The following is a 72,089-nucleotide window of genomic DNA, read 5'->3' as shown; positions in this document are numbered from 1 at the left end:
TGAATTCCAGTTTATTAAGGATAATTGTTCCTTAAATGATAAAATATATTTATCATTAATAAAGCGTTTGATAATGACCTGTTTTTCATGTAATATCGAATCTGTATTAATATTTATAGATAAAAAAATAGGAAAATGATCCGAGGTATCACTTTTAATTATTCCTGTTTTTAGTAAATTATAAGATGTGTCAGTTGTTATGATATTGTCTATTAACGAGGCAGATGTTGCAGTTAACCTTGTTGGTCTATTTATTAAAGGAATTGCTCCATTTTCAAACAAGTCATTATAAAACTTTTTAATATTTTTATTTGAGTGATATTCAAAACAATCTAAATTCATATCACCAATTATGTAATTTAATTTCTTTTCTTGAAAACCTTTTTTTATTATATCAGTAATTAAAAAACTATTAAATTGTTCAATTACGCCTGAAGGTGGGCGATAACAACAACTCAAAAGTATATTTTTATTATTTTTGGTTGTAATTTCAATCGTTAAAACCTCTTTATCGCCATCGGAAATACTCATGTCAGGCCTGATAATAAATCGCAAGCTTGTGGTTAAGTAAATAAGAACACCACCGCCTCGTTTATTTGTTTTACGCGCGAGTGGGATCATATTAAAGCCTGAAAGGTAGAGATTTGCGTTTGACGTAGCATCATCAGAACTGCACCACGTTTCTGTCACACGTATTATGTTAAAAATATATTTAGTGGTTGCCTCCAAGTTATTGCAAAATATTTCAAAGTTTTTTTTTAAGCTTCTTATATTGAAATGAATAACATTAATACGATCCCGTTCCAGAAATTCTTTTATTTTATTGTTATAAAAATAAAAAGGGTTGCTTTGTTGAGCACCTGTATTAAAAAAATTGTTTAGATCTTGATCAAATTTTTCGTTAGTTTCAAAATTATTTGTATGAGAAAAATTAAAAAATTTTGATTCAAAATTGTTTGAATACATTTTAAAAGTATTATTAGCATAAAAATATTTAAAAAAAAGAATTTCTGTTTAAATTTAAAAATCTCGTGAAACTAGTTTATTATAAATGACTTTGGCAAACTTACCCTTTGATCGTAGTTCTTTTGCTTCTATAAAAAGTCTCTTTCTTGTTTCATTCGTTCGCTCGCTAAAATCTTCGTTTATGTATAGGTGTTGATTCCATAATTTCATCTTCACGTAGTTTTCCAGTATCATGCTTTTGTCTTTGTAGTTCAAAAACTTAACGATAATAGTTCTGCTTTTTTCATCCGTCCGATTTTTTCCAACTCTCCAAATATCAACACATGTCACAAGGCATTTTACAAATTATTCACGTGAAGAAATAATCTAGCTGATTAAAACGCTATTAAGAGAAACACTTTTGTTACAAATATGTTACGTAAGGAAAATTTGTTACAGATCTACTTGAAACAGAATTTAGAAATTTAAGAAAAGTATCGTTGGACACATCTTTTAATTGTTCTTCGAAACCAAAGAATTCTCTTGTTTACATTAACATGTATTTTGAAATTATGATTTGGTTAACGAATATGAAATTTTGCCAGTATAATGTTTAATTTTTTTAAACATTATAATGGCAAATTTGATTAAATTTATTTGACTTCCATATTCAATACTTTTATGCTCTGATGCATTACTTAATTGAAATTGAGTGTTATCGTCACAATATACTTTCCTATATTCATTTATAAAAAACTGAAAACTTTCTACACCCAAATCAAACAAAGAACTTTGTTGTCTTAAACAAAGAACGACCATATTAGGTTTGTCTTGTTAGGTTGACATTTATTCATTGACACTTTTGTTTTTATTATTTGCTAACATTTGTTGATTGTATCGTTGTTAGTTGTAATATGCCTGGAGTTTGCTATTTTAGGATTTTAAATGCATTCCTTATTTATTTAAAGCAATATATTTTTATTCAAACGTTTATTTACTATTTATCATTTGATTTGAAACCTTTCTTTTTTTCTTTTCTTTTTTTCATTATTTGACAAAAAGTCTATTGCAATGAAGTAATGAAGTATATTATAAAAAATATGAAAATATTTATAAATTGTTTTTATAAATTTATATAAATCGTTGAAGTGTCTATTTTAATTTTCAGATATTTTATAAGGTAAGCCATTAAAATAAAGTATGTGTTTTAAAACAAATTTTGATTAAATAAAAAAATTGAATTTTAAACAAATTCAGATTAAATTTGTCGTTTTCATTTTCAAATATCAACATCCAATTTTTTTGCAGACCAAATTATTTTAACAACCACAAATATTTTTTTAATTTAAATATATAGATAAATTTATATGATAATGTTTTGTTTATATACATAAATACATTGACTGGCAATAGGAATACCAAGAACTAAATTTTTTTTTTTTTTTTTATACATGTTTTATTTTACAACTACAAAGTAATTACAAGTTACCAATCACTGATTGGCAGTAAAGATATACAAATTTAAATCATAAATATAAAGTTCAAAATATACGTGGTAAATAAAATTATAGTTGCTTACAACTCCGAGACATGAATAAAATAAATACCAATTACAACAAGATAATAACGTGTAAGTAAAAATAATCCGAGAAATATATCTCTATTTTACTCCAAATAAAATAAAAAATACAATAAATAAAAATAATCTGCTGATTTTTTGGAGGAGAGTTTAGAAGTTTCACTATAAGTTAATTTACCACATTTCAAGATAATGTTAGTGTATAAAATATGATAAAAACAAAATTTGTGTAAGATTGATACGAAGAAATACTTATTTGTAGTCATAGGAAGCTCGCAGAAGACTTAAGTCAGTCTTGTCATCGAGTACCTATTTCTTAGACGTGTAATATACATAAAAAATCAGTTGCATACGCGGTATATATGTACGTGTTACATATATACCTTGTTACTAATATTATATTTATTATCGAATTGTATTAAAAGTTAAGTTACATTTATTTATTTATTCAAATTTAAAAAAATTCCTTACAGTTGTTTAATTTAATTATTGTAGATTTTAGCTTTTTTTTCAGAGAGTGTTCGTTGTTTAAGTTTAGTAGTGATTCGTTTCTGGAAACTAATTTGTTAAATAAATAGGGATATGTAACTGAGAATTTTGAGAGTCTTGTTGTTTCAAAAGGTATCTTAAAGTTGCCTGTTGCTCTTGTATTGTATTTATTTATATTGTTTTTAAAAAAGTGTGCTGTAAAATGTTCTGGAACCAGACTTAGTTTATATTTAAACATAAAAAGTATATTTTGAAAAATATTTATTTGAAATATATTTAGTGCGTTGATTTGTTCCAGTAGGTTAAGTATGAGTAAATTTGTTTTTGTAGTATACTAGTCTTGAAGCGTGTTTTTGACGTAAGTAAAGTGGTTCTAATTTAGATTTGTGGATACTGCCCCATGCTATATAGGCATACATGAGATAACTGTGTATGAATAAAAAGCAGATAAGTTTTAGACTGTTTTGTGACAAAAATGGTCTGACGTTGTAAAGTAAATCTATGTTCTTTGATATTTTTGTGTTTATGTAGTTTATGTGGGGTTTCCAGGAGATGCGTTTATCAATTAGAACTCCTTAAAACTTTGTATTCAGAGCTGTTTTGATGGTTATATTTTCTATATTAATTGTTGATGGGTTCAGGGGTATTTTTTTAATTTGTTGATTAGAGTGGAATAGTATATACTTAGTTTTTTTTATATTGAGTGACAGTTTATTTGATTTAAACCATATGTTAACTTTTTTTAGTTCAGCATTTGTTTTTTCATAGAGGTCTTCGATTGTCTTTGACGAGTAAAATAAGTTTGTATCCTCGGCAAACATTATAGTTTTAAAGATATTAGAGGCGTTTGGAAGATCGTTTATATAAATAAGAAACAAAAGAGGAGCAAGAATGGAGCCTTGGGGTACACCACATTTTGTTTTTAGTAAATTTGAGTTGCTTTTTCTATCTATAATAACACACTGTTGTCTGTTATCAAGGTAGTTTTTAAACCAATTTAAAGCCTGATTTTTTATACCATAGTTTTTCATTTTCGTTAGTAAAATCTCATGGTTGACTGTGTCAAATGCCTTTGACAAATCAATAAAAATCCCTAATGTGAATTTTTTTTTTTAAATGATCTACTTATCCTATTTGAGAGGTCAAGGATTGCATGCTCAGTTGAGTGTAGCAAAACCATATTGACAGTTATTGATAATTTTGCTAGTTTTTAAATATTCATTTAATTTATTATAGATTATTCGTTCTAGGAGTTTTGAGAATACCGAAAGAATAGAGATTGGTCTATAATTGTTTAAAGAATTGGTTTCTCCTGATTTATAGATTGGTATAATTTTAGAGATTTTTAGTTTATCAGGTACAATACCTGTTAAAATTGATGAATTAAATATTTGATAAATTGGATTACGTATCTCCTCAAAAACATCTGAGACTACTTTGCAAGAGATATCATCGATTCCTGGGGGCTTAATTTTAAGTGATTTAATAGCTATTTCAAGTTCATCTTGATTTATTTCATTGAAATTTAAAGAGCAGTGTGAGCCTGTTAAGTAACTTTTAAATGTATTATTTGGGCATTGAATTTTTGATGCAAGATCAGTACCAATGTTGGCAAAGTATTTATTAAATTCATTGGAAATATCTTGCTTGTTGTTTGATTCACTTTCTTAAATTTACTTTTACCAATAATTTCCTTCATAATGTCCCATGTCTTTTTTAGATCACCATTAAATTTTTGTATTTTATTAGAATAGTATAAAATTTTGTGTTTTTTTTTTATTTTTTCAAATAGGTTTTTGTATTGCTTGTAAAGGGAAAGGTTTGCTTCGCTTCTTTTTTTTAAGTATTTTACGTATAGTTTTTGTTTTTGTTTTGAGGATTTTCTTATTTCTTTTGTTATCCATGGACAATTTAAATATTTTGTTTTTATTTCTTTTTCTTGAATTGGAAAACTTTTATTATATTGTAGGATAAATAAATTTATAAAGTTAATGTACGCAGAGTTTGTGTTTCCTTTGTCACATTCTTGGTAGACAGTTTGCCAATTTGTTGCCGATAGCAAGTCCTTAAATTTTTGAGTAGACGTTTCATCGATAATTTAAATACATCGAATGAGGATAAGGGTTCGTTTAGGGTTTAAGTCATGATTAAAAATCATAAAAAACACGTAAACTATCATTTCGTTAAAAAGTATTCAGTTTAACTAGATAGTTTTAACGTCGCGTAAATCAGGTAACGTTCTTCCGCTCTAAACGGACGAAAGAAAGCAGTGGTAGAGGACCTCATGTATCACTGCATACCACTGTACATCCAAGGCTTGTGCAAATGGCGTGTGATTCCCTTCCCCCACCACCTATCAATGAATTTTATTTCATTATGTCTGCAAATTTAGCTCTTTTATACCAGTAAATCGGCATATGTAGATAATATAGTACAGTCGGCACACTTGGACTTTTCGTACTGTCGGCAAATGTGAAAAGCGAGGACCTTTTTTTTCTTTTTAGACCAAAAAATATTTATGGCATTTTTGCTCTTGTCAATAAAAATTCTGGATCTGCCCCTGTGTTGATATTACCATTTTAAATTAAAAGTTACAAACGCAGCGCATTTTCATAAAATTTATTATTGCGCGCTGTGGTTATATCTCCGCAAAGGTCCGGCAGCGTAAATTAAAAAAAAAATTCCCTAAAAATGTACTAAATATAAAATATTCAAACCCCTATGACAACATAGAATGGGAAAATAAGTTGGCAAAGTTGTATTTTTTCCAACCCCTAAAAACGGACCTGCCTACTGAACATGAATCACCATTTTACAATGTCTTGCAAGTTATTAAAAAAGCCCGCATCCTTTGACGAAATAAAAAAAGAAAATATCGATTACACAAACTTTGTCAAAAATCATCCTTTGTTGAAAAAATTACATTTCTTCTATCAAACTTGTATAATAAAAGTTTAACTTGAACAATTTTAAGAAATTTTTCGACAAACTTTTTTTACTATATTTTTTACTTTATTTTTTTACTATATTTTGTAGATTATAATAAATGTTTTATTAATTTTTATAGATTATTAAAAAATGTCTTCAAGTAAATAATTTTATTTTCGATTTTATATCTTTGTTTACCTTTATTGAACATGCTGAATCAGCTTTCATAAAAGGTTTATAAAAATTTTTTTACCGCGTTGTTATTTTGCGCATCTTATTTTGCGCATTTTTTTAAAAGAAGACAGACAGACCAACAGAAACGATAAATTGCCTTTACATGTATCATCATTGGTTCCACTTTAGCGAAGAAAATAGAATCTACTGAAGTAAACTTGAGTCATATTTTACTCCTAATAAGACCTCTAAGATGGATAATTATGAAATTTCTGAAAAAGATCTCTTAGATGTAGTATATCTTTTAAACAAAAGTGTGAGGTATGATAATATTAGTAGTAATGTAATTAAAAAATCGATAAAATACTTAACAATACCTCTTTTACATATTTTTAATCTATTTTTAAAACCAGGCATTTATCCGGAGAAACTTAAAACTGCGAGGGTTATACCTATTTTCAAATCAGGAGACATTTCTAATCCTGAAAATTACAGACCAATTCAGTCTTTCCTTACCTCTCGAAAATCTTGGAGCGAATTATGTATAACCGAATTTTGACTTTTCTAAATATAAATAATGTTCTATATAATAAACAGTTTGGATTTCAGCCAGGATATTCAACTGACCATGCCATTATTAATATTGTTCACGATATATTTAAAGCATTTGACGAAGGTAAGTTTACCCTCGGAGTTTCTATAGATCTTAGCAAAGCCTTTGATACAGTACACCATAGCATTCTTATAAAATAACTTGAAAGTTGTGGAATTAAAAGCACATATTTAGAATGGTTCAAAAGCTATCTAAATAATGGAAAACAATACATAGCACATGATGAAGGAAAAACTGATTACTTGACTAGAACTTACGGTGTTCCCCAAGGCTCAATTCTGGGTCACTTTTTTATTTCTTACTTATGTAAACGATTTCCATAAGTTTTCAAACATCTTAAATTCAGATTATTTGCAGATGACACAAATTTATTTTATTCTCATGGAGATGTCAAGCTTTTATTTAAAATAGTAAACAAAGATTTTTTAAACCCAGCGGAGTGGTTTAAGGCAAACAAATTATCCTGAAATTTAAATAAAATTATACTTTTTCATTGAATTCACGATAAAGAAAATATTTTATATTTATATAAAATATATTATATTGGCAACTCTAAAATAATTGGAGAGTCATCATTAAAGTTTTTAGGAGTAAAACTTGACAAAAATTTGATATGGAGAGAACACATAAGAACGTTAGAAGATAAAAGTTAAAAAATTGCTTTCTCGAAAAAAACACGCTGTCAGAATTATTTCAGGTGCAGTTCGTTTCACATATTCTAAAGAACTATTTAAAAATCATCACATACTTAATGTTTTTTAGTTAAACTTTTATCAAATTCTTATATTTATGTTCAAACTTCATAATAAAGTAACTCCTATAATATTTAATACACTTTTTAATAAAACTAATCATGAGTACTCTACAAGGTTTTCAAATTACAATTATGAGCAACCTAAAATGCACTATTTGTTTACTTAATTTTTTATTGCCATCAGAGGTCCTAAATTATGGAACACTATATTAAATAACCAGATGAAAAATTGTTCTTCACTTTCTCTTTTTAAACAAAAACTCAAACAAAAACTTCTTAACGATGTTAATGAGTTGAACTCTTTTTAAGATTCTTTTTTCTTTTCTTTTTTTTTTTCTTTTTTTCTTTTTTTTAGTTTTTAATATTTTTTTCTTTTTTAACAACTATCTTATTAACTGGTCTTTAATTTAGATTTTCCTTAAATTATCCTATTAATTTATTTTTAGTTTTAAGGTCTAATTGTTATTTTTTTTTTTTTTTGTAATCTTTTTTTACGATTTTCTTTTGGTTATAGATTAGTAACTGATCTTAACATACCTGTAAAATTTATGTTTATTTTTTATATGGTACCAAGTAATTTTATGCTTACATTTAATGATTGTACAGGCTTGCTGATGAAAGCACGTCGCACAGTGGGACGAAATCCTGATTTTGTGGCCAAAATTCCCAAATTACCTACATAAGGGTTTTTGAGGTTTAGGATGATTAGGAATCTGAGGTCAGATTTAAAAAATTCAAAATTGCGGCTCCAATATGGCGGCCAAAACTGTTCATACGTTGAAAATATGAAATCTCATGTAGTTTGGTTTTCAAGGTCATTGCTAATGATTCAGGAGTTAAATTAGAGCAAAAACATTGCAAAATTATTTTCAAATTTATACTATTAATAAAAAAACAGAAATTTGTAATTTTAATTTTTTTTTTTTAAATTGGTAAAAGATTAACTCGCATATATGTAAAAAAATTGTTTCTTAAATCCTAGTAACAAAAATCACGTATGTCTTATTCATCAATGTTCGAATCATTAGATTCGGAATCTGATGTTGAACCACTTGTATCTAAATTGAAATCGTTCCTTGTCTCTTGTCTGGTGACTTCAGGTTGTTTTAACAATTGTATAGCTTCTTGATGTAGAGATTTTACCGGTCTCTGGAGCAATTTCCTGATGCTCGAGAGAAATGGATCTGATGTTAATAAGAGCCTATTAAAAATGTCTCTCATATTTGATTCTCTTGAGCATTTTTTTGAATGATGTAATCTGAAGTTTTTAATGTCCTTATTGCGTAACTCTTGGGCATCTTCAGAAAGTTGTCCGATCGGTAAAAGGGCATACTTTACAATTTCTGCTCCATGGATCAGCAATTTATTTACAGATGTAAGCATATAATACCTACATGCCTACATCTGTAAATAAATGTATTTACACAATAGTCTTTGAATTTTTCATCATCTATATCAAACCCGCTCGAAATTAACTGCAAAGTAACATGAAATCGGTGAATTAATTTTTCATCGACTCCTGTTATTTAAGCAGATATAGCAGCATTTTGAAAAAAGCGGCGCGCTGTATTTCCATTGTTAGAGCTTCCATATCCTGGCTTTGGTTGATCAACGATAAGCCCCAGTTTTATCCTAAATTGAGTCTGTATTTCTTCCTTACGTATTTTCACATTCTTTTTATCTTCCTCTCGACGAGTTTGCCACTTTTCAGTTGTTAGCTTATACGACAGATGCAAACAGCACTCGAGAAAACGAATCCATGCATGCAGTGTAGATATGCCAAATCTTAAATTATCTGCTATAATGTCCATTTTTATAATGTTGTTGATGTCATTAAATTCTTTAGAGGAAGTTTTGCACAGGAAGCAGCGTTGTGTAGAAGTGGTACCAGTTACTGCATTACAGACTTTACCGTCTATCATCGTAAATGACGTACAATAAGTTACTGAAATGGATTTTCCATTTTTTTCATTAGCATATGGTGCAAGACCCTCAATCTGCAGTTCAATGTCGGTAACTTCTTTCTATGTTGACTGTACATCTTCATGTACAAACTGCAATCGTATTGCAGTTCGTCTGCAGAATCGCGGAGATGATGGTCTAGGATTTTTCCACACAATAGTTGCTTCACCCGTCTCGTGGTTGTTGTGTATTAATTGTTAAGGTACAAAAGAAGTATAAAAGATGCTTTCATCAGATTTTTCAGTCTCAGTAAGTTTTTGTTTATAAACACTTTGACCGCTGCTTCCATCACATCCCCATTTACAGTAAAATACTAATTTTTGCAGAATTTCCGGATTTATAGTATCAATGACATCAGCTTGAAGTTGTATAATTCTAGATGTGGTATGATCAAGTAAAGCCTGTAGTTCAATCTGTGCGCGCGACTCACTAACAACGTTTTTTTGCTTTTTCTACTTCAAGGTATGATGGGTATAACTTGCATTTATGTGCTCTAGCTACATTTTTTGATAGTTGATAAGAGCGCTTTGATTCTCCTTTCTCGATCATTAAAGAAAGTGCTTCATCTGGGGTTAAAGGTACTTCATTTTGTGAACTAACAGCGGATATATATTTTGAGGCTCTTGTTGGGGTTGTTAATGTGACATCTTTAACAATTTAAGCAGCATGTACCTGACCAGAAGCCCTTATACTCATTTGAGCAGCATATGCCAATTCTTCTGTAGAAAAAGTAGAACGTACTTCTTGAGTCTTTCGTCTCTTTGATCTTTCACGAGATGAAGTAAAGGATTGCGAAGGTCGCCCACATGTTCCTTTTTTATTATCACTCTTCACAATCTTCTCAGGTGTTGTGCATTCAGTATTGTATAATTTTGAAAATTGTACGGTGCCCTTCAACCATTCTTCATTTTTTTCAGAAAAAAATCTTCCCATCTTCCTGCTGCTCTCCATCTCGATCGAAAATTTGAAAATAGCCGTGATAATTACATTTCATCTTCGCCTACTTGTATCACATGTTCAGTTTTTTTAAAAATTACATCTGTCAAAACGTCAATGATGAATTTATACTCATTTTTTAAACTGTCTTTCACCATAAAGAACATATCTTTTTTTGAAAATTCCATATTTGAAGATTTGGAAGACTCTGTAAAAAAAAATACAGTAATAACTGCTGAAAGTTCTTTGAGGACTATTTTATAAAACTTTGAGATTATCATAAAACGGAATGAGAAGTAACTTTTAAAGCATTTATTTAAAATAAAAAATTATTGCATTAAAATGTAATTAGTGCTATTAAATAATGTTAATTCACTAATTTCCATGACCATTAATGCGTGGTGTGACATTAATCTATTAATATAGTTTAATGTCGCACCACGCATTCCTCCATAAAAACTAGTCTCATTATTAAAATGACACTCAATGGCAGCCAGTTTTTTAATATGTTATATTTAACACTATACACGATTAGTTCCTTGTCAAAAGAAGGTGGATAACCGCGGTTAAATTTTTAAAACGACATAAGAAAATCGATTTCAGATAAAAAATTTACAATTTTTTATTTTACTTGTCGCGCGATATAAATATGAAAAAAATTAAAATTAGCAATAACAGTGCATAACCATATATTCTACATGCCTCCAGAAAGTGAATCCATTTTGCCGAATTCCAATTGAAATAGTTTCTTCAGTTTAACAGCACTTTAAAATAGGCAAGAATTTTTCGACGTGTCCACTTGTTTAGTGCGTACCAAACGGAGACTAAATGTCAACTGACGCCCAGGCCACCCTAGAGCAGGTATATACCTGCCCTGTTCGGAATTTTGTTCTCGGACTATTTGTAGACAAGATCTGAACGTAAAAAGACGAAAATATAAAACTCAAAAATTTGACGTTTGGCCACGAAATCGGGATTTCGTCCCACTGTGCGTCGTGGCGTAGTGCCAGTCATGTAGATTTTATTTAAACAAAACGGCACTGTACTCTTTTTTTAATGACGAAATAAATATAAAACTAAAACCATTGCAAGAATTAATTTTATCGAGAGAAAAAAAAGATATAAATATAATATATTTAATGAGCAGCCGTAGCGCAGTGGTTAGAGTTCTGGCTCAGAACCCAGAGGTCCTGGGTTCGACGTCGGCTTCAGCCCAATAAGCGACATAAAGTAAAGTAAAATGGTAAAGAAGGAGGCGTGAAATTCTAGTTAAATGCTCTCTCGCGGTGCTCTGTGATATGACCGTAAAGACTTCTGGGAGCACCCAAAGAAAAAAAGTATAAATAAGGTATGTTTACTTTAAAAAAATACATATTGTATACTAGGGTGTCCCAAAAAATAACTTTTCATAAAAATGGATGTTCCCACCCTCTAAATGTGTTCTATATAATAAAATATTACTGGAATTAAAAAATTTTTTTTAGGGGTAGCTCAAGTCTCTTAAACATCAGACAGGCCCCTAATATTATCAACAAAAAAAAGTTCTTAAAAAGTATATTATGTTGGATTTCTAAAGAAGCGAAATTATATAACAATTACAAAAATAATCATTATTTTATAAAAAAATTATTATTTTAGATTTTATTGTTGAAGTTAGAAATTGCTTATAAATATTTACCGCACAATCATAAGAACGACTTTAGCTTTTTTAACGAAAAATACTCCGTTTCTGCATACTTTGAAATACAAAATTTTAAATTTGAACATAAAACCACTATAAATAACTTTACGGTAATACACATAAATATATGAACTTTACTTATTAATATAGACAAATTAAAAAACTTTCTCCTTGAATGCAAACATACTTTCAGTATGATCTGCTTACAGAGACTTGGTTCTCTGACGGAGCAGCAGAAACAAACTCTGACCTCTAAATTCCAAACTATAAAATATTTTCTATAGAAAGATCAGTTAGCAAAAGAGGATGAGGAACTGTGAATTATATACGGAATGATCTAAACATTAAGATAAAAAATGATCTTTCAAATTCTGATGGCGGTAGTGAGGTTCTCACAATGGAAGTTATTAACACTGCCTCAAAAAACTTTCTAGTTTCTACGTGCTACAGACCACCTGATGGTGACACTTGTAAATTTTTGAATTTTATGAAACATAAAATTACAAAAAATAGAGAACAGAAAAAGTTATTCATTATTGGAGATATAAACATAAATATTTTAATGTACAACAAGCATGTGATTACTAAAAATTACTTTGACGACATGTTTCAACTTAATATCTTCCCCATTATCAACAAACCTACCAGGGTAACTTCCAAATCTATTACTGCTATTGACAATATATTAACAAACTCAATACAAGATCCTTCTCTAAAATCAGGAATAATAAAACAGATATTTCAGATTACTTTCCAATATACTTCTCTTTGTCACAAAATTTAACAAAAATTAATAATTCAAAAATCATATGTTATAAAAGAATTATCGATGAAACGTCTACTCAAAAGTTTTAGAACTTGCTATCGGCAACAAATCGGCAAAAGGTCTACCAAGAATGTAACCTATGAAACAGAAACTCTGCGTACATTAACTTTATAAATTTTTTTATCCTACAATATGATAAATGTTATCCAATTCAAGAAAAAGAAATAAAACGAAAATATTTAAATTGTCAATGGATAACAAAAGAAATAAGAAATCCTCAAAACAAAAACAAAACCTAAACGTAAAATACTTAAAAAATTGAAGCGAAGCAAATCTATCCCTCTACAAGCAATACAAAAACCTATTTAAAAAAATAAAAATAAAAACATAAAATTTTGTATTATTCTAATCAAATACAAAAATTTAATGGAGACTCAAAAAAGACATGGGACATTTTAAAGGAAATAATTGGTAAAAGTAAATCTAATTTTAACAAAATGCCTTCTAGAGTAATAATTAAGAAAAGTGAATCAAACAACAGGCGAGATATTTCCAATGAATTTAACAACTACTTTGCCAACATTAGTGCTGATCTTGCATCAAAAATTCAATGCCCAAATAATACATTTAAAAGTAATTTAACAGGCTTACACTGCTCTTTAAATTTCAATGAAATAAATCAAGACGAACTTGAAATAGCTATTAAATCACTTAAAATTAAGTCCCCAGGAATCGATGATATCTCTTGCAAAGTAGTGTCAGATGTTTTTGAGGAGATACGTAATCCAATTTATCAATTATCATCAGTTACAACAGGTATTGTACCTGATAAACTAAAAATCTCTAAAATTATACCAATCTATAAATCAGGAGAAACCGATTCTTTAAACAATTATAGACCATTCTCAATCCTTTCGGTATTCTTAAAACTTCTAGAACGAATAATCTATAATAAATTAAGTGAATATTTAAAAACTAACAAAATCATCAAAAAAGGTCAATATAGTTTTCAAAAGCTACACTTAACTGAGCATGCAATCCTTGACCTCTCAAATAAGATAAGTAGATCATTTAAAAAAAATTCACATTAGGCTCTTTATTGATTTGTCAAAGGCATTTGACACAGTCAACCATGAGATTTTACTAACAAAAATGAAAAACTATGGTATAAAAAATTAAGCTTTAAATTGGTTTAAAAGCTACCTTGATAACAGACAACAGTGTGTTATTATAGATAGAAAAAACTCTAATATTTTTAAAACTATAATGTTTGCCGACGATACAAACATATTTTACTCGTCAAAGACAATCGAAGACCTCTTTGAAAAAATAAATGCTGAACTCAAAAAATTAATACGAGGGTCACTATTTACATTTCGGGAACAGGAACAAAAACAAATAGTTAAGCTTCGAATATATTTTTATTGTTTTTCAAAGTACTCGCCACGACCATTGATACGCTTTTGCATGCGGTTATACCAATTTTCAAAGCATTTATTCTATTCCGAATGAGGTATCTCCAAAACATGATTTTTGAACGCTTCAATAGCTTCTTCGGGCGATGAAAATTGTTGACCACGCAGTTTATTCTTCACGGATAGGAACAAAAAGAAATCATTGGGTGCCAAATCAGGGCAGTACGGTGGATGACCCATCAATTCGATGTTTTGAGTGCTCAAATAGTCTCTTGTTTGAGCCGATGTGTGAGAGTTTGCATTATCATGATGAAGAACAATCCAACGTCTCTTGTTTATTTTCCTTATTTCACCAAAAATTTCTGGCAAACAGATGGTTGTGTACCACTCAGAATTTACTGTTTTACGATCCTCTAGAGGCACTGTTGCAATATGACCAGTTTTTTCGAAAAAATAGACCACCATTTTCTTTGAAGTGCTTCGTGCGCAAACAACTTCTGTTGGATTTGGTTCATCTTGAAACACCCATACAGTCGACTGCTGCTTACTTTCGGGCTCATACAAATATATCCATGATTTGTTACCTGTCAAGATTTTATAAACCTCTTTTGAAGCACCGCGGTTGTATTTCTTAATCATTTCTTTGCACCAATCAACACGAGCCTTTTTTGATCGATTGTCAAATTATGTGGGATCCAACGCGAACACAACTTTCGCACAGCTAAGTGTTCATGTAAAATTGCATATATGCTGGTGAAACTTATGCTTAGGGATGCCTCAATCTCACAATAGGTTACATGACGATCTTGTTTAATCATTTCGTGCACAGTATCGATGTTTTCTGGCACTACAGTAGATTTTGGACGACCTTCACGAAACTCGTCGGACAGCGAACTACGACCACAGTTGAATTCACTATACCAACAATACACAGTTGCTTCTGATGGAGCTTCATCGTCAAAAGTCAAATTAAGTTGATTGACGTACTCTTGTTGTGATAATCCACGTCGAAAGTCGTAAAAATTTATCGCACAAAAATGTTCACGAGTCAGTGAACATTTTTGTGCAATAAATTTTTTGCCGAGGCGAAACTTTTGACTAAATATAAAATAAATAAATAGCGTCCGCATGACATAATGTTCTGAGTACGTATATCGTCAAAAATGTCAAACTTTACGATGGAGCCATCAGATGGACTCACATGACATCAGTGTTGCCAATTCCCGAAATATAAATAGTGACCCTCGTATATGGCTTAAATCAAATAAACTGTCACTCAATATAGAAAAAACAAAGTATATACTATTCCACTCTAATCAACAAATTAAAAAAATACCCCTGAACCTACCAACAATTAATATAGAAAATATAACCATCAAAAGAGCTCTGAATATAAAGTTTTTAGGAGTTCTAATTGATGAACACATATCCTGGAAACCCCACATAAACTACATAAAATTAAAAATATTAAAGAACATAGGTTTACTTTTCAAGACAAGAACATTTTTGTCACAAAAAGTCTAAAACTTTTCTACTTTTATTGGCATACACGAGATAGCTATGTATGAATAAAAATTCATACATAGCTATCTCATGTATGCAAATATAGCATGGGGCAGTACCCAACAATCTAAATTAGAACCACTTTACTTACGTCAAAAACTTCAAGACTAGTATACAACTAAAACAAGTTTACTCACGCTCAACTAAATATATTTCAAATAAATATTTTTCAAAATATACTTTTCATGTTTAAATATAAACTAAGTCTGGTTCCAGAACATTTTGCAACACACTTTTAAAAAACAATATAAATAAATACATTACAAGAGCAACAAGCAACTTTAAGATTTTGAAACAACAAGACTCTCAAAATTCTCAATTACATATTGTGGTCGCTATTTATTTAACAAATTAGTTACAGAAACGAATCGCTATTAAACTTAAACATCGAACACTCTCTAAAAATAAAGCTAAAAACTACAATAATCAAATTAAACAACTATAAGGAATTTATTTAAATTTGAAAAAAAAAATAACTCAATTTTTAATACAAATTCATTATAAAAATAATATTAATAACAAGGTATATATGTAACACATATATATATATATATACCACGTATGCAACTGATTTTTTATGTGTATTGCACGTCTCTGAAAAAGATACTCGATGACAAGACTGACTTAAGTCTTCTGCGAGCTTCCTATTACTACAAATAAGTAATTCTTATTATCAATCTTACACAAATTTCTTTTTTTATCATATTTATACACTAACATTATTTTGATATATGGTAAATGAACATATAGTGAAACATCTAAACACTCCTCCGAAAAATCAGCAAATTAATTTTTATTTAATGTATTTTTTATTTTAATTGGAATAATATGGAGATACATTTCTCAGATTATTTTTACGTACACGTTATTATATTGTTGTAATTGGTATTTATTTAAATCATGTCTCGGAGTTGTATGCAACTATATTTTTATTTGCTTTGTATATTTCGAACTTTATATTTATGTATTTGTATTTCTTTACCGCCAAACTGTGATTGGTTACTTGTAAATACTTTGAAGTTGTAAAATAAACATGTACTAAAAAAATTGTCTACAAATATAACATTTTTTTACGAAATATTTTTGTTAAAATTAATTTTTCTTAATGTTTTGACAGATGTTTTAAGAGACATGTTTAAGCTGTCCCTAAAAATGTTTTTTTGTCGAAAATTTTTTAATAAATATTTTTTAAAAACATTATGTAAGCAAAGTTATTTAGAAATAATTAAAAAAAAAAAATCCATTTTATAATCTATTGAAATCAGACAGAATTTTTTTTTTTAATTAAAACAGTTTTTACATCTCGTATTTCATCTTTTATAAAAGTAATTTTATTTAAATGCCTATTAAAATATATACATTGCTAGCAATTCTTATAGGTAAATGGTTGTTTTTCATATGATGACTGGTCACTAGTTCGTAGCTAACGATCCGCGCGGCCAAATTGCTGTATTTATTTTTACAAGTTTTAGTTAGCTTATATGGCTTGCTAGTCACTTATCTTATCTGTCCAGTGATCCTCGTGGTCAAGTAGCTGTCTTTAGCGTTACGAGTTGTCGCTATCTAGTCGTAAATTTATATAGCTAGGTATGCGTAAGTTCATATAGCTAGCTAACCGTTAGCTTATATAGCAAGCAAGTCACTGGCTTTTATAGCTAGCTAGTTGTTAGCTTATATAGCTGGCTAGTTGCTAGCTTAAATATCTGGCTTGTCGCTAGATTAAATGGCTAGCTATCATCGTTGTCAAATCACTGTCTTTATCGTTACGAATGTAACCAAAATACGAAATTGAGAAACCGAGTAAAACTAACTATTTAAACAATCTGTTATTTTTTGGAAACTAATTAAAGTATTATTTTTTAAGGATAAAAAATACTTTAAGCATAGTAACGAGATGAAGACCACCTAACTCATTCGTGCTCGTACGAAATTTATTCACCATGTTTTGAAACTACCGTGTTTTCCAAACTACCAGTGTAGTCAAGGGGAGAATCAAGTGACCAAATAAATCTGTTATTTTTAGAAGGCTTAGGGAAAAGATGCATGTTAAAAATAAAGATTTTAAAGGATGGGGAAAATAAATATAAATTAACGAGTGCTTATTAATCTTTTACAATGTTTTTACCTCGTGCTAATACTACGCCAATGGTAAAGTAATGCATTAATATGTTAATGCATTAAATTTATTAATGTTAATGCATTAAAATTATTATTATTATTAATATTAATGCATCCCCTAAAAACTTTATTTTTAACATGTGTACAACATGTACTTTAATATTATTAAAGTAATAATGTATTATTTACAATAGCACTGTTAATGTTATTACAAATAATTTGTTATTTAAATTTACATTAAGTTATAAATAATAAAATAGTTACAAGTAAAATTTGAAGATTATGTTTGTGTAATAGTTATAACCTAAACTTTATAGTTTATTGTAGTATTAAAGTCACATGTAAAAATAAAATAAAAGTCATTTAAGTTGGTATTTATACTTACTTACTTTTTATATGTATATATTTATATATATATATATAAATATATAAATATATATATATATATATTTATATATATATATATATATTTATATATGTATGTATGTGTGTATGTATGCATGTATATATATATATATATATATACATATATATACATATATATATATATATATATATATATATATAAATATATATATATATACATATATATATATATATATATATAAATATATATATATATATATATATATATATATATATATATATATATATATATATATATATGTATATTTATTTATATGTATATGTACATGTACATATATATATACATACATACATATATATATATATATATATATATATATATATATATATATATATATATATATATATATATATATATATATATATATATATATATATATGTATATTTATTTATATGTATATGTACATGTACATATATATATACATACATACATATATATATATATATATATATATATATATATATATATATATATATATATATATATATATATATATATATATATATATATATATATATATATATATATATATATATATATATAAGTTTTAAAATTTCAGTTTCAAATATGGCAATGGTTTCTGAATTAAGAGTTGAGCACCAAAATGAAATAAGGCAAGATCAACAAAGAAACTTCTCTAAAAAGTTAAAAAGTGTGAGAGAAGTTGAAGCATTTTCAATAAAATCTTTGAATAAAGATGTGAAAGTAATATTTTTATATATTTTTTATTTTTATAAAATGTTTGTAATATATTTATATAATTTTTTGTTTATTATGATATGTCATGTTTAAATTTTTATGTTTTATTTTTACAAATCAATCTTTCCATGACTTAGAGTGTTCACTATTATATAAGGAAGGCTACTTAACCTTATAAGTTAAAGTTTTCCTCATAATATCAAAATAAATTATATCTAAGGTATCATGTGATTTATTTTTTAGACTTTCTCAAAAGAATGTTACAACTGCAAAGTGTATAATTTATGATTGCAACACACTTTCAAAAGAGTGTTGCAATTAGAAACACTCTTTCAAAAAGAGTGTAGCAATTATAAACACTCTTCAAAAAGACTATTGCAACACTCTTTCAAAAAGACTATTGCTGCAGTTACCCCTTTTTAAAAAATAATTTTCACTTATTCTTGAAAACTAGATTCTAATAATTTTAATAATGCTTTATTTTAAAGTTTAAAATTTTATTAAAGTGAAGTTGCAAAGTAAGTTTGGCACAGTCTGTGACAGTTTTCTAAAAAAAAATAATTGTAAAGAGTTATTAAAATAAATATAAATTATTTTGATAGAAAGTAAAATAAGATGTTTTTTAAATTTTTAATATAAATGAAGCAGAAAAAAAAGCTTCTTCTAGCTATTAGTTTAAAAGTTAAAACATCTTATATATATAATATATAAGGTGTATATATAAATATATTGAGTTTACTTTATGTCTAATGTGACACTGAGTTATCTTATGTCTTGTTATTATTTTGTACATTGCTCTTGTAAAATACAGGTACAGAATTTTTGTATGCAAATTCTTAAATGGATTTAATAAGGAATTAAAGAAGTTTACGGGTAAAACAATAAATATTTTAAGATGATTTTTCTCATTAAATAAAAACGATTCTTTGAGGCATCATTATATAGCATTTAAAACTGAATATGATATTCTTTGGATCATTAGTTTTTAGTTAAACAAAATGATTTATTGAAAAAACCAGTGTGTTTTCATGCACATTTTGACAGCTGTTATGCTTGATTTCTTCTCAACCAGCAATCAAGTATGACTTTAAAATTATTAACTAATTGTGCTGTTATAACTTCATTTGGAAGCGAGTTCCACAGATTCGCAATTCTATTGAAAAAGAAATGTTCTCTTGATGGAAGTCTGGCAAATACTTTGTAATATTTAAAACGGTTACCTCTTAAGTTGTTATTTGCAAATGAAAAACTTTTGTTGGCTTTATATTTTTAATGCCATGAACAAATTTTTTATATATTTGAATCAAGTCACCACTTTTTCTTCTCACATTTAAAGTGGTTAAGTCTAAAGAAACAAGTCAATCTTCATATGTAAGGTTACTTATTGAAGGTACAAGTTTTGTTGCTCTATGTTGCTCTCTTTTAATAGTATCACAATCTCCTTTCAATACGGAAACCAAACTGGAATAGCAAACTCTAAAAGAGAAGGAATGAATTTAAAATAAAGGAAACATAAAAGTTTACATTCAAATCTCGCAAATGACTTTTTAACATGACATAGCATCTGATTTGCTTTACCGATTGCCATGGTGACTTAATCCTTCCATTTAAGATTTGTACTGAATAAAATACCAAGATCTCTTTCTGATGTGGAATCCAGCAGTTGAACACCATTAATAAAAAGGGGACTCTTTTGTTACTTGAACCATAATTCATGACAACATATTTATTTACTTTAAATCTTAATAGCCAATCTTTGAGTTATTTTGAGAAAGTTTTGAAAGTCATTTTGAATTTCTCTCACACACAGATCAGAATCTATACTTATTAAAGTCTTAGTATCACCTGCATATAGCTTTGTGATGTTTTTCGTTATCATAGGTAAGTCGTTAATATAAATAACAAAAAGGAAAGGACCAATAACTAAACCTTGCGGCACATGACTTAAAATGTCGACCCAGTTAGATACCATTTCACCTTTAACTATTCTTTGTCATCTATTTGTTAGGAATGATTCAATCCATTTCAAAACAAGACCGGTGATTCCATATGCTTTTAACTTTAATATCAGTCTTTTATGCGCAACAGTTTCAAATGCTTTTGCAAAATCTAGCAAAACAATATCAACTAGTGTACCGTTTTCTATGCATAATGTTATAAAATCAATATTTTCTAGTAAATTTGTTGTACACAAATTTTTCTTCACATAGCCATGTTGCTATTGCACCATTAAATTGTTATCATAACAATATTTTTCAATTTTACTTTGGACTATTCTTTCTAATATCTAACACGGAACTGAAGTGAGGGAAACCAGACAAAAATGTAAAGTGGAGTTATGTTTGCAGATCTAAATTGAATCAGCAGTTGACTAGTAATTAAAGTAAGTGTAAAAATTAATGTAAGTGGTAGAGCAACAGCATTTTGATGAGTTTTTAAGCAGTGTTGGATGTTGGATGTGTTGGATGAAGATTGTCTGGACCACATGCTTTGTTTTGATCAAGTTTCTAAAGTCGATTTAAAATATTATTGCATTTTATTTCTTCAGGAGAAAGATCATTAAATCTGCTAGTGCAATTTTGTACTCTCGATTCAAAGGACAGTAGTTCACCTTGGTCGTCAATTACAAAAACATCCTGAAAGCATTTATTTAAAATATTTGAAATTTCCAATTGATCTTGACATAATTCTCTATTAGGTTTTCTCAAAGTCTTTATTGACTCTTTTACATTTAACTGATTGATACTAAATCTCTTTCATTAGTGAGACAGATATTTTTCACTTTTCAATTTACAAGACAACATAATTTTTTGTAATCATTACTAAAATTCACATCTTTCCATTTACCAGTGCAGTTTGTATAAAATAGATTTTTTTTTCTGATGATATCTTTTAATTCTTCATTTATCCACGAAGTTGTTTTATTATTAAGAAGTGAAACATCAATATTTGGAATGAATAAATTACTTGCTACGCTGGTATAATAAATCAACTCATCCAGGGACGAAACCAAACCTATTTTAGTACTGCTAGAGCGGTATGGGCACCCAATAATTATTTTTTTCTTCTGCTTTTTTATTAAAAATAGAAAAAAAATTTTCAGTTTTAAATGCAGTAGTATATAAATAATTTTCAGTTTATTTTAGCTGCCTCATTTTTTCTTTTGGACAATAAAATGATTTTTTTTAAAAATAGCTTTTTTACGTCATTATGTGACGTAACTGTTTGGTTACTTACTGAACGTTAGTTTTAAAAAAATGAATGTCGCTATAAAAATTAATTTTAAAAACTTGTAGCGAAATTTTATAACAATGGAGTGTATAAAAAATTTGCTTTTTCAAAAGATAGGACAATTTTAAAACATCTATTCAGAGTAAAGTTAAATTTTGTTTTTTGGCAATTAAGAATTAACTGCTTTTCATAATAACTGAACAAAAGTAAAAAATTTCATTCATAATAAATATTGCCCAAATTTACTTTTTGAATGAATGAACTTTTGTTCTTTAGTTTCTTAAAAGAATATATAAACAAATAAAAAAACAATAATATAAATAATATAAATAATATAAATAGTTTCAATTAAACATTAACAAAAAATTGAAAGATTTTTTTCTAAATTCTAATATAAACTATTTCAGTTGAACTTTGTCAAACCAACGTGAGGTAATAGCGTGGTATTTGCAATAAAAGCGTTTATTTAAGTCTTCAGTAAAATAGTTTTTTTATCATAACTTGAGTAACATGGTCCATTGATTAATTCATGTATTCAAAAAAAATGCCATAAAATCAACTCCTTATATTAGGATAAAACTAGAAAAACACAAATGATTAAAATGATAATTGAAAAAATGATAATAAAAAATCATTGTTACGGCACCAGTTTTAACTAGGGGAGGAGGAGGAGAGAGGGGTGGGTCAGGGGAGGGCAACTCAAAAACATAACTTTTTCCCCTCCCCCTTCATAATGCTGTCAAAAAAAAAGGGTACTCTTAGTCAACTCTGAGTTCTTCACTATCATCATGCATCTTCTGGACCTGTTTATTCTCAAATAAATTGACCCAGACAACATTTGAAAAAAATTGTGATATTTTATCAAAATTTGCATTTTTATAAAAGAATTTACATATCTGTTTTTTGAAAGCACTTGCTTTTTTTTTAAACAGTAATTTTAAAAATTTTTGTGATAATCAAATGGCATTTGATTATCACAAAAGATAATCAAATGCCACTTGTCAATATTTCCTAGCACAAATTTTGTTTCTATTGCACACACGTTGCCCGATTCAGTTGTAAAAATGGGATCTAACATATTCGATGCAATTTTATTTGACATTTGGAATGGAGGGACATTTACATTTACGTTGATGTAGAAAGGTTTCGTTTAACAGATTTACGAGTTTGTGCTCAATGTTATTATTGTTTTTGATTAAAGATACCATTCTTTAATCAAAAACAATAATAGCACTGGAATGAAAAACTTAAATATCTTATTATCAAAACATCTTTAAATCCTCTCTTATCAACAAATTTTCTTGCTTCTTAAAAAACTAAATCAAAATCATCCATATCAGTAAAATCATTTGGCCTATACAGACAACCAGTTTTGTTCAATATAACTTTGATTTTATTTGTATATAACAATGTACCATCTCGTAATTTGTAAGACATTTTACAAAACTTATCATTCTCTGTTTTTGATTTTTTTTTTAAGAATTTATTGTATTTTAATAAATTGTAAAAATTATATGAAATTAAGAAATTTCAAAAAAAATTGTCAGAATATTTTTTTGAAATTTCTTAATTTCTAAACCTTTTTTTGAAACAGAAAAAACGCATCTAAATATTGCAATTATCAGGCATTTAACCTAATAAATTAGCAGAGTCTAAAAATGAAATAGAAAATGAATGAGTTAAAATGGTTTCTAATGAAACTATTCAATTATGGTAACAGAAGTGACAAAAATGTCATTGACCAATAAGACTTATTCAGTGCAAAAATATTGTCAAAGTATAAAGAGAAAACTAAAAATATTGAGTTATATGAAATAAGGCTTAACCAAAAAGACTGAGATCTTTATAAATTACAACATCAAGGGGTAAACAATAAAATTTTTCATCAATTGTTTTACTAATATTCATCTATTTAAAAAAGCTTAAGAAAATTTATCAACTGTGGAGTCGAAATGAAAAAAGAAAAATCAAGTTGCATATAAAACAATGGTTCCTTTTTAGCAAAACATCAAAATTTGTTTTTTGATGTTTTGCTTCAAAGAAATCATTGATTTATCATTAAAGGGAAGGACTTGTTACTCAACCATTACAATGTATTATAAATGGACATAACCTCAAAAACTCTGTTTAATATAAAATGAACTTTTTTGAAAAATAACATGAAAAAACATCTTTATATATTCATTTTGATTAAGAAAATCCACATTTATTAAAAAGAAAGAGTTTTCATTTGATTTGATCTTTTACAGAAAACAGATCATTCTTGTTTTAAAGAACAATCAATTAGCTAAATATGCTGTTTCTAAAATGTGAAGTTTTGCAAAACTCATGACAGTTTAAAAAGTTCTATTAAATACTTTTTAATTTGAAATGCAAAATATTTATCAATCATTAAACCTACTAATATCAGTGGTTTACTAATAATAAATATGGAAATGTATAAATAATTTTATCTTACCTGAAAATCTTCAAGGTACATGCATTTAATTTTTATATTTTAAAACTAATTTTTGATTTAACAATGGGTTTTTATGTACATACTTTTTGATGTGAATATTTCTTAAATACAGTATTTAAGAAATTGATGTAACAAATTTTTCTTAAATACAGTATCAATATCCATATTTTTCTGTGTTGGATATTATGTCCCATTAGTACCTTGCTTAACTTGTTTCTTTATTCTAGTTTGTTTTGTGTTTTTAGGTTTGTGTTTTGAAGCTATAGGGTTGAGAGAGATTTAAGAGGAATTTAAAAGGAAAAAGAAAAAAAGTAGCCTTCTCAATTGTAGCCTTGGGAAGGTGAATGCAGTAAAAAAACATAGCACTAACTGCCTAACTTTCATTCCTTAATTAGTCTATGTTTCATTCACATGATCTCACCATGATGTTTTGTGTAGAATCTGCAAAAAAACCATAACCAACTTCACTGTAGTTGCCCTTTCTGAATCCTTGGAGACATGAATTTTATATATTTATGTATGTGTATGTATGTATGTATACATGTACGTATGTGTGTATATATAAATATATATGCGGAGTTGTTAGTAATTTTTGGCCAAGACCAAGGCCAAGGCCAAATATTGAGACCATGGCCTTGGTCTTGGCCTTGGCCTTTATTTTTTTGGCATTGGCCTTAGAAAAAATTACATATTTTCTTATTGATTTTGTTGAATTCTGCGCATAACCTTGGTCAATTTTTACAAAATATGGTTTTATTGTCACAGCACTTACTACTTACAGTTTTGGTAATAATTGGCCTTAACGTAAGGTAAAAATTGAAGTCTTTGTTCTTCCCTTCATCTTGGGCATCTCGGAGCTTAATTGCATCCAGCTACGGTCTTGTTAAAGGCTTCTTAGGCAAAGACTTTAGGGGTAAGCAGAATAGTTTTGTTGACCAACCTTGCATCCCTTCTTCATCTATTTAGGCTGACATAGATGTAAACCTGTATTGCATTGTTTCCTGCCTAGGATGATGAATGTTTGGTCTTCTTGACTGTACTCATAGATTTGTGCAAAATTAGTTGATAGTGGCTATGCAACTCTTGCTGTTATCTCCTAATGAGGTACAGTTTTAAAACTCAGCTTAATGGTTCTGTAGTTAGCTGGTAGTAATGTTTTTTTTGGTATATGGTCATTGGATGTCTTTCATATCTCTGCTGATAAATTTGCTCTTTTTTAATCTTTTTTAGATAGAACAACTTTTTTAAGAACAAATGTTTTATTATTATTGCAAAAAAATAATATAAAAAGGTTCTATCTAGTGCTCAACTCCATTATTTTCAGATTACTGATTTTCATATCTTAGAAGTTAGGCTTTTAAGACTTTTGGAAAATCTTTTACAGTGTCATTAAAAAAGGTAAGTTGAACTTTCCATCTCTAATTCATGGGTCTGATCTTATTATTTCTCCTAAAGATAAAACAAAACTATTTGCCAAGAACTTTTTCTCTAATTTTACTCTTGAATCTTATGAATATACTATTTCTGCCATTCCAGTTAAACAGGTTAAGTCACTGCTACACATCAAAAATCTGCTTCTGTTGCTAAAGTTATTTCTCAATTAAACTCTTCTACAGCCTGTGGTTTAGACAACAATCCTGTCATAATCTTACAAAAGTGTTCTTCAGAACTCTTTTCAATTCTGTCTAAACTATTTAATAAGTGGTTGACTGAATCTTGTTTTCCTTTTTGCTTGAAAATGAAAAATGTGATTCCAAATTTTAAAACTATGGAGAACGCTCTGACCTCTCTAACTATTATCTAGTCTTCTAACTATTATTAGTAAAGTTTTTAGATCTTTAATAAATCAATTTCTAACATTTCATCTTGAGTCTATTTACTCTCTGATAATCAATATGGCTTTTGATCTTCTTGTTCTACAGTTGACTTGCTAACTGCTGAAACTGAAAGACTGTATCGCAGGCCTTGTTTTAAATAAAAAACGGCTTAGCACATTAGCTCTTTTGTGATTTTGATGTCATAAAATTATCTTTATTTTTTTAACTTTATTTAAAGACGTTTTTCTGAACTACCAAAATAAAATAAATTACTGTCTAAACTACCACAATAAAAAATATGTACCGTTGCACTTTCAGTTGCCTTGAGACAAAAAAGTTAAACAGACGGTTTATGAATATTTTTGATGCAGTGTTATAAGTTATAACATGTTTACAAAAAATTTACCTTTTTTGTAAAAAACAGAAAAAGAGGAAGAAAAACCAAGGAGGAAAAAAATTTTCTTAATTTTAATAATTTTTTTAATCAAAATTTTTTCTAAATTAAGAGGAAATTTCTGTTTTCGCTTTTTTAGTATCGCACAATCTGTTAATTATATAAAGCTGATGTAACTATTATAAAATTTTATTTTTCTAAACTATAATTTTTCACAAAATTAAACTTATAAATATAAACAAAGACATTGCAAGAGCAAAAAATTTAACCAAAAAAATGAATAATAGAGTTATATTAATAATAAAATAAAAATTTTAATTACAAAGTAATAAACTCTTTATAAGATGTCGCCTAAAGTTTGTAATAATTAATGTTTTTTAGTTTTTTTGATTAAATCAATCATAAACAAAACAAACAAAGAAATAAAATTTAAAATAAAAAAGTGGCGCTAATATTAAAATAAAATTTTAACATGAACTATTTTTAGCTGATATTTTTTTTTAAATTAGGTAATAATTTTTGTTATTGATTGTTATAAGAAATTGTCTAAATAAATATTCTTGTGCTTGCAAGATGATAAATAAATAATATTTTATTATGTTTATTTTATGATTTTTTTTTTTTTTTTTTACGCGCCTATAACATCTTTGTTTTTCTTTTACTGGACATTTTTAATGGAAAAGTTAGGTAAAGAAAAATAAAAATTTAATTGTTTTTTCTCAAGTTATTACGTGTGTAAATAGCACAAATATCAAATGTAATTTTCATGCAAACTTTTTTACATAATTGTCATTCAACCTTCATAAGTGGTTTTTATAACGTTAATCACTTCTTTTATCTTACCACTTAAATGATTACTTTAGACTTGTTTAAATATTAAAAAATGATAAAAAATGGAATATATGAAATGGCTTAACGCTGATGTTAATTGGTTCACAACAAGGCCAAGGATCTTTCTGACAATCTTACATCTAAAGTGGCTATATTTACTGATGATTTAACTTGGTACTCCTTTCTTGACAAAGGTATTTCTTATTTTGATTGCTTAAAACAGGCAACTAATCTCGAATCTCTCTTTTGTAAAAGCTTGAGGCTTGCAGTGGTTTGAGAATTTGGTGGTTGAGAATGTGGTGGTTGAGAAATGAAAGTGGAATTGAGAACTCCAACAAAACTAAGTTATTTACTGCAAACAACTATCACAATATTGTTGATATTCCTATGTTGATGAATAGCAACTTTCTTAATCAATCATCTAATTTATCTTTTTATTTCTATTTTATTCTAATTTAGTGCTAATAATACTGCAAGCAAACTATTAAGTTAAAAGTTACTAGAAAACAAAGAATAGTGTTTAAAAGCTAAGTAACAGCTGGCAGAAGACTTGAAAAGTTATAGGTTGTTTGAGTCAGGAAAACATGATGATGGAGGAGAGTTTCAAAGAATTAAAGTGCGGGAAAAAAAACTAGATGAATAAAAGTTTTTAGAGCATGGAGAGAAAGATGTTGTAAAATGATGTGATATTGCTGAATATGAGTCAGAAAAGAATGAGTTTTGCTTAATGATACTAGAAATGATAGCTACTTTGAGTAGCAACCATGATAGTATTTGTAGAAAAGTGGAGCAACTTTAAAATGATGGGAGAGTGGCTCTAGGTAAAAATAGTATTCCATACAGAGACAACAAGATTTGTTGAGGTAAAGAATGGAATCAGGAATAAGATAATGGCAAGCACGATAAAGAGAAGCAACTTTAACAGATGGTAACTGTTGAAGTTGCTTCTTAATTCCTCAATCAGGGCTGAGGCATGTGCTGCAATGCACATTTGGTTCTTTCTCAATGATGGTTTGCTCTATAAGAGGATGTTTAAAAAATGATTTTTACTGCTCTTCAAAGAGTTATTCTCCCCTTATAACATCTTAATCCTTTTTGATAGAGATTTTCTCTTTTTGTGCCTCTACTATTATTTTTATCAAATTTTTTATCAAGTTTTTACAAATTTTGTTTTAAAACAACCCTAATCCGTAAAAATTTTCCTCAAACTCGTCACTCAAAACTTTTTAGCAGTTATTTTACGTAACATCAGAATTAGCAGAAAAACTGTTTTCTCAGAGTTTTTCTGTTTTAAGAGAAATAAATACTTTTACTTTCTATGTAGGTATCCCTAGAAAACCTTTTCAAACTTTTTTTTTTGACAATAATTTATACCTGGGACTTACTTCGGAAAATGCTGGGATTTATACACTATGCATAAGCCAAGTCAAATTACGCTTTAAATAGCAAATCAATATTTTGGTCTGAAAAATGAAAATGGTGACCAAATATCACAGTAATTAGTAACGTTTTGAGGTATAAGTTGCAAAAAACTAACAGTTTTAAATAAAACTGCCATAAATTTTTAACCAGCTTATCAATCAGACTGTATTTTTCTTTCCGCTCTATGAAGTCAAAGTTTCACTCAATTTGAACATTAAAATAAAATTTTTCTTTGCTGACAAAATTAAAAGATTTCAAAATTTGCATACCATAATGCATATGCTATATTTCCATATAAGTGGCGTCCTTAGGTCAGCCAGGTTGGCATTTTCAGGATCCATGATAATTGTGATTTACAGCATTATCTTTTTTAGGAGACAAAAGATCAGATTGCATACATTTGGTTAGGATTGCTTTTGATGTAGATTTTGAGTAGATAAGACTTTGAGAAAGACAATTCAAACTCAAATATGGAAAAGTTAACATTCATAAGTGACACTGGTACACTAAACAATTAAAAAGGTTTTCGAATTAAACATTTATGTTTTACTAAAGAATGATAGGACTTGATTACAACTACTCAATTATCTTGCCTATTACTAAAACATATTTTCAATCATCTTTTAGAAAAGTGATTTAGTTATCAGATATTTTTAAAACAATGTTTAAACTTCATTATTGAATCAACTTTTTAACTAAGTAAAGCAAAGGTTTAATCTTAAGTTAAACCTTAGTGTAACCTTTGTTCAACTAGGTTACCTAGTTAAAATAGATATTCATAGGTTCATCTGTGCTATGAATACAAAATCAAAAGTATAGAACTGTTTCAACATTCTGCACATATTGCAACACATGAAAATGCAACATCATACCACATTAGAACACTTTAACAAGTTGCATTTAGATTTCTAAAAGCATATAAGAAGAAGCTTTGTCATTTCTCTCAATAGTTCATGAAAATAACGAGTAGTCCACACTGCACAATCAAACGGTCTAACAGAAGCCATTGTAAATTAGTAAAATTTATGACGAAGATATCAAACAAAGACAATCATAAAGGTATCTTAATGTTATCGGTTGAATACGATAAAATTCTTTTAATTGTTAATTACTCCAAAAATAACTTCAGAAGTATTTAAAAAAAGTTTTAACTTAGAAGCTAATATTTTGTTTTTTGATTGTAATAGTAATAAGTATTGGTCATCATTGTTATTGGACTAAAATGAGTGCACAAATAATAATCGAAAAAAAGTTTTTGGAATTTTTCTTCAAAATCTTTCATTGTTACAAGTTGATATTTTAAATTATCAACTTGTGACAAGTGTTTCTTGATCCTCAGTTGGATTTATTTTGTGGCGATATAAGCAGACTCAATCTATAAAAAGAGAAGCTGGTAGCGGAAAAAGGAAAGGATTTAAAGATAAATATATATATAAAGCAAAATCTATCATTCCTTAAAGGCAAATCCATGTCCAGTCACATAGAGATCTTGTGAGAAAATTTAAATGCAGTCCAGCTTTGATAGGAAACTTAGACCTTAAGAATATAAAGCTTATCATAAAAAGAAAACTTCAAAGTAATCCATTGATAGAAAAATTAAAACTTTTAAACTAAGAAAACTTGTGAAAAACAATGAAAAGATTGTGAAAACGAAAACCTATTGCAAAAACTCTTCACAATTGCCAGACCAGAAATGTTTTTATGAGTTAAGAAGTAGATATTTCGCCAGAAAATTCAAGTTTATTAAAACTGAGAAATTTTCTCTTAAGATCCTTAGATGGCTAGCAATCTGCTCGTGTGGTTTGAAAAATACACCATAAAATGTTTATTTTTAAATAAAAATTACAAGCAACTTGTGAATGTAGTTTTAGAGGTAGGATAATGAAGTTACCTTAAGATCATATGAAGTGCACACTAATATAAAAAGGTAGAAATGTTTACTTTAGGGTAGGATATGTGATATACCCTTAGTAAGGTATAGTTTTCTACGGGTCTTGAGCTACCCCTAAATTCAATTTTTATGAGGAAATATTTGTAACTTGGTGTTATTGTATTATATAAAACGCTTTAAGAGGATAAGAGCAGATATTTTTTTTAGAGGATAAAAGCAGATATTTCTTAACAGTGTTGCTTTAACAGCTACCCTTATATAAACTCACACATAAATATATTCATATACACTTTCTTTTTATAATTTAAACTTTTTTTAGAAATAAAAAAAGCTTTTGTTTTTTTAAGGTTTTGGAGGCTCCATTATGTGGTGCTACAAAAGCACGAATTACATCTGAAGATACATCATTCAAAAAATTTTATGAGCGAGGTGATCTTCCTGTAGCAATAGAACATGACATAAAAGGAAATAAAATTGCCTGGAAAGTTGAAATTGAAAAATTGGATTATTCTTATTACCTTCCTATGTTTTTTGATGGGCTCAAGAATACAAAACATCCATATTGTTTTTTCGCAAGTCAAGGAATTCATGACATGTTGGAGCACGGAGGAGAAAAAATATTAGATGTCATACCGCAGTTGATTATTCCGATTCGTGATGCTTTAGAAACTAGAAATCGTGATGTGGTTTGCACTACTCTTAAAGTATTGCAACACCTTGTTGCTTCACACGATTTAATTGGCAGAGCCTTAGTGCCTTACTATCGGCAAATTCTTCCCGTAATCAATATCTTTAAAAATAAAAATGTTAATACTGGTGACGAAATTGATTACAGCCAACAAAAGCGTGAAAATATTGGTGACCTGATTAATGAAACACTTGAATTGTTTGAAAGACATGGCGGGGAAGATGCATTTATTAACATAAAGTATATGATTCCAACTTATGAATCATGTATGTTCAATTAAAATTTTGTTTTAAATATGGATTGTAAAAACAGAAGTAGTAATCAAAAGAAATTAATAGATCATAAGCAAGATACAAATAATGAAATGGTGATAATCCGAAACCAATATATAGAGAATTAACAACTTTATGTAAATTTTTGATAGTTTATCACAATAATAAGTAATAATATTTATAATGATTCCTAAAGTAAATTATTAGTTTTGTATACATAACAAAATTTTAATTTGTAAATTTGTGATAATTACAAATTATATATGCTATAATATTTAGTTTGGTGCTCCTTTACAATTCAACATGAAATGTAATTATGTAATATATAATTTGTATTTATAAAGAATTATAAAAGTTAAATTTAAGTAATTATATACTGATTTTAAAGGTTTAGTTCAATTAATTTTATTAGTATTAAAGTTTACTGTTGTTAGTTATCTTACAGCTACCTACTTGTGGTTACTTTATTCTTTTCTTTCCTGCAGCTTCATACTTGCATTTCCTACTTTTACTGCTAGCATATTTCATATATTCGTTATATATGAAATATGCTAGCAGTATATAACAATTTTATGTTTTTACTTTATTTTTAATTTTTTTAACATGCTTTTGAGTAAACTAGTTCATTTTTAAATGGTATTTTTTTACTTTAAAAACTAATGAAGCGTGTCTAATCTTGGTTGATATTTAGCTTTCTTACCTACAATTTTCCAATTGTGGTTGACTTATAGAGAATCTGCAGAAACCTGTTCAACTTTGTGTGTCATAACCAGCAACCACGATTCGAGAATAAGTGTTTTTGAAGAGCAAAGATGTGAAGTGTGAAAGATAAACAGAAAGATAGTCTAAAGAGGCTCAAAAACAGGTTTACAATAAGTCAAAAGTACATCTAATAAAGAATGTACCTTTAGCTGCGCCTCCTAATATTACTAAATTGATTCAAATGGAAAAACCTCATAAGACACAAGTTAAACTCGAGAAAAATTTCCCGTAATATACACGTGTTTTTAAATTACTAAATTGATGCAATTGTAAGTAGATATTGGCACAACTCAGACAAAAGTTACGCTTGGTTTCTGTTGCGTGTTTAAAACCTAAAACATAAAGAATAACACGTGCCAGTAATAGTTTTTATTCTGTGAAATTAACTATTACTATTTACCATAAACACCAGTTAAAATATTAATGGTTTCACCGTTACGGAAATGTAATATTATATTATAATAAATTTTTGAAAGGAATGCGAAACCACTAGCAGAAGCATGTGACGTTTAAAATTGACTTAAAAAATCTCATAAGACACAAGTTAAACTCGAGAAAAATTGCCCGTAATATACTCGTGTTTTTGGTTTACGCCTGGGTCGTGAAAAACAGGCCTCCTGCATAGAAACAGCTTCATATTTTTGAGATATAAAAAAAGTAGCGGTAGAGACTTCCTCAAGGTGGTGACTTTTTATTATTAACATAAAGAATATTTATGGGCTTCAGTATATATATTGACTTTCTTATAACCTTCTGCTACATGGGAGTGGTGCTATATCGACTATCTTATAGCCTGCCGCTACAAGGAAATGATGCAACATCGACAATTTTATAGCCTGCTGCTACAAGGAAGTCCTGCTACATCGACTAAGGTTTTGGCATGGGGCAACAATTTTTTTCTTTTATTGTTTCAATTAATATTCCTAATGTTTAAAAAACCTCCACTGGCGAGAGCGCAACATGCGAGAAAATAAAATTATTTTACGCCGCTCAACTGCAGATTTACCAAAGTACTCATCTTTCAAATTTGTTAAGTACAACTACTTAAAGGTTAAACAAAAAGAACTTGATTATATTGGCAGCCCAACTAAAAACAAATTTGTTTGAGGAATTCTCGCGCTGTTCTGACTGAGCTCACCTTATTTACACATTCGAAATAAATTCGAAGTTTACACATTCGAAATAACTAGCGAAGTTTTATGCGGCCGTGGCGCAGTAATTAGAACGCTTGCTTTATGAGCAGGAGATCCAGGTTCGAAACGAGCTTTGGGTATATTTTCGCGTCACGGGAAGGAAGGAGGCGTGAACTTCCTGGTTAAATTCACTTCCGCGGTGCTCTGTGACAAGACCGTTAGGACTTCTTGGGGCACCTAAAATAAAATAATAAAAACAAAGTTTTCACTTAAATTAAGTATAGAATTTAGTTTTCGTTCAGCACGCAAATTTTCTTATACTTTTCTTCAATTCATACCACCTCAAAAAAATTTATGGCTTAACAACAATACAATTAGCAATTATATTGTTAATTGCTATATTGCTAAATACTGTCGTGTTTCTATTGACGTGACGAGACACGGCAAAAAAAGAGTCGTTTCAGATCAGGTTGTTTCAAAAGGCTCAATAAAATGAATTTTTTTCAAACGGAAAACTAGTAAGAATCTACATATTAAACACATTAAGTTAACACACATTAAAATAACACTTTAACTAGGTGGTTGCTAAGACGTCGTTAGGGAAATTTTTAATACTCTTATCTACTAAAAAGTCATTAGATCAACTTTGGTATTATTTTTGAGACTAATTTTTTTATTAAATGCTGCAGGAATGATATTAGAATCAAAATACCAAAAAATCCAATAATTGATTTTTTTTATAAGACTTACTTAAACTTTTCAGATGTGTGCCACCTTAACTAAATAATCTAGAAAAAATGTCCGGAAATACATTTTCTTTAAAAAAGCGTTTTCAAATTAGCTGTTTTTTTAGCAGTTTTATCATATAATGTAGAAGCAGCGCATTACTTAGAGTTACTGGGCAATTGTAAATAGAACCTTGTTAAAAAGCAACAAAGCATCAAAAGATTAAAAAAAAATTAAGCAAAAATGGATAGCAGCACCAAAAAAGGTCACTAAATGCAAGATCCAGGTCATGATGCCACCTACTCTCAAAAAAATTTGGTTAATTTCTGAGTCTTTTAAATCTGTACAAACTGATTAAAAGCTTTAAATGATATATAATAATTATATAACTTCTTTTTTTTCTCTTTCAGTTTACAATGTTAGTCGTAATACATAATAATATAAGTCGTAATACAATTACGTAAATAATACAATTTAGCATACTAGCAATATAAAGCTAGGTTTCCGAAAGAAGATCATAAGAATCTTATCATCAAAATATATATATATATATATATATATATATATATATATATATATATATATATATATATATATATATATATATATATATATATTTAAGATTTAACGTATTTAACGTAATACAACATACTAACATTCTAATATATAATAAGATGAAGGTTTAACAAATACATTTTACTTCCTTTCTTTAGTAGAATTTTAGAATTTTATCCATAGAGATAATGAATTTTTTTAATTTAGTTTCAAAATAAGGAGTAATAGAAGGATCAAAATTTAGTACAAATTTATTCCAAAGATGGAGTGTACGGTATGCAATACAAAATTGATTGAACTTTGTTCTACAAAAAGGTTCATTTAAAAACTTTTATTTCTCAATGTGTATTTATACACTGAGGCATATTCGTTTAGATGCATCAATTTTTTTCTCTTAATATTAATTTTTTTCTATGTATTGTCAACTGATATGCATGCAAGTTATTATCAAAATAATTGTTGTGTTGTGGGCTAATAAAAATCACATAAAAAATTTTTCTATGTGTGTTTATTAATATGAGAGTATGTTTGATATACAAAAGCACATTTTTTAATTGGAATATATCTATAGACGCAATCAGGTTAATAAAGGTAATTATTGATTTTTAATCACTTTTACACAAATAAATTGATAAATTTTAGTGTAATTTGATCTTTTGCTCTGCCAGTATCATTTTTATTGCATTTTACGAAATGCCTAAAGGAAAGTATTTGACAGGTGCTGAAAAAATACAAATTAATTTATATCGTGGCTCAGAAATCTCACCAGCACTTTCTATACGAGAAATAGCAAGAAAAATTGGAAGATCTGACCATGTTGTATGAAACTACATTGCAAAAGGTGACAATTACGGTGTAAAAAAAGCAACAAAGTATTAACAAATCGGCAAATTAATCGAATTCGCTTCGAAGCAACCAAAAATAAATTGAATGCAACACAAATAAAGGATAAATTATTATTGCCTGTCACCAATAAACATGTTGCACATATTCTACGTACAACACCAAACGTAAAGTGGAAGAAACCACACCAAAAACCAATGTTAAAAAAACACCATAAAATTGTTAGATTACAGTTTGCTAAAAACCATATGCATTGGACTCATGAGTGGCAAAACGTAATATTTTCAGATGAAAAAAAGTTCAATTTAGATGGTCCGAACTCTTACAGCTGTTATTGGCATGATCTAAGAGGAATAAATGACCCACAAACAAAACGAAATTATGGAGGAGGAAGTTTAATGGTTTGGGGTGGACTTTCTTATTCAGGAAAATTGACTCTGTGTTGTGGTTTACCTAAAATGAACTCGATAAAGTATACAGAAATTTTGGATGATGTTCTCATAACTTATATGGATAAAAACATGGACGATAATGCCATATTTCAGCAAGATAATGCTGCAGTTCACACATCTAGGCATTCTATGAAATGGTTTAAAGACCACAATATCCCGGTTCTCGAATGGCCAACTTGTAGCCCGGACTTAAATCCAATCAAGAACGTGTGGGGAATGCTATCAAGAAAAGTTTATGACGCTAAAGCAGCCGGACACCAATTTAAAACTGTTACTGAGTTAAAGTGTAAAATCCTTAAAGCATGGTCCGAGTTGGATCAAACTACACTTCAACGACTTGTGGAGTCAATGAAAGGCAGAATTTTTGAGGTGATCCAGTGTAATGGAGGACATACGCATTACTAATTTCCACCTTTTAATGTCAAAAATATGACTGCGTCTATAGATATATTCCAATTAAAAAATGTACTTTTGTATATCAAACAACAGTGAGTTCTTGGACCACTGTTGTTTTGTATAAACAACAGTGGTCCAAGAATAGAATCTTGTGGAACACCACAGGTTATACTCAGAGGTTCACTTTGCTGACCATAATTACTTTACAGAAGCTGTTTTTGATTTGTTAAATAGCTTTCAAACCAATTTAAGATTCTATTGTTTAAACCATAATATTTAATTTTTTGGATCAAAATGTGATGAATGACTGTATCAAAGCTTTTGATAGGTCAATAAAAACACCGAGTGTATATTGAGATTTTTCAAAAGATTTAGAGATGTATAAATTGAATAATTGCATATTTAGTTGAACTCCCTTTTCTGAAACCATACTGATTGTTATGAAGTAAGTTGTTGTAATTAAAATAAGTTTTAAATTGTGTATTTTTTTTTTTAATTTTTTCGGATTTGTTCAAACAGATCTTTGAAATCTTTGTAGACTTTTTTGCTGGCTAGTGTTTTTGTTTTCAAATATTTTATTTATAGCTTTTGTTTAGTTTTGGGTGATTTTTTGAATCGCTTGGTAATCCAGGGATTATTAAAATGTTTTGTTTTTAATGTAATTATAACTATTGGAAAATTAGACTCGTAAACTTAGGTGAATGTTTCAAAGAATTTTTCATAAAGGTTGTTTGCGTTTTCATATTTAAGTGTTTCCAATGTAATAATGAAAGCTGATTTTTGAAAGAATAAATGTTTAATGGTTTAAAAAAACGTTTTTTTATAATTTAATTTAATTTTTGTTTAGGCGGTTGGTCAGTGCTTATGGTTAGAATAATTGAAAAGTAGTCTGAAATATCTGTTTTTAAGATACACAAAATTTATATTACTGTTGAACAAGTCTGTGGAAATGATATTATCTTGCAAAGTTGCTGAACTTTTTGTCTTTCTTGATGGGCGATTTGTTAAAGAATTCCATTCATGTACGCGAACGTGATCATTTTTTTTTTTTTTTTTTTCTTGCGCTGTTCAATCTTTATAACCTTAATAGATCATAAACGTGAGCTGCGTTCACCTTTTATTAATGATCAAGTGAACGTGAACTGCCTTCTCAATTTTTTTCCGTTTGCGTATATACATTTGTTGTACCTTCCGCCTCCTCCCCCATACGCAATCGTACGCAAATAACTTAGGATATTCCTTCCCCCCTCGGTGCATGCGTAATATATGAATGGCCCCGTAATAATAACACCTTAGTATGTGAAAGACATCGGCCAAAAGGTTATTTAATTGTTAGTGATTATGGAAACCTGAGAACTCGTGATGATCCATCAGTATTTGGTTGGATAAAGCCTAGTTTAGTCCTAACTGTTCCCTAGCCACTTAAAAAAAACATTCTTAATAGTGAAAAAAGTCTTAATAGTGTTTGTTAGCAAGACGAGGATGAGTTAGCATTATTTAATTTGCAAGAAAATATAAGAAGTATAAATGTTTTATAAGAAAATTGAAAAACTAATGAATTTGATTTTGGTTATTATCAATTATTTATGCAATGGTGTATTATATATTCAGTCTTTAGATTTTTTTAATAGAAAGTGCTATTTCTAGATTTCTTCTTTGCATTAATAAAAATCTTATTTTCGAAGGACTTCATTGTGGATTTAACTTTAGAGTTGACTTTATTATCTAATTGAGCTTATATTTTGAACAAATGTTCTTATATCCAAGAAGCATTAAGATTTTTAAATTGTTGTGAAATAATGAACAAGAAAGAAGTTGTATATCAACACATTTTGTTTGATGAATAAGACATCCATTTGGGATAAAAGTATACAATTGAAATAAATGTGCGAGTATTTGAGTACTTTTCCTTTTAACGATCAGCCTACAATCACGTCATAGAAGTTTTTGAATTTCCAAGTTTACGTACTTTAGGAAGAATTAAATCTAAATGTAAGTCTTAAGACAATATGATCAGATATATTTTCTCTAATCTTAGAGATAAAAGACACAAAACCTAGATTTTACTTTTAGATAAAGTTTATGTTAAACCCATGTGAAGTACCATAGTGGCATAATATTTTGTAAATTAGTTGACAAACCTCATCTACAAGCATAAACAGTACTGAGCTTTTTGGTTGTAAAATTGCTTAATGAACCAAAATTTCTTTACAAAATGTTAACAGTCAGAAAACTTGATGCTGAGTTTTATTTTTGAACAGTCAACCCTGATTCTTGACGCAATTAAAAATAATGGAGGAGATGTGCTTGCTATTCTCTATGATAACAGAGTCAATCAGAAGTTTTTTCAACTTTTTTGAAAAAAAAGCATGTTACTAAGGATAATATATTTCTTTTATTTGATAATGTACTTTTATTAAAAAGTATACGTAATAACTGGATAACAGAAAAAGCTCAAGAACTTGAACTTTTTATTGATGGAGAAAAACAAAATAACATGGTGGGTTGATATTTATAGTTTGAACAAGCCTGTATCTAAGAATATTGCTAAAATGTCTAAATTAAAGGAAGTTTCTGTTTATCCGAACTCAATTAAAAGACAAAAGGTCATTACTTTTCTCCGAGTGTTCTGCGATAAAGCATTAGCCGCATTAAAAATTCATCCAGACCTGCATGAAAATGAAGAATTTTTTTAATCTCAAAGTCATAAAATTTTGGAAAATTTGTTCACAGTCTATACGCAGACATTCCTTTGAAAGATTCTAATAGATCTGCTATTGCTTCTGCAAATGATGACAATTTAAGCAAACTTTCTGCCATAGGTGATTTTGCAATACATATAGAAAAATGAAAAAAGAATTAAATAAACAACTAGAGACACTTATTGTTCAGACCTATTATGGTTTGGTTCAGACTTGTTATGGTTTGGTTCAGACCTATTATGGTTTGGTTCAGACTTGTTATGGTTTGGTTCAGACTTGTTATGGTTTGGTTCTAACATTAGGCAACTTTACAACAATCTATTAGAAAAGCAACAATCTATTAGAAAAATTACGACAAGGCTCAGGAGAAGCTAATTTTATTTCTGATCAACAAGTTCTTGAAAAAGTAACTATATATTGTACAAAGTTGCTAATAAAGTCTAAGAATAGTTCAGATGTGGTAATCAATCTTGGTTCAGATCGCTCATGTCCAAAATGTAAAGTTTTCCTAGCGAGGGTATTCGCAACATTAATAACTTACTTGCTCTCGGCGATTCATTGAATTTCGATATTAAAATGACATAAGTATATATTGCTGATTACGTTATTCGTAAAGATAAAAATCCAGATGACATTTTTTATTTCTTTGAAGCATATGGCAATTTGTAAAGAATATAAATCGAGGTTTAACTGTTTCTAGTGACAAAGTTGCCAATGAGCAACTTACTGTTACATTCTTTTTAATGAAGTATACAATGTCACGTGTCAATCATAACCTTTATGATGGTATCAGAATACTATTAATTAGGTATAGAAAGACATCATGAATTAACGATTGACATGTTTAAACAAAAACTGTAAAAAAGACTGTTTAGTGAAATATCTAAAGACTGCTTAGTAAAATATTTAAAGACTGTTTAGTAAAACATCTTTATAAACTTGAATTTACTTTTTATTTACAAAAGATTTATTTTTGTATGGAAATCTCTTTTTTTCTTTAAAATTTATTTTTAAAAGTCCAGTATTAAATTTTGTGGTAAAAGCTAAATATAAATTTTAGCAAAATATAAATTTAAACTTACTTCCTAAATTGTTGAAACAAAACTTGTTTTAGATACATTTAAGTTAACTTAAAATAAAAAAGAGTTATTGAAACGAGCTCGTAATAAACAAAATTAAAAAAAAGGGATTAATAAATTAATCTTTTCACTTATATAAATTACTTTTAATAGATATATCTACAAAAATAATATTCAAGCGAAAATCACATAACGGAAAATGTTAATAGCAACAAAATAATATTTTTAAACATAACTCCACTTTTAAACGCAAGTAGCGCGTTGACAAAGACTGTTATATATAATTAGTATTATTATTATTACTATTATAATTAGTAAGACATGAAGAAATTTTATTATAAAAAAATAATTCGCCAAGTATTTTTTAAATTCTTAAATATGCCCAGCTATAAAAGACGGGGACATACCGATACAATAAAACTGCATGGAACATAACCTTAAAACATGTTCTTATTTTAAAAATGATGAATTTGATTATAAAAATATTCAATAATCAAATAATCAAATAAACGAAAAATAAAATTAAAAAAGAATTCAGAAAACTCAGTACAAACATAAAAACTGAATCTAAAGCATAATCCTAAAAAAAAACTGCATAGACCAATAAAGAATTAAAAAATAAATAGAAACACGTGTCAAGCAAGAAATAACTACTTTTTCAATAAAAAAAAAAAAATTAAAGTCTATTGACAAAAAAGCAAATCAGCTCAAGCACAATCAATAACATAAACATCATTAGCCCAAGGACCTCCTTTGCCATCTGCATGACAGTCACCTGACGCTCCATACTTTTTGTATGCAATACCACTGCCAGCTGCGCACCATCCACCATCTTGAACAGCAAAGTATGCGAAATTGCGCTGTTTAGCTGCTGTGTAACATTTTTTGATGGCATCAGCACGGTTTTTGTATGGACCATCCAAAATAGCAACTAAACCTTCCAATGTTGCAACAGCCCTATCAGCAGTATCTTTCCAGCAACCTGCGTAGCTGTAATGTGCAAACAAAAAAGATATAATTACGTGCAAATAACAAAACACAAATTAACAGCACTGAAAATAACAACTCTACGCATTTACCGCAAAACAAGTCATTTCATAACAAAACCCAATTAGAATAAGAAAGACGCGTTCGCGAAAAAAAAAATTATCTTGACGTTTTTATGCATACTAAAAGTCTGGACAAAAAAAAGAAGCAAGATATATTCACTTAGTGAAACTTGAACAGTTAGTTCAAACAAAAACATTGACTGACGCACAATAAATTCTCAAGTATACATACTTATATGGCAGTTTCTCAGCGATTTTGTATACTTGGTTTGCCCATGGACCTCCCTTTCCGTCTCCTTTGCAGTCGTTTGAAGCGCCGTATTTTTTGTACGATTCTCCGTTGCCGGCTGCACACCAGCCTCCGTTTTGAACTGCAAACACTGTAAACCCTCTTAGTTTAGCGGCCTCGTAACATTTTTTAATAGCATCTGCACGATTTGTGTAATCCGAACCATCCAGAAGTGCTACTGAACCTTCTAAAGTCGCTACAGCTCTGTCAGCAGTGTCTTTCCAGCATCCCAAATTTCTGTGTTAGAAACAAAAACAAAGTAAAGAAAAAATGTGTGCATATGTGTATAAACGTATAAAATTAAAAAAAGTGCAAACACTAACATAAAACAATACATCACACATCTATATTTAAATGCTGCGCTACACCGAAAAAACAAAATGCGATTACAACCAACTTGTGATCGTTTATAATATGGTTGAGAAAACACCTGCTTTAAACAAACAACATTTTTGACTAATAGCGTCTTTGCAACTAGAATCACATCTTCACATAAAAGAGCACGCCACTTTGACATAAATTTGAGCATTCATGCAAGAACGATCCAACTGCAATACCGCAGCTTTAGGATAATTTAAAAGGCATTGAATTCGATAAGAACGAATTCTGCTGTAAACTGTCAAACCGAAATTAAAACGACAACAACAGCAACAACAACAAGCACATTCAACATATATTTTAACGTTCGCATCTTTGTTCCTAACACTCAATATAACGATTTATATAACGATTATATAAACATTTTCACTTGAACTTTTAAAAGAAAATTCGAAAAACATGCGAAGCCCTTTGCATCGTTCTTGCATGTATAGCAGACCAATTGTTGTGATGATTTATTGCGCTTAAAATGATCGTCTCATCTAATATGTCATTTCAGTTTTTATTCAAACAGCTAAGACAAGCCACTGATATCGATAAAACTACGCTAAGTTGAATCAGGTTTAACAGAACCCCCCCTACGCTGACAAAACCCTGGAACGCTCAAACTTAAGCAACAAACAGAACAGTAAACACAGCAGCTTTTAAAAAACTTAATTTTTTCAACATAACTACACGCACAACCATTGAACTTGACTTAGAACACAATAACATACCCGAACGGCAAAGCGTCTTTAATTATGTAAACATCATTAGCCCAAGGACCTCCTTTGCCATCTGCATGGCAGTCACCTGACGCTCCATACTTTTTGTATGCAATACCACTGCCAGCTGCGCACCATCCACCATCTTGAACAGCAAAGTATGCGAAATTGCGCTGTTTAGCTGCTGTGTAACATTTTTTGATGGCATCAGCACGGTTTTTGTATGGACCATCCAAAATAGCAACTAAACCTTCCAATGTTGCAACAGCCCTATCAGCAGTATCTTTCCAGCAACCTGCGTAGCTGTAATGTGCAAACAAAAAAGATATAATTACGTGCAAATAACAAAACACAAATTAACAGCACTGAAAATAACAACTCTACGCATTTACCGCAAAACAAGTCATTTCATAACAAAACCCAATTAGAATAAGAAAGACGCGTTCGCGAAAAAAAAAATTATCTTGACGTTTTTATGCATACTAAAAGTCTGGACAAAAAAAAGAAGCAAGATATATTCACTTAGTGAAACTTGAACAGTTAGTTCAAACAAAAACATTGACTGACGCACAATAAATTCTCAAGTATACATACTTATATGGCAGTTTCTCAGCGATTTTGTATACTTGGTTTGCCCATGGACCTCCCTTTCCGTCTCCTTTGCAGTCGTTTGAAGCGCCGTATTTTTTGTACGATTCTCCGTTGCCGGCTGCACACCAGCCTCCGTTTTGAACTGCAAACACTGTAAACCCTCTTAGTTTAGCGGCCTCGTAACATTTTTTAATAGCATCTGCACGATTTGTGTAATCCGAACCATCCAGAAGTGCTACTGAACCTTCTAAAGTCGCTACAGCTCTGTCAGCAGTGTCTTTCCAGCATCCCAAATTTCTGTGTTAGAAACAAAAACAAAGTAAAGAAAAAATGTGTGCATATGTGTATAAACGTATAAAATTAAAAAAAGTGCAAACACTAACATAAAACAATACATCACACATCTATATTTAAATGCTGCGCTACACCGAAAAAACAAAATGCGATTACAACCAACTTGTGATCGTTTATAATATGGTTGAGAAAACACCTGCTTTAAACAAACAACATTTTTGACTAATAGCGTCTTTGCAACTAGAATCACATCTTCACATAAAAGAGCACGCCACTTTGACATAAATTTGAGCATTCATGCAAGAACGATCCAACTGCAATACCGCAGCTTTAGGATAATTTAAAAGGCATTGAATTCGATAAGAACGAATTCTGCTGTAAACTGTCAAACCGAAATTAAAACGACAACAACAGCAACAACAACAAGCACATTCAACATATATTTTAACGTTCGCATCTTTGTTCCTAACACTCAATATAACGATTTATATAACGATTATATAAACATTTTCACTTGAACTTTTAAAAGAAAATTCGAAAAACATGCGAAGCCCTTTGCATCGTTCTTGCATGTATAGCAGACCAATTGTTGTGATGATTTATTGCGCTTAAAATGATCGTCTCATCTAATATGTCATTTCAGTTTTTATTCAAACAGCTAAGACAAGCCACTGATATCGATAAAACTACGCTAAGTTGAATCAGGTTTAACAGAACCCCCCCTACGCTGACAAAACCCTGGAACGCTCAAACTTAAGCAACAAACAGAACAGTAAACACAGCAGCTTTTAAAAAACTTAATTTTTTCAACATAACTACACGCACAACCATTGAACTTGACTTAGAACACAATAACATACCCGAACGGCAAAGCGTCTTTAATTATGTAAACATCATTAGCCCAAGGACCTCCTTTGCCATCTGCATGGCAGTCACCTGACGCTCCATACTTTTTGTATGCAATACCACTGCCAGCTGCGCACCATCCACCATCTTGAACAGCAAAGTATGCGAAATTGCGCTGTTTAGCTGCTGTGTAACATTTTTTGATGGCATCAGCACGGTTTTTGTATGGACCATCCAAAATAGCAACTAAACCTTCCAATGTTGCAACAGCCCTATCAGCAGTATCTTTCCAGCAACCTGCGTAGCTGTAATGTGCAAACAAAAAAGATATAATTACGTGCAAATAACAAAACACAAATTAACAGCACTGAAAATAACAACTCTACGCATTTACCGCAAAACAAGTCATTTCATAACAAAACCCAATTAGAATAAGAAAGACGCGTTCGCGAAAAAAAAAATTATCTTGACGTTTTTATGCATACTAAAAGTCTGGACAAAAAAAAGAAGCAAGATATATTCACTTAGTGAAACTTGAACAGTTAGTTCAAACAAAAACATTGACTGACGCACAATAAATTCTCAAGTATACATACTTATATGGCAGTTTCTCAGCGATTTTGTATACTTGGTTTGCCCATGGACCTCCCTTTCCGTCTCCTTTGCAGTCGTTTGAAGCGCCGTATTTTTTGTACGATTCTCCGTTGCCGGCTGCACACCAGCCTCCGTTTTGAACTGCAAACACTGTAAACCCTCTTAGTTTAGCGGCCTCGTAACATTTTTTAATAGCATCTGCACGATTTGTGTAATCCGAACCATCCAGAAGTGCTACTGAACCTTCTAAAGTCGCTACAGCTCTGTCAGCAGTGTCTTTCCAGCATCCCAAATTTCTGTGTTAGAAACAAAAACAAAGTAAAGAAAAAATGTGTGCATATGTGTATAAACGTATAAAATTAAAAAAAGTGCAAACACTAACATAAAACAATACATCACACATCTATATTTAAATGCTGCGCTACACCGAAAAAACAAAATGCGATTACAACCAACTTGTGATCGTTTATAATATGGTTGAGAAAACACCTGCTTTAAACAAACAACATTTTTGACTAATAGCGTCTTTGCAACTAGAATCACATCTTCACATAAAAGAGCACGCCACTTTGACATAAATTTGAGCATTCATGCAAGAACGATCCAACTGCAATACCGCAGCTTTAGGATAATTTAAAAGGCATTGAATTCGATAAGAACGAATTCTGCTGTAAACTGTCAAACCGAAATTAAAACGACAACAACAGCAACAACAACAAGCACATTCAACATATATTTTAACGTTCGCATCTTTGTTCCTAACACTCAATATAACGATTTATATAACGATTATATAAACATTTTCACTTGAACTTTTAAAAGAAAATTCGAAAAACATGCGAAGCCCTTTGCATCGTTCTTGCATGTATAGCAGACCAATTGTTGTGATGATTTATTGCGCTTAAAATGATCGTCTCATCTAATATGTCATTTCAGTTTTTATTCAAACAGCTAAGACAAGCCACTGATATCGATAAAACTACGCTAAGTTGAATCAGGTTTAACAGAACCCCCCCTACGCTGACAAAACCCTGGAACGCTCAAACTTAAGCAACAAACAGAACAGTAAACACAGCAGCTTTTAAAAAACTTAATTTTTTCAACATAACTACACGCACAACCATTGAACTTGACTTAGAACACAATAACATACCCGAACGGCAAAGCGTCTTTAATTATGTAAACATCATTAGCCCAAGGACCTCCTTTGCCATCTGCATGGCAGTCACCTGACGCTCCATACTTTTTGTATGCAATACCACTGCCAGCTGCGCACCATCCACCATCTTGAACAGCAAAGTATGCGAAATTGCGCTGTTTAGCTGCTGTGTAACATTTTTTGATGGCATCAGCACGGTTTTTGTATGGACCATCCAAAATAGCAACTAAACCTTCCAATGTTGCAACAGCCCTATCAGCAGTATCTTTCCAGCAACCTGCGTAGCTGTAATGTGCAAACAAAAAAGATATAATTACGTGCAAATAACAAAACACAAATTAACAGCACTGAAAATAACAACTCTACGCATTTACCGCAAAACAAGTCATTTCATAACAAAACCCAATTAGAATAAGAAAGACGCGTTCGCGAAAAAAAAAATTATCTTGACGTTTTTTTGCATACTAAAAGTCTGGACAAAAAAAAGAAGCAAGATATATTCACTTAGTGAAACTTGAACAGTTAGTTCAAACAAAAACATTGACTGACGCACAATAAATTCTCAAGTATACATACTTATATGGCAGTTTCTCAGCGATTTTGTATACTTGGTTTGCCCATGGACCTCCCTTTCCGTCTCCTTTGCAGTCGTTTGAAGCGCCGTATTTTTTGTACGATTCTCCGTTGCCGGCTGCACACCAGCCTCCGTTTTGAACTGCAAACACTGTAAACCCTCTTAGTTTAGCGGCCTCGTAACATTTTTTAATAGCATCTGCACGATTTGTGTAATCCGAACCATCCAGAAGTGCTACTGAACCTTCTAAAGTCGCTACAGCTCTGTCAGCAGTGTCTTTCCAGCATCCCAAATTTCTGTGTTAGAAACAAAAACAAAGTAAAGAAAAAATGTGTGCATATGTGTATAAACGTATAAAATTAAAAAAAGTGCAAACACTAACATAAAACAATACATCACACATCTATATTTAAATGCTGCGCTACACCGAAAAAACAAAATGCGATTACAACCAACTTGTGATCGTTTATAATATGGTTGAGAAAACACCTGCTTTAAACAAACAACATTTTTGACTAATAGCGTCTTTGCAACTAGAATCACATCTTCACATAAAAGAGCACGCCACTTTGACATAAATTTGAGCATTCATGCAAGAACGATCCAACTGCAATACCGCAGCTTTAGGATAATTTAAAAGGCATTGAATTCGATAAGAACGAATTCTGCTGTAAACTGTCAAACCGAAATTAAAACGACAACAACAGCAACAACAACAAGCACATTCAACATATATTTTAACGTTCGCATCTTTGTTCCTAACACTCAATATAACGATTTATATAACGATTATATAAACATTTTCACTTGAACTTTTAAAAGAAAATTCGAAAAACATGCGAAGCCCTTTGCATCGTTCTTGCATGTATAGCAGACCAATTGTTGTGATGATTTATTGCGCTTAAAATGATCGTCTCATCTAATATGTCATTTCAGTTTTTATTCAAACAGCTAAGACAAGCCACTGATATCGATAAAACTACGCTAAGTTGAATCAGGTTTAACAGAACCCCCCCTACGCTGACAAAACCCTGGAACGCTCAAACTTAAGCAACAAACAGAACAGTAAACACAGCAGCTTTTAAAAAACTTAATTTTTTCAACATAACTACACGCACAACCATTGAACTTGACTTAGAACACAATAACATACCCGAACGGCAAAGCGTCTTTAATTATGTAAACATCATTAGCCCAAGGACCTCCTTTGCCATCTGCATGGCAGTCACCTGACGCTCCATACTTTTTGTATGCAATACCACTGCCAGCTGCGCACCATCCACCATCTTGAACAGCAAAGTATGCGAAATTGCGCTGTTTAGCTGCTGTGTAACATTTTTTGATGGCATCAGCACGGTTTTTGTATGGACCATCCAAAATAGCAACTAAACCTTCCAATGTTGCAACAGCCCTATCAGCAGTATCTTTCCAGCAACCTGCGTAGCTGTAATGTGCAAACAAAAAAGATATAATTACGTGCAAATAACAAAACACAAATTAACAGCACTGAAAATAACAACTCTACGCATTTACCGCAAAACAAGTCATTTCATAACAAAACCCAATTAGAATAAGAAAGACGCGTTCGCGAAAAAAAAAATTATCTTGACGTTTTTATGCATACTAAAAGTCTGGACAAAAAAAAGAAGCAAGATATATTCACTTAGTGAAACTTGAACAGTTAGTTCAAACAAAAACATTGACTGACGCACAATAAATTCTCAAGTATACATACTTATATGGCAGTTTCTCAGCGATTTTGTATACTTGGTTTGCCCATGGACCTCCCTTTCCGTCTCCTTTGCAGTCGTTTGAAGCGCCGTATTTTTTGTACGATTCTCCGTTGCCGGCTGCACACCAGCCTCCGTTTTGAACTGCAAACACTGTAAACCCTCTTAGTTTAGCGGCCTCGTAACATTTTTTAATAGCATCTGCACGATTTGTGTAATCCGAACCATCCAGAAGTGCTACTGAACCTTCTAAAGTCGCTACAGCTCTGTCAGCAGTGTCTTTCCAGCATCCCAAATTTCTGTGTTAGAAACAAAAACAAAGTAAAGAAAAAATGTGTGCATATGTGTATAAACGTATAAAATTAAAAAAAGTGCAAACACTAACATAAAACAATACATCACACATCTATATTTAAATGCTGCGCTACACCGAAAAAACAAAATGCGATTACAACCAACTTGTGATCGTTTATAATATGGTTGAGAAAACACCTGCTTTAAACAAACAACATTTTTGACTAATAGCGTCTTTGCAACTAGAATCACATCTTCACATAAAAGAGCACGCCACTTTGACATAAATTTGAGCATTCATGCAAGAACGATCCAACTGCAATACCGCAGCTTTAGGATAATTTAAAAGGCATTGAATTCGATAAGAACGAATTCTGCTGTAAACTGTCAAACCGAAATTAAAACGACAACAACAGCAACAACAACAAGCACATTCAACATATATTTTAACGTTCGCATCTTTGTTCCTAACACTCAATATAACGATTTATATAACGATTATATAAACATTTTCACTTGAACTTTTAAAAGAAAATTCGAAAAACATGCGAAGCCCTTTGCATCGTTCTTGCATGTATAGCAGACCAATTGTTGTGATGATTTATTGCGCTTAAAATGATCGTCTCATCTAATATGTCATTTCAGTTTTTATTCAAACAGCTAAGACAAGCCACTGATATCGATAAAACTACGCTAAGTTGAATCAGGTTTAACAGAACCCCCCCTACGCTGACAAAACCCTGGAACGCTCAAACTTAAGCAACAAACAGAACAGTAAACACAGCAGCTTTTAAAAAACTTAATTTTTTCAACATAACTACACGCACAACCATTGAACTTGACTTAGAACACAATAACATACCCGAACGGCAAAGCGTCTTTAATTATGTAAACATCATTAGCCCAAGGACCTCCTTTGCCATCTGCATGGCAGTCACCTGACGCTCCATACTTTTTGTATGCAATACCACTGCCAGCTGCGCACCATCCACCATCTTGAACAGCAAAGTATGCGAAATTGCGCTGTTTAGCTGCTGTGTAACATTTTTTGATGGCATCAGCACGGTTTTTGTATGGACCATCCAAAATAGCAACTAAACCTTCCAATGTTGCAACAGCCCTATCAGCAGTATCTTTCCAGCAACCTGCGTAGCTGTAATGTGCAAACAAAAAAGATATAATTACGTGCAAATAACAAAACACAAATTAACAGCACTGAAAATAACAACTCTACGCATTTACCGCAAAACAAGTCATTTCATAACAAAACCCAATTAGAATAAGAAAGACGCGTTCGCGAAAAAAAAAATTATCTTGACGTTTTTATGCATACTAAAAGTCTGGACAAAAAAAAGAAGCAAGATATATTCACTTAGTGAAACTTGAACAGTTAGTTCAAACAAAAACATTGACTGACGCACAATAAATTCTCAAGTATACATACTTATATGGCAGTTTCTCAGCGATTTTGTATACTTGGTTTGCCCATGGACCTCCCTTTCCGTCTCCTTTGCAGTCGTTTGAAGCGCCGTATTTTTTGTACGATTCTCCGTTGCCGGCTGCACACCAGCCTCCGTTTTGAACTGCAAACACTGTAAACCCTCTTAGTTTAGCGGCCTCGTAACATTTTTTAATAGCATCTGCACGATTTGTGTAATCCGAACCATCCAGAAGTGCTACTGAACCTTCTAAAGTCGCTACAGCTCTGTCAGCAGTGTCTTTCCAGCATCCCAAATTTCTGTGTTAGAAACAAAAACAATAATAATAACAGTATATATATATATTTATTCATATATATATTTATATATATATATATATATTTATTTTTAAATATATATATGAATATATATATATATATGTATATATATATATATATATATATATATATATATATATATATATATATATAATTATATATATATATATTTATATATATGTGTATATATATATATGTTTATATATATATATATATATGTATATATATATATATGTATGTATATATATATATATTTATATATGTATATATGTATATATATATATATATATATACATGTATATATATATATTTATATATATATGTTTATATATATATATATATATATATATATATATATATATATATATATATATATATATATATATATATATATGAATATTAATTTATATATATGTATATTTATGTATATATATATATATATATATATATATATATATATATATATATATATATATATATATATATATATATATATATATATATATATATGTATATTAGGTTAGGTCAATTTTAGTTTCGCATATTGCATAATATTGCAGTAGTTAGAGACAGTTAAAATATGATTACTCTCAAAATTTGAGAGATTTTGGATGAAGAATCGCTTGCGGATTTAAATTCTAAGATTTGTGGATTATGCGAAAAAACGCCTTCAAAGGCATTATATGCAAAAATTGATGTTTTAAATATGTTCATATTCAATTTTTTCAAAATTAACTACATTTTTGAATAATTTAAGTTTATAATAATTTATAACAATTAAGCTAATTTTATAACAACTTGTTAACTATTAGAATATTTAAAAAGTGAAACTTTTATTCTTATATTTACATAAGAATATCAAAATAAACATTATTTTACATATTAAACATTTTGAACATGATTATATATATTTAGGAAAACATTTTAATTAATAAATATCATCATAAGAATGGAAATAATGCCCTTTGAAACATGGTTCACGCATCTTCCTGCTATGTAGTTTAGTGAAAATGCAGCTGTGTCGATTCTTGAATTCATAGACATATTGGGATGTTTTCGACACAAGTTTCACCGCTTGCTTAACACTCTGGGAGTGAGATGGAAAGTCGGGGATTTCAGGTTCAACATTATTGTCAATCATATATTGGATTTGCTCAATTGAAAAATTTTGTGTTGTTGGGGGCTCCGTAACGTTAGTATTGATGATGTCAACTAACTCATACCAATGATTAGCATTAAAATTAGTTTCCAGAATTTTCTTCAAATTTACTTCCAAACTTTTGTTGTTTACTCTATAAATATAAATCAAAGGCAATTACCACATTTTATGTGTCTTTTTTTTTTAATTTATTTTAGTTAATTATTAAAAAAATATTTAGGCCTTAGAGCCAGTAAGATTTGAAAACCAAAGTTTCGTATATTGCTGTCATTATGTTTTAGCATGGCATAAAGAATATTTTCAGGTTTTAGACACAATGCAGTGTTTTTAATGTTTTTTTAACAATATGTTTAACATCATCAGAAGGGAGATTATTTATTCTAGTAATAGTAGAAGAAATAAGGTGTGGGAATTCGTAAAATTTTGAAGATTTTTTTATTTCGAACCATGCTGGAGCGTAAACCTGAACAATAAAATATACACGTTTTTTTAAAGAAACGGTTGGTTGATTGTCTCTAGTATACAAACAAAGAAGGCAAATAGCTAGTGTTAACCACCTTGCATGGTTTAGCGGTCCAATTATATAGGCAGCCCAATTATCAGAAACTTTACCAATACCTATTCATTTGCAATATTCAAATAAAAGTCTTTGATCGCAACTAAGGTCTATTAGTATTTCTTCTGGAATATATTTATCTACAATTGGGTTTTCAATACATTCAAACAAAACTTGATTTCTATCCTTAATATTTTCAGCACATCTTTTGCCAAGTAGACCACTGAAGCTTCTTGGCCCGGTTGTGTCACCATCAAGTTTCACAATAAGAGCTCGTAACGGAAGTTCATATTGATGTAAGGCGCATCCAATTAGATGTAGTTTTCTTTTTAAAAACTTTTCTAGTTTTACAACTAAGCCACTTATTGGTCCAGTATTGGTAGCAGTATTATCAAGAAGAACAGCTTGTATACTTTCCAAACTGTTATGTTCTTGTAAAACACTGAACATTTCGGTAGCAAAAACTAAGCCTGTAGCACCAGTGACAGGAATCATCCTATGAGTCAAATAATTTCCACTCGATTCTCCATCTTCATAGGTAAATATGAGGTGATGTTCAGGTTTAATGCATTTCTTTATTACTTCAACTTGAGGTGAGTTTATTACTTTACTTGTTTTAGTTATCTGATTGAGCTTGCTATCAACCCCAAGACAAATTAACTGTTTTTTTTGTTCTGAGTCCACATCTTCACTAACAATTTTTACTTTTGACTTGGCCCTATCTAATTTGCATTTATCAATCAAAATATCTTTTATATTAACATCATTTTTCAGGAGATATTTTATGTCATATAGTAAAGCATTTGCAAGGGCTGCACCTATGTTTGACGAACACTCGTTTCTGACTAGTTCCATTGCAAATCTTGGAAGTTTAACCAAGTTGTATTTTCCAATAGGATTATTTATTGGTTTCCATTCACCTTCATCCTAAAAAAAGTTAGTAAAATAATATACTTTTTGTTTTATCTACAACAAATTTTTCATGTATTTATAAAATATTTACCTCCATAATGGTTAAATCACTTGTTTCTTCAATTAAGTTTACGTGTCTTATGAGGGATTCATCTTCATCAACTAGCTTATGAGATTTTTTTTTTTCGTTCTTTATCAAGCCTTTAAATCCTTTTTGACAGAAAATCTATCAACGGAAGAAAGTTGATATGCACTTTTTGGACCAATTTTTTTCCTCTGATCACAAAGATAAGCTCTGTCTTCAAGAGGTACTTTATTAATTTCAGAGCAAAGGCATACAATATGTTCTTCTATGCAATTTTCTTTATTACATGAAACTTTTCTGTCACTACAGGGAAACACATCTAATGAACAGGAACATGCAGAAATATCAAAAAGTTTGTCTAAGTTTGCATCAAGATTTCTTTTAGCGCTTGCTTTTCCGTGCTTGCGATTAATATCCTTAACAAGTACGAGAAGATCTTTAACTTTCCTATTAATAGATTTGTCCATTATAAGAGGTAAATTTGGGTTTACTGTAGCCCAAATTGATTTTATGTTACTGCTTGTTTGCTGAGTCACTAATACGATATCTGCATTTGGATTTATATGAACAAGGTAGTAATAGTACTGAATAACCTATCTAAAAGTGCTTGGATCTGTTATTGATAATTCACATGGGCCACCACAATACTTTTTTTCACTTTTCATCTGTGTAATTGTAGGCTTTACTTTTGTCGTTTCTTGTGGACTAATTATAAATGTAAACTGTATTAAAGTATAACACTTAGTGTCATGGGTAACAGCGTGATTTTTTAGTGGGGGTGAAAGCACCAAAAAAACCTAAAATATCAAAACTTACTATTAAAAATCGGCTTTGCTAAAAAATAAAGAAATAAAACCTATTTGAAAAAATTTGGGGGCCCATGGACCTCCATCATTTTCATTCAGGAATTGAGTAAAACCATTAGTTCCTCCGACTAAATTAAGTAAATCCATTAGTTCCTTCGAAAAGTTGCAAAACAAAAATTATTTAGTATAAACAGGTAAAAACATTACTCTAAATATAATAATCATAAGTATTTACCTTTGGTATTAAAAAATTTCTTTAATTTGCGATTATTTTTTTTTTGAACATACTTTTTAATACTTTATATTTAATTTTAAAACCAACTTTTAAATACAAACAAGATATAATACTTTTAAATACAAACAAAAACTTTTAAATACAAAAAAGATTTGCAAAATTTAAATTTAAATGCGTGTAAACGATTTAGCGAAAATTTATTGGCTTCTTAAAACTATTGCGCTTTTTAAGAAATCGTTTATTGGTTACTTTATAAATTAGAAACAAGATATTTTAAAACAAGATTATTATACTTAAAATAAAATATTTCAACATTTTAAATTAACAATTTAACAAAACTAGTCCAAAATTAAGACTTGAAATATAAATCAGCAAGCCATTTTTAAACCAGGATACTTGAGATTTGGCAAAACCTCATTTCTAACCTAGACTCAGTAACTGCAACATTACGCAACTTAAAATTAAAAAAAAAAGCTAAAATCGACCAACCCTAATGTATATATTTATATATGTATATATATATATAGACAAAATACAGAATTTATATCTTATATATCTATATATCTTATATATATATATATATATGTATATATAAATATATATATATATATATATATATATATATATATATATATATATATATATATATATATATATATATTTATTTATTTATTTATATACAGGAATTGAAGTAGGAGGGAACACAGTGGTACACCGTTTTTCCTTACCCAACAAATTTAGAATTTGTTCCGCGTTGTTAATTTATTTTAATAAAGAGATAAACGTCTAATTTATCTTATTAATGTGGTACATTGTTTTTAATTTTTGTGCTGATTTTATTGAAGTCAAATACACTAGTGGCCATAGAAATGGACACCTCTGTAAATTTTACCATTTTGCTTAGAAAAGTTGACATATTATGCATTTGGTGGATTTAATTATTTATTTTTATATTCAAACCACGTCATCTATTATTTGGCTTATTGGAAATCGCAAATTTTAATCATTTATATTAGTATTAAACCTAATTTTGGATTATTACCTTTAATTGGTATCAAAAATGAGTCATTGCTCTGCTAATGGGTTTCACTAGTAAAAGGTGAATGTCTCATTATATTTGTGCTTTGGTGAAAATTATTCTATATATTGTGATGATTAATAGTTAATTACGTTATTAATTAACATTTATATCCATAAATCTTTTAAGCTCTTTTAAGCTATAAATACAAGATTATTGTTTTGTAGTCATTTAGTTGAGTATTAACAATTGCTGGTGTAAAGTTGACAGCGCTCTTGAAGATTTAGTGCGTTTTTTAAAATTTTACTTTTATTTACAATGGCGAAAGGATATTGGTCACCTACAAAGCGATGCAAAGCTGTTACATTACGTGGAAAAGGTTATTCGTACAAGGAAATCGCTAAAAAGTTGGGAAATGGAGCAACAAAATCTGGAGTGAGGAAGGTGTGCGAAAGGTTTAAGGCAACCAATACCTTCAAAAATATGCCAAAAAATGGAAAAATTAAGAAGACAACTGCGAACGATGACAGGATGATAATGAGGCTTGCACTTAAGAACCGAAAAGCAACTTGAGCTAAAATTAAAAATGATTTAAAGGCCCCCAGAGTTTCGGCTAGTTTAAGAACAATTTGCCGAAGGCTTTTTGAAAATGGTTTAAAAGCAAGAAGGCCCAGAAAAAAACCATATTTAAACAAAAAACAATAAAAGAATTGTTTGATTTGGGCAAAAGAACACAAGGAGTGGACAAAGGAAGACTGAGCAAGAGTTATTTGGAGTGATGAAAGCAAGATTTCCATTTTTGGAAGCGATGGAATCAATTATGTGAGAAGAAGACCCGGTGAAGATCTTTTACCTGAGTGCACATTGGTTACAATGAAGCATCCCATAAGTGTAATGGTTTGGGGATGCATGACCAGAGATACTGTGGGTCGTATCCACATTGTGGATGGTATTTTAAAAGCCAAAAAATACCAAGAAAACATATTAGAAGCCAAATTACTCCCATCGATTGATGATTTGTTTGAGGGCAAAACAGAAACCTGTGTGTTCCAGAAGGACAGTGCTATATGCCACACCGCAAAAACTGTCAAAAATTGGTTTAAAGCCATAAAGATAAATGTTTTGAAGTGGCCTGGAAACAGTTCTGACCTGAATCCGATAAAAAACCTGTGGTCTTGACTGAAAAAACTTGTAAGGAAAGAAAAACCTGGGAACAAGCGACAATTAATAGAGGCCATAATCAAGTCCTGGCTTCACGTGATCAGCACTGAAGATTTTGGCAATTTAGTGGACTCAATGCCTCGTAGGATTGCTGCAGTAATAAAAAATAATGGATATCCAACAAAATATTAAGTTTTTTTTTTATAAGCCATTTTTTCAATAACATGTTTTGTGAGCTGTAAAACGTAAATTTACCATATTTTGCTACTTTGTCATTAAATTGTTATATTTTTATATTAAAATTGTGAATTTTAATCAAAATTTAAGTTTTTTTTAATCTAAACACATCAAAAAATAATAATCAATAAGTAATAATCGTAAGAGCATGCTAACCAAAATCCACCTAACAAAAAACACCTACAGCAAAAATTTGAAGGACTGATTCCGCACCCAAATGGGCTATTGTGCATCCCTTTGAACAAACAATTTGAACTTTTTAACACTGCTCCACTTAATTTCCTATTGTACTTTAACCCCTGTATACATATACATAATATATATTAAAAAAATGTGTATATATATATATATATATATATATAGTTCTATAGATTGTTGCATTTGGGAAGTACAGAAGGAAAAAAATGAGTCTTACGCCAACACATGTCACTTTTAATTACTTTTGACTTTCGTCCAACATTTGCATGTTATCAGAAAGTAAAAACCATTAATTTAATTACAAATTAATCGTTTTTTAAAAACACCGCAAAAACGCTAATTTAATTGACCAGAATGTTTTTAAAAACATTCTGAACCTTTTTAAAACATTCTGAATATTTTTAAAACATTCTGAATGTTTTTAACAATATAAACAATATTTTTATTTTTATTTTTTTTAATAAAATGTTTTTATTTTTATTTTTTTTACTGTAAATCATGCGAGGAGTGTTGCTACATCGACTATCTTATAGCCTGACTCGCAACAAAGTGCTGCTACATCGACTGACAAATAGCCTGATTCGAAACAGAGTGTTGCTACATCGACTATCTTATAGCCTGACTCGCAACAAAGTGCTGCTACATTGACTGACAAATAGTCTGACTCACAATGGAGTGCTGCTACATCGACTGACAAATAGCCTGACTCAAAACGGAGTGTTGCTACATCGACTATCTTATAGCCTGACTTGCAAGTGAGTGCTGCTACTTCAACTGAGGGTTTTGGTGGGGGCAGGCAGTCTATCAAGTAATAAAAAAAAATTCCGGTCTTGTATTTTAATTTTTACTTTTTGTCAACAAAATACGGAAAAACTTTCTGACAACCAGTTAAGGGTTATATATATATATATATATATATATATATATATATATATATATATATATATATATATATAATATATATATATATATATATATATATATATATATATATATATATATATATATATATATATATATATATATATATATATATATATATATATATAACGTACAAAACCAACAACACATGGCTAGGATTTGATAAGGACATAAAAAATCTATCTAATGTTTTAAAAAATAACCAACATCCACCTAAAATAATTGAAAACACTGAAATTAAATTATTTGTTGATAAAAAGTTAAATCCATCTGTGATAAATAGTATTGATAACCATAATATAAGATGTTATAAGCTTCCATTTATAGGTTTTTACTCAAATTTTACTAAACCTAAAGTTAATAAAATCATTAAAAAATATTGTAAAGATGTTAAAATTAATTTAATTTTCACTACCAACAAATTACAAAACAGTTTATTATAAAAGATCCACTTCCTAAGCTGCTCAAATCCAATGTTGTTTACAAATTTTCTTGTGCTGGATGTAATGCCAGTTATATTGGAGAAACCTCCAGACACTTAATTGTAAAACTGTTAATTGTAAAATCCAAGTAACTACAGGTAAAGAAAACATCAGATGCATATGGAAACTTTATATAATTATGTTATTAATATACATTAGGGTAGATCATCATTGCATTTTTTTCATTCAAATTGGTTTGGATAGCAAAATAATATTGCTCTAAAACTAAAATTTTGAAACTCAAAATTTTATGCAGTAGCATGATTATGTTAGCACAAGATGAATTTCTTATGATCAATACACATTTTTTAAATGCCATTTTTTGTGTACTTTTATAAAAATACTTATTTAAAGAAGTTCTATGAAAAAAAAAAGAGTTTATTGATCAATTAATCCTACATATTCCATTTATTTTCTGAAGCAAAGTGTAGAATATACTTTTTAGATTTTTGCTCTAATGTATCCGTCTCTTCTCATTTCTCCAGATACAGATGCGGCTGCTTTTGTAACCAATTGAACATATCTTCCTACATTTTGAGAATGGCATACAAAATCAGCTTTTGGATATTTTGTATTGCATTTTCAATGAAATCATTACTTAACTCTTTTAACATAGATGGTAAAGTCCTAGGGTGTTCCTCCCAATTTACAATTTAAAATTTGAAGCTGTGCATCGCCTCGCAAATTTAATTCTTCTAGCTGATAACTCTCTAATTTCTTTTCATTTATTCATCAACATTGAAATAAAAATATTTTCTGGGTCACTAAAATATGCATTTCTTTGAATTCATTTATCAACTATAAGTCAATCGCTTTAAGAAAGAAAGCAAGAGAATTGAACTAGGTGCCAAAAGTGTTTTGCCCCTATGTAACATTGAGGCTCCAGTTTTTTAAAGAACCACACAAGTGCATAACCTCAAAGAATGTAATCAGTAGGTATTACAAACTCGGTAAAAGGAGGAGAGCTTGCAACATACAAATGATGGATTTAATATCGCCCATCAAGAATGAACCAATGGGCCTGGCTTTTTTTTCAGACTTTCTTTCGCCTCACCTAATTCTATTGACTTGCACATGTTATAAAGATACTGTTGATCTTTGCTAATATAATTTGTCAAAACCTCATGTAGAACGTTTGGTAAGTTATTCTGTCTGGCATTAAATTTGATAATTTGCAATTTGAGACAATTTGCAAATGCTTTCCCAATGTTGCTACTAAATGCAGTAGGTCCTGAAGTGGTGCCATCTAAATGCAATACTAAATTTCTCAATGATAGTTCATTAAAATGGAACATATACACTAACCATTGAACTAAATATCCCAAATGCAGTTCGAGCAACCTTATTACACCATTGTTTACACCAGCATTTACATTAGCTCCATCAAAGCTAATAGCTAACACATTATCAAGTGATATTTTATTTTCATCAAAAAACCTATAACAGCATTCTTGATATTTGTCGATGATGCACTTGATGGAGAAATATGACCAAGAAAAATCAAAGGAGGTTCTTCAATATGATATGTTCCTCAGTAATTATGTCTTTACTGTTAGTTGTTAATGCACAAAGAATTTTATCTTTTCTCCTATCAAAGAAAATTGATTTTCGCCTACTGAACACATAGCTAACTTTGCTTTGTGATAATGTAGTTCTAAGCAATTGTATTTGACACCTTAACTTGGTTTGGTCTATGATAGCTTTTCTGTCATGTTTTTTTATAAATAAATATAATAGTTTTATTCAATTTCCAAACTAAAATTCTAAAAATAGATTTAAATTCAATAAATCATATACTAAAGTCCATTTATTTGATATATATGTGGATATTGGTAATCTATATAATATTAATAATACAACAGTCTTTATATACTATTAGTATACTAATCTTTATATACTCATAAATAGTAAACTTTTCCACAATTTTTTTTTTTAAATAAATAAATAACAATAATTTAAAAAATTTTTAATTAGAATCACTACAATTTATATAGTAATAAATAGTAAATTACTATGTAAATTAAAATGATAAGAAAAGCTTAAAAATGCCTAAAACAAATAAATAATAATTTAAAAAAGTGTTAGTTTGAATCAGTAAATAGATAATTAGTTTATAATTTAATACTGGTTTATAAATCCAGACAAAGTTTTATTTCTGAAAAAATTGAAAAAATTATGATCAAATACCAATACCTAAATACCAATAAAAAGCCTAAAAATGCACACTATAAGTCCCTCATTTCTTTTCTATTTTTGTTATAACATCTAATGGTAACAATTTCTCACAATTTAAAAAAAACTATAATTAAGGTCTTTTAGCAACAAATGAAGATAAAAAAAAGTTAGTTTTTTTTTTCCATTCAACTTTTATTGTTCATGAGCAACAATTTACACTACTCAAGGTTAAATTTTATAATCAAATTACTATGTAAAAATAATAATAAAAAGCATAAAAATATACAAATTAAGGCTCCCTCGCGGCAAAGGAAGACATTAAGAAAATCGAAAATACTAATATATATTGTACGGTTAATTTTTATTTTGATAAATTGTAATCTTGATTTTAAAAAAATATATTGCAAGCTTACTTTGTAAGCGGTAACAATCGTACTTTGTTTCTGATTAAGCGTATATTTAGTCGGGACTACTTGAACATCGCTCTTTAAATATTTTGAGAGTATTTAAATTTATGATAGTTTCAATGAATGTCTTAAAATTCAGGTTTTAACACGCCTAAAAAATTAACTTTATAAAATTAATCTTTTGTAATTAAATGTTTTAGTAAATTATACAAATATAAAATCATTTTTTATAATTTAGAAGTATTTTTTATGATAAATGTAAATTTTTTTTAAATAAATTGTACGATAAATGCTACAAAAACATAACTTTTATTAATAATCATTAAATTTTTAAAAAATTAAATAAAAATAATAAATAAATAATTAAATAAAAAAATAATAAAACATAATAAAAATAATAAATAAACATATAATAACTTACGGGCAACTGAACATAAACATAAGTATAAAGCTAATTAAGAGTAGATGAACACCATGCCAGAATTTTAAATTAAAAGTAAACATACAGTTAATAAAGTGACTTATTGATGAACCAGAACAACGCTAGAGGTTCATACAGAACAAAAACACACAAATTTATTAAAAAGCGTACTCACTAAACATCATCAGTAGTATTGTGAAGCAGTTCTTCTTCCTCTTCGTAAACTATTTTTACCTTTTTTTTAACCATAAAAGTTAAAAACACCTAAAAAATTTTCTTTTTAGTTCAACTTGATCAATAAAAATTTGCGGTATATTTGTGGGTTTGGAGCATTTTTTTTAGAGAGGGTATGCAAGAGAATACAACTCATTTTGTATATGTTTAGGTTTAATTTGTTATATTTTTAACAAATTTGATACTTTTTGCAGTTTATCATTCATAGTCAAATAGAGTTGGTTAGTATCATTATTAGATAAGAACAAATTGGTATAATCTGCAAACATGATACTTAAAAAATTTGAGGCTTTATAAAAGTTATGAACCTAACTAACTTTTTATAGAAATATTTGTGGTGCGGAACACCACAAATACTTTTTACAATATATTATGATATATATTATTATAATAGACAAACTGCTTTTGATTTTATAAATATCTTTGAAACCATTTTAAAACTTAGCTATTTATTCTGTAATGTTCAAGTTTATGGAGCAAAACCTCGTGATCTACAGTATCAAAGGCTTTAATAGATCAATAAAAATGCCTAATCCAAATTAAGAATTTTCAAAAAAAATAGGAGATTTTGAGTATAAACTGAATAATTGCATGTTCAGTTGAGTTATTTTTTTAAAACCAAATAAATTTTTGTATAATAGATTGTTATTGAAATATACAATCTAAAGTTGTATATTTAATGTAATTACTAATATTAGTTCTATCACCATCTTTGAAAATTAGAATTTATTAAAAATTAGCAATTTTCAACAGATCATGAAAAAAATTTTGACCAATAGATATTTTAAAAACTTTAAATAGAATAACTTTTAACTGTTCATAACACTCTACAATTACGTTTTTATTAATTTTATCAGTTCCTGTTGCTTTGTTTTTTTTAAAGAGATTCTTAGGCTTTTTCAAATTTTTCAAAGAATAAATCAGAAAATAGCTCATTAGAATAAATGTAATTATCCGGAGGTAGGAAATTAATAAATAAGCCTTTGGTTTTGGAAATCTTTTTACATGTTTAGACCAATTTTGATAAAAAATGTGTTAAATTCTTGAGCTATAATATTGGGCTCATATAAGCTTTTGTTATCAAATTTAGTCATCTGGGGTATGGAGTTTGAGGACTACTTTTTGTTTTCCAATGATATCTATTATGACTTCCTAAGTTCGTTATTTTTAGGGTAATTTTAAAGTTAAGCGGCCTAAAATAATTTTATTTTTTTGCTTTTTAAACATTAGGAATATTAAGTTACAGACTTGCATGAAACATTTGTACCCTTTCTATTTTTATAGGGCTGATCAGATTGTCTTAGCTGCTTTTTTACATTCTGTGTCCAAGTTTTAGGTGCATGCTTTACCTTAAAATTTTTTTATTGTTTTTTTGTAATAAAAACTTCCGCAGCTACCATTTTGAGGTAAATAACTTTTGATTGGATAAAACGGAGGTAGCACATAATTTTAATTTCTTACCAGGATTAAGGAGATATAACAAAATGCAATGCCAAGTTTAGTAAGTTATTATTTATTTTTTTTGTTACCGATTTATTTGTAAAAAATAAATATTTTATCTATAAAAAGAAAAAAAATTCAACTAACTCAATTTTTTTGATTTGTGGAGATAAGAAAATAATTCTAACCTCCGAAATAGTGGGAACGAGTAGCAAATAGTATATTAATGAGGATCTAATACTATTTGATTATGAGGATAATACTATTCGTTAAACAAATAGTACTATTCGTTTAGCGAATAGAATAAGGTAATAGTTATAAGGTACCAACATTGCGAAGCTCATTGCCGAAAATCGAAGTTTTATTGTTTATATTATCCTACGAAGATATTAACTATAAAAATAAGAATGGTTAAAAATCTGATTATGGTAAGTTTGGATATCCATAAAGGACGTCACGCTAAGTTTAACTAATGGCAAACAGTAGGAGAATGTTGGCTCTCGTGCGCAGATATTTTAGAGTATTATAGCGTCTGGTGTTCAATGAAAATCTCCGCGGAAGGGAGTTAATAAACTTCTACTTCTGGTTAGCAGAGCCGTAGTGAAGGGGTGGCGAACGAGGCCACAGCCATGGGCGGCAAATTAGCAAGGCGGCAAATTTCAAAATTTAATAAACATTTTTTAATATATGAAATGTTTTAAAGACGCCTCAAAACCAAAATAATTTTAATTTGCGTTTCAAAATCTTTGGACATGCCTCATAATTTTTTTCCCACCTTCATACAAATTAAAATAATTTCCCATGTGAAATTAAAACATTAATTAAAAAAAAATTAAATAATTAAAACAAAATCTGAAAGGCAGTGGAATATATATTAACGAAGATTTCGCTAAAGAAACTATGGAAAAGAGATAGAAACTATGGGAAGAAGTGAAAAAACTGCGCAATCAAGGTAAATACTAAATATAACTAAATTAATTGTCGCAAATTTAAAAAATAACTTAATTTTTTTTTAAGCCTAAGAATTAATTACTCTTACAAATGGCTAAACAAACAATAGATTTTGGAACGCAACACTTTAATGTTTTTAAAACTACAAATAATGTTTTACTTAATGACTTTTACGACCCAGATTTGCAATTTTTTAATGAAAATGATTTTAACTCGCAGTTTTTTGACTTGAGAAGTTTTAAAAAAGAAATCGAGGCAAAATAATTGCATTTGTATTTGTTGATTGCACCTAGTCGCACACAGAAACTTTCATTCTTTCATTGTCAAGAAAAGTAAAATATTTTGAAATAAAAGTTTTAAAATCTATTATGTCACCATCAAAAAAAAGAATAAAGCTATCTGGTTCAGCTTTCAAAAAGTTAAAAAAGCAACGACTTTAAAGTGACAAAAAATTACAAACGTTGTTTGCAAAATGGATTAAAAAAAGCGAAGATCAAACAGAACAACCAGGTAAAAATATTTTTATTGATGGATTTCAATAAAAATATTTTTACCTGGAGTCAAAATCACAAATAAATTTAATTAAAAAACTTAGCAAACTAAGCCATGTCATTTTCAATATTACAATGGAAAAAATGTTGATATAGTTTATTTTTACAGCGCAAAAAAGTCCAGTTTTTTTTCGATGTGATGATGAACAGTTACTGCAAAATAATGAAGTCAACCAAAATGCAGTTATAACAAATCTGTTAGAATTCAAGTTTGATGATCCACCAACTTGGTCCAAAATTAATGACAGTCTAAGATGTTCTTTGGTTAAACATGGTGCTAAACAAGACAAGAGAGAAGTCTATTCTACCACATCAACATCATCAGAAAATTGACATTTCAGTTCTAGATGGTTTGAAAAAAATCTTCCTAATGGGGAAAAAGTTAATCGTCAATGGTTGTTATACAGTGCATCAAAAAAATCTTTGTTTTGCTTTCCATGTATCCTTTTTTCAAACACAAAGACAAGCAAGTTTGCAGATACATCAAAAGGTTTTTCAGAATAAAAACAACTAAACCCTCGAATCCCTGAACACGAGAATAGCTGTGAACAGAATAGCTGAACACGAGAATAGCTGTGAGAAAGTGTTTCACTTCATGGAAAGAAATGGAAAAAAATCTGAGAGAGGGAAGATCTTTAAACAAGGACATTCAAAATGCCATCCAAACTGAAAAAGAAAAGTGGCGAAATATTCTAAAAGTTGTTATAGATTCAATTATGTTCTGCGCTAAAAACAAATTGGCTTTTCGAGGCAGTTCCAATATTATTGGTGAGCCAAACAGTGGAATCTTTCTCAACACAATTGAACTAATAGCACGCTATCATCATCCTTTAGCAGAACACATAACGAATGTTAAACTTAAGCCGAAATCTGTTAGTTACTTTTCCCCACAAATTCAGAATGAACTAATTTAACTTCTTGGCAGAAAGGGGAAAAGCGAGATAGTCACGAGAATTAAAAAAGCCAAATATTATTCAATTTTATTTGATTGCACTCCTGATCTTTCTCACAAAGAACAAATGTCAGAAATAATCCGATATGTTTTTGTCACTGATGGAGAATGTTCTATTGAATAGAGTTTTCTGGATTTCATCGAGTCTCATCAAAAAACTGGAGTTGGTCTGGCTTCAGAAATATTATTCAGCTTAAATAAAGATGAATGAAACATCGAAAATTGCTGAAGTCAAGGTTATGACAATGGAGCCAACATGTCTGGAAAATATTCTGATGTTCAAACCCAAATAACTGAAAAAAATGATTTAGCACGGTATGTGCCTTGCGCAGCTCACACTCTAAATCTTGTAGGAGTCCATTCAGCAGAAATTTCCCCATTTATGATTACAGTTTTTGGAAAGGTTCAAAAAAATTCAATTTCTTCTCAACTTCTACTACCAGATGAGACAAACTGATGAAAACACTTGAAGTCACCCTAAAAAGTCAAAGTGAAACACGCTGGTCTGCCTAAAAGGAGGCTATCCATTCACTAAATAATCAAATCACAAATGTTTGCAATGTTTTACAAGAAATTAGTAATGATTCTCTGCTAAATGCTGAAACAAGGTCCGGAGCTAGAGAGATTTTGATTCAAGTTGATTTTGAGTTTCTTTGCTGGCTTGACCTTTGAAACATGATACTTACATTAATTGACAGAAGGAATCGCAGCTTACAATCAAAAAATATGACAATTAATATCGCATCAAAAAAATTGCTAGTCTGATTGCTTCTATACAAAACCTTCGAGACAGGGGCATTCATAACAGCATGAAAAAAGCTGAAATAATATCAAAAGATCTTGACATTGAAGCTAGCTTTCCAATCAAAAGAAAACGAAAAGCAAAAAGGATGTTTGATGATGAAACAAGGGGAGAAAGTTCACACATACCTCCAGAAAAAGATTTTGAAATTAATTGTAATATAGTCTTTAACAGTATAATTACACAATTACACTGGAGATTTGAAATAATGGCTGAGATTTCATCAGATTTTAAGTTTCTAAATGGTAACTCTCTTGCAAGTATGTCAGTTGAAGATCTTAAGAAATGTGGAGATAAACTTTGTCAAAATAATGTACGTGATCATAATGCTAATGAATTTCTATCTGAAATTGAAAGCTTTAAGTTTCAAGCCAGTGTCCTGATTCCAGATTTAAAAAACGCAAATCCATTGAAAATCTTGCAATTTATGCACACCTATTCTTTGACTGAGGCATACCCTTTCATTGAAATTGCTCTTAGAATCTTTCTCACACTACCCGTCACTGTGGCATCATGTGAACGTAGCTTTAGCAAACTTAAGCTTTTGAAAAATTATCTAAGATTCTCCATGGGTCAAGAACGTTTGACTAATCTTGCCATTTTGTCAATTGAAAATCCCCTAGCAAAATCTCTGTTACAATGAAATTATTGATAACTTTGCATCATTGAAAGCTAGAAAAATAAATTTTGTTTGAATGTGTCTAATTTTAATATTTATTAAAAAAACTAATGCCTGGTAATTTTTTCAATGACTTTCAACCACAAAGCACGATTTAAAGTTGATTTTAAATGTGCTTTAAGGAGGTTTATCAAAATTTGAATCAAATAAAACATTAAAAAAATTATTGAATTTGAGGCGGCATTTTTTCTCCTTGCCCGAAAGGATTTTTGATCTCACTACGGCCCTGTTGGTTAGTAATTAAGTTCTGAATGACGTCCTTTATGGACGACCCCTTTTATATCCAAACTATTACCCAATTGTTTGTAATGTTTTGCAAAATTAAGTCAGACATGCATTATTAACAAACATGACAGAAAAAAAACAAGGTTGACATTATCTTTATCTTTGCAATTATGGAAATTCAAAATAAAAAGTTTTTCAGAGTAAATAATTATTTAAAGACACAATCTTCTTACTGACATATTGATTTATTTTTTAACTTAATATTGTTTAAATGACAATGGTGTTTAGATAACTAATGGAAGTCAAGACCACAATCAAAATCACGAATGGGATTTTAAATATGAAAAATAACTTACTGAAATAATGAAGTCGCTTTAATTTTGTAAACATCGTTAGCCCAAGGACCTCCTTTTCCATCTCCTTTACAATCGCAAGAATCTCCGTATTTTTTATAAGCAACACTATTGCCAGCTGCACACCACCCGCCATCTTGTACTGCAAAGTATTCAAAACTGAGCTGCTTGGCTGCTGTGTAACATTTTTCAATTGCATCTGCGCGATTCTTATAAAAACCGTCTAAAATAGTTACTAAACCTTCCAAAGTTGCAACAGCTCTGTCAGCAGAATCTTTCCAGCAGCCAACATGACTATGTTAAAAAAAAACTTATTAGACTGTAAATTAAGTATGCACACCTTGCACTATTAATACTTAAAATATTTTGAAATTTTATCTCAATAACCAAAATAGCAATACTTAAAATATATACTAACTTAAACGGTAAATTCTCAGTAATTTTATATACTTGATTTGCCCAAGGACCTCCCTTTCCGTCTTCTTTACAGTCGCCTGATGATCCATACTTTTTGTAAGATTCTCCGTTATTAGCTGCACACCAACCACCATCCTGGATTGCAAATATTGCAAACCCTCGTTGTTTAGAAACTTCGTAACATTTTTTAACTGCATCCGCACGATTTTTGTAGGGACCATCAAGTATTGTTGTTAAACCTTCCAAAGTTGCTACTGCTCTGTCTGCTGTGTCTTTCCAACAACCAAGGTTTTCATAGTGCGCGTTTGCTGTTATAAAATGAAAAAAACCATATATCCACAGGCGCATCCACATAGTGAAATTTCAAGTGATTTGAATTTAGAAACAACTATTTCAATTAAAGTAGTTCATGCATAGTTAAAAAAAACTAATATCTTCTCCTGGAGTTAAGCTTAACTATATATACTCTCCTATTTATATGTTTTTGCTCAAGTAAAACAGTCAAATATAAATAATAGATCCCAATTAATTTTAATGAATACTATTACATAATTTTAAATACTTTATTGGACAACTCAGATAGACTTGTACCCAGACTAAGTTTTGAATTATACATAATTTTATTTGTTTTATACTCTTTCGTATTTTATTAAACACATGTGTAATCATATTTACAAGGTAAATAAATGAAACCATATTTACACGTTTGTGATAAATAATTTTAGTTTTTTCGAAAAATTTACTTCAGTTTGCGTTTAATTTTATAAGAGGTTCATATACATTATTATACATTACGTAACTTTAAGTTCAAACAACAATTCTTTACAAGTTCAAAAATAATTGCTTCCAATTATTTTCAATTTAAAATAATTGGAAACAATTGTTTTATAAATTTCTAATTTGTTGTAATATATTGTAATAGCAGGAAACTATATATAAGCATATATATATATATATATATATATATATATATATATATATATATATATATATATATATATATATATATATATATATATATATATATATATATATATATATATATTTCAGATTTAACATAATAAAAGCTTTCTTAAAATTACCTTTAAAAAACACTTTTTTAAAGATAATTTTAAGAAAGCTTTTATTATGTTAAGCCTCTTTTAATTGAAATGAAAATGCTTAACAAATATCGCAATATCTTTAATGTAATGTATTTTATTTTTAAATGTTAAGCTCATACATCTCAGATTTTTTTTCACAATTTGTATTTATTCAACGCTTAAAATGAATACAACTTGCTTAAGTTTTATTCTTCAACCAGTTTTTAAAACTAATTTTGAAAATTTTGTATTTCATTCAGAGGAGCATTTTTATTGAACCAAAAAGTTTTAAATTTTTTTGATTTTTCTAAAGAATATTTATCCACTTATTTTTTTAATATACATAAATGATCTTCATAAGTCATCAAACTTAACAACAATAAATTTTGCAGGTGACACAAATTTGTTTTTTGTCTCATAAAGATATTAATATGCTTTTTACTAATATGACAAATGAATTAAAAAAAAGTTTCTGTTCGGTTTAAACAAAATGTCTCTAAATATAGAAAAAACTAAATGGACACTTTTTCATCCACCTTCAAAAAATAGAGACTACCTCATATCATGCCAGACCTTTTAATTGATAATATAATAATAAAAAGAGAAAAAGTTATTAAGTTTCTTGGAGTATATATTGATGAAAATCTATCTTGGAGAAATCATATTGATAATACATCCAATAAAATTGCTGAATGCATTGGAATTCTCTATAAAGCAAGAAATATATTAAGTAAGCATCAGTTAATACAATTATATTATTCATTTATACATTGTCATATAAACTACGCGAATATTGTAAAGGGAAGCACTCATAGAACAAAGCTAAATTCTCTTTACCTTCATCAGAAATATGCAGCTCGCGCAATAAATTTTAAAAATCGGTTTTTTATACGAATCAACTTTATAAAGAAATGAAGATTTTAAATGTATATCAACAAAATGTCTTTAATATTTTATGTCTCATGTTTAAATGTAGAGAAAATTTGTTGCCAAATGTATTACAAAATTTTTATTGTATGAAACCTAAAAACAAATATAATCTTCGAACTATTAACAATCTAAAAGCAAAGACCAGTTTTTTGTTTATTATCAAGGTTCTTATCCTTGGAACAAAATAGTCTTACCAAACTTTGATTTTTCTACTCAAATGACTTTTGCTTCATTCAAACAAAAACTTAAAAAAATTATATTTTTAATTGAAAATATCTTGATTTATTTTAATTTGTTGTTGTTGTTGTTTTGTATATTATTTAGTTTAAAATTTTATCTTGGCTTTTTAACATTTCATCTTGGTTTTTAAATATTTTTTCATAAAGGTGTATTATTATTTCATTACAGACATTGTATTCTTATTAAAAATTATCCATATATTGAGTAGGGCTTCATGACAAGATCCTCATGATCTTCTAGAAGTCCTGTCGTTACTAATGTAAAAATTGTAAAATATATTTGGTTATTATTTTTAAACAGCAAAACATTGGAAAAAAAAAATTATTACTCTTAAGAAATCTTTTATCGTAATTTGTATAGAGTAAACTGGGGTAAGAGTAAACAAAAAAAAAATGAACTGTTTAGCCATTATGTTTCTTTAGCATTTACTGAAAGCTGAAACAAAAAAATCTTCAAAAATGTGAGGCACCATATTGTAGTGAATTTTGTAATCATCTGTGTAAAAATTGTTTTATTAAATTAATTTATTTTTGGCTTAGAGGTCGTCTGTAAACTACGTCACGCTTATCTTAAAGTCAAGCTAAAATAAAATGTTTGCGCATGACGTCAGTTTGTGGTAAAAACTTTTTTGGATCATAAGTTTCTTTTTTTTTTTTTTTTAACATCTTCGCTTCAAACAAGGCTGCAAGCAACCACTAATTAAAGTTGTAAGTTACTTACTGGAAAAGAAAAGATAAAGATTGCAGAGCAAAGTAGCGATTGACGGACGACTTAAAGGATTGCAAATTATATGAATCGGGAAAGCAAGATGAAGGATATGAATTTCAAAGAACTGATGTTTGAGGGAAAAAACTAGACGAATAAGAGTTTTTGGAGCATTTAGGAACAGTCACAAAAAAAGGATGAGACTTAATTGAATGACGAGTAACACGAGAATGAATTTTAGAAGATGGCACAAGAGATGCTAGCTCTTTAGAGCTGTGCCTATTATAGTATAGAGAAAGAGATGCAACATTACGACAATGTAATAGTCTTTAGAGATTGGCTGCAAGAGCAGGTCCAACTATGTTTACAATACGTTTTTGCACCTTGTCTAAAAGAGAAAGGACATTATTAAAAGATCCGCCCCAGATATTGCAACAGTATTCCATACAAGGTCGGATTTGAGATTTATAGAGATAGAGAATAGAATCCGAAGTAAGAAAGTGTCGAGCTCGATAAAGAGATGCAACCTTAGCCAATGCTAATTTTACAACAGATTTACAACAGATTTTACAAAAGATTGGAAGTAAGAGTTAATCCTGGAAGATGAAGAGTAGATCACTCATCAAGTACATCACCGTTCATAAATATAGGAAAATCTAAATTATTGCGACAACAATTGACTGAAAAAAATTGAGTTTTATCTGTATTAAAGTTCACCAGCCACTGTGAGCCTCAAGCTTTAGCAGAAGTGAGATCCTTTTCAAGCTCAAATGCCCCCTCCAAGCAATCAGAGGG

The 72,089-nt window shown here is 29.2% G+C and overlaps 4 protein-coding genes across 4 annotated transcripts; 1 reads left to right on the top strand and 3 right to left on the bottom strand.

The window, feature by feature from the left end:
* Positions 1-14,877: 14,877 nt before the first annotated feature.
* Positions 14,878-15,372, bottom strand: LOC136078770 (uncharacterized). Its single transcript, XM_065794572.1, has one exon. It carries the CDS (start codon positions 15,370-15,372, stop codon positions 14,878-14,880), a length of 495 nt encoding a protein of 164 aa, XP_065650644.1.
* A 3,525-nt stretch (positions 15,373-18,897) lies between these two features.
* On the top strand, positions 18,898-32,473 carry LOC100201789 (parkin coregulated gene protein homolog). Its single transcript, XM_065793678.1, has 2 exons — positions 18,898-19,056; positions 31,442-32,473. The coding sequence occupies exons 1-2, from the start codon at positions 18,919-18,921 to the stop codon at positions 32,060-32,062; spliced, it is 759 nt and encodes a 252-aa protein (XP_065649750.1). The 5' UTR covers positions 18,898-18,918; the 3' UTR covers positions 32,063-32,473.
* An 8,339-nt stretch (positions 32,474-40,812) lies between these two features.
* Positions 40,813-68,797, bottom strand: LOC100207237 (uncharacterized). The gene is made up of 14 exons (XM_065793677.1): positions 68,339-68,797; positions 67,924-68,214; positions 50,649-50,942; positions 50,067-50,357; positions 48,916-49,209; positions 48,334-48,624; positions 47,183-47,476; positions 46,601-46,891; positions 45,450-45,743; positions 44,868-45,158; positions 43,717-44,010; positions 43,135-43,425; positions 41,984-42,277; positions 40,813-41,692 (listed from the first exon to the last, which is right to left on the bottom strand). Exons 1-14 carry the CDS (start codon positions 68,689-68,691, stop codon positions 41,410-41,412), a joined length of 4,146 nt encoding a protein of 1,381 aa, XP_065649749.1. The 5' UTR covers positions 68,692-68,797; the 3' UTR covers positions 40,813-41,409.
* LOC136078265 (uncharacterized) lies at positions 52,295-55,186 on the bottom strand. The gene is made up of 2 exons (XM_065793676.1): positions 53,679-55,186; positions 52,295-53,602 (listed from the first exon to the last, which is right to left on the bottom strand). Exons 1-2 carry the CDS (start codon positions 53,682-53,684, stop codon positions 52,742-52,744), a joined length of 867 nt encoding a protein of 288 aa, XP_065649748.1. The 5' UTR covers positions 53,685-55,186; the 3' UTR covers positions 52,295-52,741.
* Positions 68,798-72,089: the final 3,292 nt, after the last annotated feature.

Source organism: Hydra vulgaris, chromosome 03, assembly GCF_038396675.1.
Source record: "Hydra vulgaris chromosome 03, alternate assembly HydraT2T_AEP".
Lineage (NCBI taxonomy): Eukaryota > Metazoa > Cnidaria > Hydrozoa > Anthoathecata > Hydridae > Hydra > Hydra vulgaris.
Note: the sequence above shows the minus strand (reverse complement) of the source record. Positions and strands in the feature narration are given on the sequence as shown.

Coding starts and splice junctions, on each gene's coding strand:
- LOC100201789 (XM_065793678.1), top strand. CDS start 18,919: ATGGCAATGGTTTCTGAATTAAGAGTTGAGCACCAAAATGAAATAAGG. Junction 19,057..31,441: donor CTTTGAATAAAGATGTGAAA/GTAATATTTTTA, acceptor TGTTTTTTTAAG/GTTTTGGAGGCTCCATTATG.
- LOC100207237 (XM_065793677.1), bottom strand. CDS start 68,691: ATGTGGATGCGCCTGTGGATATATGGTTTTTTTCATTTTATAACAGCA. Junction 48,625..48,915: donor GCTGAGAAACTGCCATATAA/GTATGTATACTT, acceptor TGCACATTACAG/CTACGCAGGTTGCTGGAAAG. Junction 46,892..47,182: donor GCTGAGAAACTGCCATATAA/GTATGTATACTT, acceptor TGCACATTACAG/CTACGCAGGTTGCTGGAAAG.
- LOC136078770 (XM_065794572.1), bottom strand. CDS start 15,372: ATGCGGACGCTATTTATTTATTTTATATTTAGTCAAAAGTTTCGCCTC.